Source organism: Callithrix jacchus, chromosome 1, assembly GCF_049354715.1.
Source record: "Callithrix jacchus isolate 240 chromosome 1, calJac240_pri, whole genome shotgun sequence".
In the NCBI taxonomy this organism is placed as follows: domain Eukaryota; kingdom Metazoa; phylum Chordata; class Mammalia; order Primates; family Cebidae; genus Callithrix; species Callithrix jacchus.
Window position 1 is genome coordinate 161,334,409 of NC_133502.1, and position 72,089 is coordinate 161,406,497.

The 72,089-nt window shown below is 43.0% G+C and overlaps 2 protein-coding genes across 5 annotated transcripts; both read right to left on the reverse strand.

Annotated features, from left to right (window-relative positions):
* Nucleotides 1-5,347: 5,347 nt before the first annotated feature.
* Nucleotides 5,348-29,841, reverse strand: ZFP37 (ZFP37 zinc finger protein). 4 transcript variants are annotated; one of them, XM_035254853.3, is made up of 5 exons: nt 29,677-29,841; nt 28,450-28,530; nt 13,539-13,665; nt 13,107-13,241; nt 5,348-7,921 (listed from the first exon to the last, which is right to left on the reverse strand). In XM_035254853.3, the coding sequence occupies exons 1-5, from the start codon at nt 29,806-29,808 to the stop codon at nt 6,378-6,380; spliced, it is 2,019 nt and encodes a 672-aa protein (XP_035110744.1). In that variant the 5' UTR covers nt 29,809-29,841; the 3' UTR covers nt 5,348-6,377. The 4 variants fall into 4 exon arrangements, with proteins under 4 accessions (XP_035110744.1, XP_035110750.1, XP_078230659.1 ...); XM_035254859.3 differs by lacking the exon at nt 28,450-28,530; XM_078374533.1 differs by lacking the exons at nt 28,450-28,530; nt 29,677-29,841 and adding an exon at nt 18,900-19,007.
* Nucleotides 29,842-42,440: 12,599 nt separating this feature from the next.
* Nucleotides 42,441-44,738, reverse strand: LOC118151908 (uncharacterized). The gene is made up of 3 exons (XM_035292324.3): nt 44,569-44,738; nt 43,915-44,115; nt 42,441-43,553 (listed from the first exon to the last, which is right to left on the reverse strand). The coding sequence occupies exons 1-3, from the start codon at nt 44,669-44,671 to the stop codon at nt 43,132-43,134; spliced, it is 726 nt and encodes a 241-aa protein (XP_035148215.2). The 5' UTR covers nt 44,672-44,738; the 3' UTR covers nt 42,441-43,131.
* Between the last annotated feature and the right edge of the window lie 27,351 nt (nt 44,739-72,089).

A 72,089-nucleotide genomic window follows, 5' to 3' on the forward strand; every position in this document is an offset into this window, starting at 1 on the left:
TTATTTTGTTTTCTATCCCAGGTTCACACTCATATTTTTAAAGAGCAAAACAATTTTAAAATCACTGTTGTCACTTTTCCCTCCTCTTTTTACTACAACATTTTCTCCCTCAAGTCCATTTGCCCTCGTTGTTTCATTCACATTGGGATACCAGGCTTGAATGAAAATTTATCCCTACAACAGGTCATTTCTTTGTAAGTTGTATTCCAAAATATAACAATACAAAGATTCACAAGAATATCTCACTGAATTCCATTTTAGAAGTCCAGCAAGATGATGACCAGCTTGAAAAAAACCCTAATAATTGTGTTTGAGTTCCCTGGAGGCAAGTGTTGAGATGGAGTTTGTCTTACTACTTTTTGTGTTGCTGTTAAAGAATGTCTGAGGCTAGGTATATAGAAAGAAAAGAACTTCATATAAAGAGAAGTTTATCTAGCTCATGGTTTTGTGAGTCCTATTCTTTCATTTCAACTACACTTAGGTAAGCCATTCTGTTATTGTCCCAAAGGGCACTAAGGTTCTGACCATTTCTTCTCAGTCATTTTCCCCTCACTTGTTTGGGTAATTTCTACTGATCTGTTTCAAGAGAAGTGGCTCCCCTGTCATTTGTATTCTGCAGGCAAAGTTATTTGGTGAACTTTTAATTTCAGACGTGGATTTGCAGTTCTAGAATTTTCATTTGTATTTCTTTGTAGTTTCTATTTGTTTTGCGGAGCTTTGAAAAAAACTATATTATTTGTGAGAATATTTTCTTTTTAATTCATTAAGCATAGTTAAAATATCTACCTTAATATTCTCATATGTTCATTCCATCACCTAAGTTGATTGCCTATTTTCTTGAAATGGGGGTTCACATGTTCTTAATTCTTTGAATGTCAGGTAATTTTTAAAAAATGTATTCTACATAACATGAATGGTTAAGATGTGGAGATTTTGGACTCTGTTATGCTCCTCTGCAGAGTGCTAATGTTTTTGTTTTATTAAATAATGAACTTAATTGAACTCAAACTTCGAATGCTATCTCTGGGCCAGCGGCACAAATGAAAACTCAATTCTTTTGTCCTTGGTGTAAACTATGCATGCATAGTTCAGGTGTTATACAGAGACTTGGGTAGTTTATGCACAGAATTTGGGTTGTCCACTCTTTTGAGTTCCTCTTTTCTGAGACCTTTCCTCAATTTCCAGTGACTGTGGTTGCCCTGAACTATGGTTTTTCATGTCAAAAATATTTTTCTATCAAATTATCTCCCTTTGTTATACTAAATTCAGCCTATCTTCAGGCAAACAGCCATAAAAAATGTGATCTAACTCTTTGCCATTTCTTTTCTTTCTTCCAAGATTCAACTCTTTCACATAATAGGCCTGCTTTTGTTCATTCTTCTGTACCACTGGATCATTGTGTGTGTGTGTGTGTGTGTGTTGTCCAGAGTTTATAATTATCTGTGGGAGGGCCAGGCCCAGTAGGAATCCACTTGGCCATATCAGAAATGTTATTATTTTTTTAAAAATTGATTCATGAAAACATATAAATCATTTAGAAAAACATAAAACTTACTCTTAAACCCACTATCCAGGAAGAACCACTGTCCACATAATGATAATATGCATTGTGCAATATATGTATTTGTGTATATATACAATATCTATATTTAAATTAACATCCTAATGTGCCTATAGTTTTGTAAGCTGTTTTTTATTCAGTAATTATTTTAGATGCTACAGGTTGGTTTATACAACATTCATTTTTCTTTTTTTGAGACAGAGTCTCACTCTGTCACCCAGGCTGGAGTACAGTGGCACTATCTCAGCTTACTGCAACCTCTGCCTCTCAGGTTCAAGTAATTATCTTGCCTCAGCATCCTGAGTAGCTGGGACTATAGGTGCACGCCACCACATCTGGCTAATTTTGTGTGTGTGTATATATATATATATATATATATATATATATATATATATATATATATTTATTTATATTTGGTCAAGACAGGGTTTCACTGTGTTGCCTAGGCTGGTCGTTAACTCCCAAGCTCAGGCAATCTGCCCACCTCAGCCTCCCAAAGTGCTGGGATTATAGGTGTGAGCTAGCACACCCTTGTCTCTTTCCTTCCTCTACTATAAAGGTTAACAATTTAAAGATTTGGCCAGGTATGGTGACTCACATCTTTAATCACAGCACTTTGGGAGGCCAAGGTGGGCAGATCACTTGAGCCCAGGAGTCTGAGACCAGCCTGGGTAAATGCCAAAACCCTGTCTCTTCAAAAAAATAAAATAAAATTAGCTTGGTGGTATGCACCTGTAGTCCCAGATACTTGAAGGGTAAGGTGGGAGGATCGCTTCAGCCTGGGAGGTGGAGATTGCAGTGAGCCAAGATTGAATCCCACCACTGCATACTCCTTTCTGGGTGACAAAGACCTTGTAAAAAAAAAAAAAAAAAGAAAGAAAAAGGAAAAAGGAAAAAGAAAGAAAGGTGGGGGAGAGGGAGGGAGGGAGAGAGAGAGAGAGACAGAGAGAGAGAGAGACAGAGAGAGAAAGATTCAATTTCCTCAAGCCTCTTTTGAAACTAAATGTGGTCATTTCTGGTCAAAAGATGTGAGCACATTCTGCTAGAAGGGGGACTTTGTAGAAAACTGTAATTTTCTTCAATATTAGATTACTCACTTGATACATAGAGATGCATCAGTCAAACACATTCCTGAGAGTAAAAGTAATAATATAGAATCATCTGTATCTTCTTAAATATAGTTTGAAATTTGTAGTGTTTAATGTCATATTACTCAATTTTTGAAGGTATCATAATTTATGTAATCAATTAACTAGCAATGTAGATCTAATTTCTCTCTGTTCTGCAATAAATATTATAGTGGACCCTGAGTGTGTAACATAGAATAGATTCCTTGATGGACTGCCAAGCATCATAAGACTTTGATGTATACTGTCAGATTTACATTTAGTTGGTTGTACAAACTTATATGCCTACCAAAAGCAGTGTATGATACATTGTTTTCTACTCTCACAAACATAATTATTTTTTAAAATCTTGATTTAAGAAAAATGTTTCCACTTTTCTCCTCTTCTTTATGTCAGGGGAGTTTAGCATCTTTCTTTTCCCACAACCTTATATTCTAAAAGATATGTCTGGAATGCTCTTCCATCATATATATATATACATATATATGTTGCTCTCTTACCCTCTCTGGGTCTTTGCTTTTGTCACCATCTAAGTAAGCTTACTGCCTGCTTCCCATCACCATGTTTAAAATTGTTTTCCCCAAGACTTCCATCCCCTACCTTGGTTTGCTTTTTTTACCATCCAATGATCTGTTTAATTTATATTTCAGTTATTTGTTTATTACCTATGCCCTCCTCTAGAATTAAGGTCTATGAGAAGAAGGTTTTGTTTTGTAGACTGCTGTTATCTCAGGCACTTAGATGATCATATTACTTGAATAAATAAATGTTTCCAAAACTGTTAATAATTTACTCTTATACCCCGTCATTTTCTTATAGAGGATCTCAAAAACAGTTTAAAAGTAATTTTTAAAATTTACTTACACAATGATTTAGATCAGTGGTTCTCAAAGGGTGGTCCCCAGACCAGTAGCACAGGCATCCTCTAGAAACATTAAAATGCTTATCCTCAAGGCCCACCCACAGGGTTTCTGATCCCATACTTCTGTGATGAGGCCCAAGAATTTGCATTCCTAAAGTCTGTATTTTAATAAATCATTCAGGAAATTTCTATGCACACTAAAGTTTATGTATCATTGATTCAGACTTATCTGTGTGTCTATTTTCTTATACTACTTACCTCCAATTATATTTAGGCATCCTTTCCTCATTCATCAATGCTAACTTTTAATTCATTTTATTACTGCACAAAGTGGCTTTCAGCATTCATTTATACCATTCAGGCAGACCTACATTCCCCACTCCCTCAGGTGTGACAATATAATGGGTTCCCCAAGTAATGTGGAAATTGAACATAGCCATAACCTTAAACTGTTTCATCCTTCTAAAAAGTGCAGGCTTTGTACAGCTCTAGACAGTGACGACTCATTCTGTGCATAGGGCTAGATTTACTTGTTAAGAAATTACTGATAGAAAAGGCTTTAATATTGCATTGTCTTCCCATGAGATAAATAAGTTTCTTGGAAATGAGGGGGTATATTCATTTGTGGAGCTTTCAACCCATGCATGTGTATGCATGTGTGCACATGCACTCACACGAATACATATTCCATTCTCAACATATTCTATTAATACATCATAATTCTCTCAAATGAGGTCAGGAAGGAACTTAAATAATAAATATTTGCCAAGATGGCATTTAAGCACATATTTGTTTAGGGCCAATTATTATGCTAAACTACTGTCTAGGTGAAATATTTACTCAACAGAATTGAAATAACTAGACAAGTCCTGATTACTGCTCATATGTTAGTTCTGAGGAATAAATGATATAATGTAGTGATTGTGCTGTAAAGATAACATGCCACATTACAATATTTTACATTAATTATGTAAATGAGTATTGTATTAGAATAATGGTACAATGTTTTTGAAAAAACATTTCTGTACTTATGTCTCTGCTTTTAGTGTAACGACTTAAAATTTAAAATAGTTCAGTAGTTTTGTGGGTGAGGGGGTTCGTATGTAGGGTTTTTTTATATTTCTTTTCTTTGAGACAGTCTCACTCTGTCACCTAGGCTGGAGTGCACTGCAACCTCCATCTCCTGGGTTCAAGTGATTCTCATGCCTCAGCCTCCTGAGTAGCTGGGATTACAGATGTGCACCAGAATGCCCAGCTAATTTTTTTGTATTTTTAGTAGGGACTGGGTTTCACTGTGTTAGCTGGTCTGGCCTCAAGTGATCCACCCACCTTGGCCTCCCAAAGTGCTGGGATTACAGGCATGAGCCACCATGCCCAGCCAAAACTATTTTTAATCTAGGCTCAAGAGTAAAAAAAAAATCCAGGAGTGCAATGGCAAATAGGTCTCTTATGACAGTCCAAGTTGATGCATATTACCTTCTGGAATGCATGCTGCATGATAATTCTGAGATCAACTCTGGGTTCACTCAGAAAGAATACAGTGATCCATTAAATAATACCCAATATTAAGTGAGAACAGGGAGGGGTGACATTTGTTACATTTGAATTCCCTAACTGAGGTGTTTGTGTGTTAGTGCTTTGAATACGAGATGAAACAGGGGTGATTATTCAGAAAATTACTTTCATTCACCTGCAATCACAGTTTATCATCAGTCTGAAAAAATGGCAAATGGAGAAACATAGTGCTGTTATAATTCATTATGTTAATGAAAGAACTGGTGTTTGATAGAAAAAGTCTTTATGAATTCAACATCAAGTTTAATACTACATAATTTAGATTCATCATCATTCATGAATAAGCATACAAAGATTTTAACTTTGTTTAACATTGTGGAGGGGCTGAGTGACAACTTTAAATAATGTTGATTTATGCATATTAAAATATTTTAATTATAAAAATAATATGTGTGCATGATTTGAAAAATTCAAACATACAAGGAAGTTTTTGCTCCTATCCCAGACCCCAATCCTATACTCCTGTGCCCAATGGCAACCACCATGATGTTTATTCTATAGTTTTTCAAAGTCTATTCACATACAAATACATGTATATATGCATACAAAGATACATATACATACAGAAATAAGAGACAGAGGTTAAGCAAACATACCCTTTTGTACACAAATGGGAACATACTATATACATGGTTCAGCAACCTGCTTTTTCACACTTCACAATATATCTTGAATATCACTCCCAACCAGCACATTTGTATCCTCAGTTGCTTTATTTTCTCTCATTTTCCTGTTAACATATTTTACATAAATAACAACTCTTTTAGAAGATTTCTGCTGATGCAGAAGCCAACACAGACATTAAGAAAGAGCTGGGTAAAAATGCCAAAGAGGCTTATACAAATGGCCACATTCATTTACATAAGGCAATAAACAGATATGCAAATTCAACTCTAGTATATGGTGCTTAAGTACAAAAGAACACAGGAATTGTCAGCATATATAACTTGTTCCTCCTTTGCTTTGAATATTCAAATTATTCACAATTTTTAAAGCTTTCAATTTCTATCTGAACATGTAGATCATTTATAATAATTGAGTATTGTTAAAACAATACTTTTTATAAAAGGTTTTGTATCAAGTTTAAACCCTTGTTTCCACCCAGATTCTCTATGAAGATCTATTTTCACATTTTGTCATGTATAACAAGGTGTGACATTTTGCTAAAGGCTTTCTAACACTCTTTAAATTCAGGATATTTCCAAGGTTCAACAAAACCTTCAATTTAGTTAACAAATTTCCCACATTATCTTCATTCATGGGATTTCTTTTCTGAATGAGTTTTCAGATGTTTGGTTAGGGATGCATTTTGTTTGAAAGCTTTCCCACATTCATTACATTCATAGGGTTTCTCTCCAGTGTGGGATCGCTGATGTATAACAAGTTGTGACTTTGCACTGAAGGCTTTTTCACATTCATTACATTCATAAGGTTTCTCCCCAGTATGAGTTCTCTGATGTACAATAAGGTGAGACTTTTGGCAAAAGGTTTTCCCACATTCATTACACTCATAGGGCTTCTCTCCAGTATGAACTCTCTGATGTTGAGTAAGGCCTTCAATTTGTTTAAATGCTTTCCCACATTGATTACATTCAAAGGGACTTTCGCCTGTATGAGTTCTCATATGGTAAGTAAGAGATGAGCTATGTCCAAAGGCTTTTCCACATTCATTACATTTATAAGGTTTCTCCTTAGTATGTGTTCTTTGATGTATAATGAGGTGTGACTTCTTGCTGAAAGCTTTCCCACATTCATTACATTCAAACGGCTTCTCACCTGTATGAATTCTCATGTGTTTAGTAAGGGATGAGCTATACTTAAAGGCTTTTCCACATTCATTGCATTCGTAAGGTATTTCACCTGTATGTGTTCTCACATGTTCGGTAAGAGATGAGTTATACCTAAAGGACTTCCCACATTCCTTACATTCATATGGCTTCTCACCTGTGTGAGATCTCACATGTTGAATAAGGTTTGAGCTGTGTCGGAAGGTTTTCCCACATTCAGCACATTCATAAGGCTTTTCTCCAGTATGAATTCTTAGGTGGTCAGTGAGTGCATGTTTATGACCATGGGCTTTGCCACACTGAATACATTCATATGGTTTTTCTCCAGTGTGAGTTCTCTGATGTACAACAAGGTGTGACTTTTGGCTAAAGGCTATCCCACATTCATTACATTCATATGGTTTCTCCCCAGTATGAATTCTCTGATGGTCAATGAGTCCTTGTTTATGGCTAAGAACCTTACCACACTGATTACATTCATAGGGTTTCACACAGGCTTGAGGTTTTTCATGCTTAGTAGATGAGCTAAGGCTGGATGATTTCTCATGTTGTTCTCCAGTTTGAATTTTATCCTGTTTAGTATGGGATGAGCTATGACAGCATAATTTCTCATGTTTTTTGTCAGTTTTGTTACACTTACCAGATGAGCTATGGTTGGATAATTTCTCATGTTTCTTTCCAGTTTGCTTTTTGCCTTTCCCTGTATCAGGTAAGCTATGGTTGAATGACTTCTTGTGTTCTTTAGCTGCATCAGATTTCCTTTTTACACAGTTTCTTGAGTTATCAGGTAAATCTAAATTCTTTTTCAAATTTTTTCCATGTGACTCAAATTTAAGAAGCCTTTTCTTTGAAGGAACATGTTTTGTATGAAAATTATTTCTTTTCCCCAGTGAACCACAGTCACTGACATTCTTCTTAGCCTGAGTTTTCTTCTTGACCACAACTTCCCTGAGGAATTTGATTTGAGATTTCTGGCTATTTTCAAGCTGGTCATCATCTTGCTGGACTTCTAAAATGGAATTCAATGAGATATTCTTGTGAATCTTTGTACTCTTATATTTTGGAATAAAACTTATAAAGAAATGACCTGTTGCAGGGTTAAATTTTCATTCAAGCCTGGTATCCCAATGTGAATGAAACAACGAGGGCGAATGAACTTAAGGGAGAAAATGTTGTAGTAAAAAGATGGGGGAAAAGTGACAATAGTAATTTTAAAATGGTTCTGCTGTTTAAAAATATGAGTGTGAACCTGGGATAGAAGATGAAATAAACACAAGGAGAAGTGAACAGGGAATAGATGGAGTTAAAACAGCTAATGATTGCAGCGGACACTTTTTGAGGTTTCTCATCAGTCCAAGCTGCCCAGTTCTGATAACTCTCAAGCTGGCCATAGTATATTGCTCCTGCAGCCTATGCTATATTACCCCAATTCTCCATGGGCTCAGTTGGAGACAAATCTGTCTCAAACCAAGATGTCCAACAAGATTCTTTCTTCTAATAAATTTGACTTCAGTTAGTCTCTACTTTATTAAATTTAGAAATTATATAAAGCAGGTACTAGTAAAGCCATATTGTCTCTATGTAAACAGAAAGCTCATCAGGTCAAAGAATGAAACATCCACACACAGAGAAGCAGAGACATAAGAACTGTGTCTTGAAGAGGTCATTTGCAAAATTTCAATTCTCAATGGCTTCTAGTTCCTTCCTAGTTCCTAGTTCTAGTCCCTGGTGAAGACTGGCTGAACTATCTTGCCCTTAGCTTATAAGAGATATACTGATGTCCTTATCACATATCCCTGTATTTACTTAAGCTGTCCAAAGTACACTTTTGTTATTATATCCAAAATAGCCAGAAAAGAAAAATAAAGTGAGTCCACCAAGAAGTACTAAAGAGCCAACAGGTGGCTGAGAGAATAAATAGGAAAGGTTATCCCCTTTCTACTATTCATGTTGAATTCTTCTTGTAGTGCTTTAGATCTTTTCCTGCTGACATCATATCTTTTCCACTGCTACCACTGAAATAATCCCCCAAAATTATATTCTTGTACTTTTTAGCCAGAATTTGAATTATGTACAGCCAAGCACAGTGGCTCATGCCTGTAATCTGAGCACTTTGGGAGGCTGAGGTGGGTGGATCATGAGGTCAGGAATTCGAGACCAGGCCAACAGAGTGAAACCCAATCTCTACTAAAAATACAAAAATTAGCCAGGCATGGTGGCACATGCCTGTAGTCCCAGCTACTTGGGAGGCTAAGGCAGAAGAATCACTTGAACCTGGGAGGTGGAGGTTGCAGTGAGCCAAGATCATGCCACTGCACTCCAGCTTGGGTGACAGTGTGAGACTTAGTCTAAAAAAAAAAAAATCTCTGTAGTTTCTCTAAATTACCTGATGCTTTCATCAAATGATACAATTCATAGTAATTAGCAAACAAACTTTACTCAGTCTGACTTATAGTGTACATCCAAGCTTGTTTTGTTTTCCAATAGTTTGCTATGGAATATATATTTGTTCCTTTCAGGTCTAAAGTTTATTCCCAGCTCTAAGTGGTTGCTCACATTCTTTCTGCCATACATTATACACTTACACATTTTGAGATATCTTCTTAATCCCTGCTTCCCTCCTCTGAGACCATTACCTGCACTAAAAGCTTTGGGCCACTATGTTTGTACTACATAATCCAATTCTAGCTAAAAATGATTGATTAGACAGTGGTAAACACTAGGTAGTGCAATAATATTCTTCTGCCTAAGAACCTGAAATTGAAATTTACAGACTTCTGTTAGCTAGCTATGGCTACTACATTTATAAAAACCTATAATCTTAAGAGCCGGGGCCACCATCTAGGTATGTCCTTTTTCAGCTACATGCTATATGCAAGAAAAAGCTTCAGATTGAGAATTAAACAGTCATAGAAGCAAATACAAAAATCCCCATGACTTCAAAAAGAAAGAGTCAGAAAGTAAACAGCCACCTTGATGGTAAAGGAACATTACATTAAGAAAGTGAAAACTGGACTCAAAGCAAAAAGAGTGATAATATCTGAATGGAGAGACAGGAAATATTATTACTTTTTTTTTTTTTTTTTTTTTTGAGACGGAGTTTCGCTCTTGTTACCCAGGCTGGAGTGCAATGGCGCGATCTCGGCTCACCGCAACGTCCGCCTCCTGGGTTCAGGCAATTCTCCTGCCTCAGCCTCCTGAGTACCTGGGATTACAGGCACGCACCACCATGCCCAGCTAATTTTTTGTACTTTTAATAGAGACGGGGTTTCCATGTTGACTAGGATGGTCTCGCTCTCTTGACCTCGTGATCCACCCACCTTGGCCTCCCAAAGTGCTGGGATTACAGGCTTGAGCCACCGTGCCCAGCCAATGTTATTACTTTTATAAAGGACATTAAAGATATTAATTCCCATGGAGCAGAAGATCAGAAAGTGTGTGTGTGTGTGTGTGTATATATCAGGTACTTTAGAGAAGTGCAGTTGCTGGCTGCTTTTTCATGTAGGAAATTTTAAGTGATGCATAGAGTATAACAAACTTTTAGGTACTATGACAAGGCTGTGTCTTTCAGTGACCAAGGATGATGGACAAGATGGATGAAAATTTCCTTCTGGAAAGAAAGGAACCAAAATGGAAACCTTTCCCCTTGACATGTAATATTATAAGAACCTTTACAATTATGAATAGGGCTGGCCCCAACTGATGTCTGCCAGCAGAAAAAGACATGAGGTATTACAGGAAAATATCACCATGAAGGAAAGGAGGAGAATTTGAACAAGTAAATTGGTATAGTAATATGGTAATACCAGAGAACAGTTGGGTCTGGAAGAGCAACTGACTAAGGCTCTTGAATTTGAGACAGTAGCTAAAACATAAATTCTAAGCTAAAACATTCTAAAAAATTCTGTAACTTCAGAAACAAATATGGAGCTCACTTGGCCCAGCAAATTATTAGAGAGAACAGAACAGCCCTTATTTGAAGAGCCTCCTAAGTAGTACATAAGAACCTGAACCAACAAGAGAGTCATTGTAGCAATGACAAGGATGTATTAAATGACTCAGGATTGTTTTTTAGCTGTAATTCAAAGAGTCAACAAGAAAAGTAAGGATAGCCAAAACTGGAGCCATTAATGAATGAATCAGAAACTCCATTGAGTCTCTTCATTTGTCATTTCAAAGAATGGTTCCTCTGGTCTCAGGGAATTCATACAGTCTTGGACAATTCAGGGTCAAAAGAAACTTAAAAGACATAGGAGATATTGTTATTAATAATTTGGGGACTATAGTAACATAAATAATAACTGAATATTTTAATGTTTGTTGGTAATATCTAAGATCAATTAAAGCTGGGAATGGTGGCTTATACCTGTAATCCCAAGACTGGGAAGCTAAAGAGGGAGAACTGCTTGAGACCAGGAGTTCAAGACCAGCCTGGGCAACATAGCAAGACCCTGTCTTTATGAAAAAAAGAAAAAGAATTAGGAAAAACTAGATTTAGCAAATTTACCTAAGAATTGGAAAATTTTAAGTATGAGATAATATGAACCTGATTTGTGCGATGACATTGAAAATTGAGAAAAAAAGCCAGAAACTGAAGATAAGGTAGTAACTCTGGGAGACAGTCCTATAATCAGAGTACACCCTGATAAAAACAGGGAGGATGAAAACACCTCTAATTTAGAAAGAAAGACAAAGCTTCCAATTTCTGACATCTAAGAAGAAGCTGTTGTATAAGTAGGTCAAATATGAGTGTAAGACAAAGGAATTGGAGATGTCCATTTGGAAGTCACCAGTGTAGAATAAATAGCTTTTATTTCCACAATGAATAATCAATCACTTTGAAGGAAATATAATTTTAAAAAGAACAGATGGTCGAAGACAAAACTTTAGGGACACCTCAGCAAAATGAGAAGGAAAAGAAGCTAGTGAGCAAATGATAAAGATGCACTGAGAGGACAAGATCTGATTCAAGTTGTACAATTCAAACTGGGTGAGGGAGAACTTCAAGCTAATCAAAACTATTAAAGTATGCACTGAAAAGTAAGCAGTGGTGACTTTAAAGTCAGAAATTTAGGCAGAGGCATGAATTCTGTGGAATTTGACTGCAGGGGTTAAGGAGAAAATGGAAATGATGATATAGATCATGGGTCTAGAGAATTTCATAGTGAAAGGAGGGAAACAGAAAGTAACTCAGGGCAGGAGCATCATGCCAGGAGAACTGAAAAGACAGCAGATCTAAGAATGTCCGAATACATAGGAGAAAATTTGATAACCTAGGGTCTTAGAGTATGGGTGGAGAAAAGCTGAGGATATTAGGAAAAGGAAGAATGCTTTTTTTAAAAAAGCACTGATTTATATAAGGTAAGTAGGAGTAGGATCGAGAACAGCTAAGAGGGTCATTGCTCCTTTTGAAGATTCAGCAATTGAGCATAGGAATAAGGATATGTGGCAATATGGAAGGGTCAGTTAGGCATCTCAGGGGCTGGTACCAAGTTTCAGAGCCCTGGTACCTTGACAGATGGTATTATTTTCTGTGGCAAGATTATACCTCCCAGCCCCTCCCAAATGCATAGCCTTTTGAATTACAGCACTCTACCCAGTGGAAGGATTATACATTCCTACCATGTTGAACTCAGGAGTGGTCAGATGTCCTGCTTTGACCAATAAAATGTGAGCTGAAAGGGATATCTACAGTTTCCAAGCAGCTACTTTCACAGTTATGTGGTTCCACTCACCCTTTTTTCCCCTCTGCCATGAGACCAGAATTTGCCAAATGGAGAATGCTCTTTCAGCATAGGTCCCCAAATAAAGATAATATGGACTAGGGCTGCAGCTTAAGCATAAAATAAATTTTTTTTTTATTGTAAGTAACTAAGGTTTCAGGGAGTCCTTCCTTCATGTAGCAACACTTAGTGGAAACTGACTGATACAAGTGGTATAACCAAACTCCCGTAGTTAACACTAGCTCACTATAGCGAACCTCACATAGAATCTCTCATGTGAAAAAGTCCATAAAAGGAAGAGATATTAGAATCTCTAATGTTAGAGAATCTTTGTAGTTTGAATTTTTCTTCCTCCAGGAAATCCTGGTATTTTTCTACTGCTATTCTCAAGTTAGGAAAGAAAGGTCTAGGATCTTTAAGAAGAATTTCAGAATAAATTATTATTTGAAAAATGTCAAAGTTACAACTTACTTCCATTGGTTTCTTTTTTCTTGGATCTTGCTATTTTACTTGGACAACCTTGGCTCAGTCTTTTCCCCTTCCCCAAACATGGTGCTTCTCCTTTTTCCAACTTGGAGATCATGTCGGGTTTGGGAGCTTGACACCCTGCCCATGAGAAATAGTAGAAACTGAGTGTTAGAACAACCAGCCCAGAAATGAAGCCCCAGCGTTTGTACTTCAGGGCCTAAAGAACACATGGCTTCTGGAGTTTCACAATGCAAATGCCGGGTCAACTGAGTAGATCTTCCATTTTGGAGGCAGGGACACATATATCCCGCCTAGTCCCCAAAAGGGAAGAAAAAAACCCTTTGACCTACTAAAACCAAGGCCAAACTTACCAAGGATTCCAGAGAGAAGGTATCACAGTGGACGCTTTTTGAATTACAAAGGAATTGCTCTTACCCATTGAGGCTAGGTTGCTGTAGTTCTCTAGCATCACATCCTTATACAAGTTCCTCTGAGCAGGATCCAGTTGCTCCCATTCCTTCTGGGTAAAGGCCATAGTCACATCTTTGAATGTTACTGATCCCTGTAATAGCATATTCCTGTTTATGCTGATGTTAACCACACTTGGTCAGTGATTTGGACAAGATAACAATTTGTTCTTACCTTGACTACTTGCTCTTGATCATGATATTATAAAGGATACCTATTCTCTACTCAATTTTTCATTTTTTTGAGAAACAAAAGCCATATTAAGAAATGTCCCTACTGAGCTGGGCACAGTGGTTCATGTCTGAAATCCCAGGACTTTGGGAGGCTGAGGCAGGAGGATTGCTAGGGCTCAGGAGTTTGAGACCAGTCTGGGCAACATGCAAAGCTCCATCTCTACAAATAAAATACAAAACTTAGCTGGGCATGGTGGTACATGCCTGTAGTCCCAGCTATTCAGGAGACCGAGGTAGGAGGATTGCCTGAGCCCAGGAGGTCAAGGCTGCAGGGAGCTGAGTTCACACCACTGCACTCTAGCCTAGCTGAGAGAGTGAGACCCTATCTCAACAAACAGAAATGTCCCTATTGTGAATTTCTTTATTCAGGAGGATAGAATCACATGAATATCAGAGAAAGAGACAAATAACCAAGGAAAGAAAGAGAGAGAGAGAGAAAGAAAGAAAGAAAAGAGGAACAGAATCAATCTTTATCTTTTCTTCTACAACAGGGGCCCCTGAAAGTGTATGGAGCAGTACTTATAGTATGAGTTCTGAAGCAGAAGAATTGAGACCCTTGATTTTTATAACCAGTCAAAAATAAAAATCATTTATGGGCCAGGCACAGTGGCTCATGCCTGTAACCCCAGCAATTTGGGAGGCCAAGCCAGGTAGATCAAGTGAAGTCAGGTGTTCAAGACCAGCCTGCCCAACATGGTCTCTACTAAAAATACAAAAATAAGCCGGGTATGGTGGCAGGCACCTGTAATTCCAGCTACTCAGGAGGCAGAGGCAGGAGAATTGCTTAAACCCCGGAGGCGGGGGTTGCAACAAGCTGAGATCAAGCCATTGCTCTCCAGCCTGGGCAACAGAGACTCTGTCTCAAAAAAAAGAAAAAAAAAAGTCATTCATTTATGTTTGGCATCAAAAGTAAGACATTTTAGGCATGTAAGAATGCAGAAAGTATACTACAATGTTCTTTAGAAATATAGGAGAAAGTTGGGGAGAAACAGAAAAGGGGGAAGAGGAAGAAAAAGAGGAAATGAAGAAGAAAAAGACAATGAATCATTTTTCAAAAGAAGAAAAACTGTATCAGAATAAAGATTTGAAAATTGGGAAAGACTTAATATACAAGAGACAGCTATGAATAATACAACCAGTAAAATGTCTAGTTAAATCTAAGTAACTTGATAATGTGCTTGTGCAACTGTTATTAAAGTGTCCTTAAAATCAAGAGGTATGTTATAAGAAAAATAAGCAGAACCCTACCTAGGAGGGTGGGAGTAGGGAATCAATTAAAGTACGTTGAAGTCCTCTTCTTAGGCAGGTGAAAGGAGGCTGGCACAGCTATCGGAGAATTTTAATACTAAGAAATATACATTCAAACATGTTTGTCAAACATTTAAAGATAATCCCTTACCCTCACAACTAACCTTTTTGTTTTCCTTTTTTTTTTTTTTCTGAGATAGGGTCTTGCCTGTTGCCCAGGCTGAAGTGCAATAGTGCAATCATAGCTCACTGCCACCTTGAATTCCTGGGCTTATTCAATCCTCCCACCTCAGCCTCCCAAGTGGCTGGGACTACAGGCATGCACCACCCATGCCTGACTGATTTTTAAATTTTTTGTAGAAACAGGTTCTCACTATGTTGCCCAGGCTGGGCTCAAACTCCTGGACTCAAGCAGTCCTCCCACCTCAGTCTCCCAAAGTGCTGAGATTACAGATGTCAGCCACTATGCCTGGCCAGACCACCAATAAATTGCTTCTAGAAGTCATCAATTTAACCCCACAGAACTCCAGTCACTGACTACCAATAATCTCCCATCATTGATTGTCACTGGCCTTCCAATCACTGAGCTGATACAGCTTTCCCTAATTACTGGGCTTACAGTTCCAAAATGACTGGGTAAAGCAAACCTCCCAATCACTAGCAGCAGCAGATCTCCCCAATCACTTGCTCCCACAGATACTCCAATCGCATATTCCCACAGGTTCCTCAACCAATGAAACCCAGAGGACACATGGTAACCTACCTCCCCTTACCCTAAATCCCTCATCCTATCAATCCCCAATCACTGACACCAACAGAATTCTCAAGCAGTGGCCTTTAAAGAAACTCTTATTACTGCCAGAAAATTCCACTCCTCCCTCAAACTCTTCAGCCATTCCTTTCATTTGCATGCTGTACCTGAAATCTACCTGTGTCCTGAGGATCCTGCTTCCTTACAGGAGTTTCAGAGGAGTGGAGGCTGTCTTTCCTGCACCCCTTCTCCCCACCATGCACCTAGGGTCTAAAGATGAGGTAAATGATGACTTTCAACCATTTATCATTCTTCATTCAAAATTCACAGCTTATTTATAGTATCACCAGATTTTCATCCACTAACCTCCTGGGTCCAGTGATTTGCTAGGAGGATTCCTATGACTCAGTATATAATTGTACTCATAACTATTATTTATTGTAGCAAAAGTATACAAAGCAAAGTCAGTTAATCAACATGGGATGAAGTCCAGAGGACATCAGGCACCAGCATCCATGAGTCCTCTCCCAGTGAAGTCACATAGAACATGCTTAACTCCTCTGGAAGTGAGTTATAATAACATATATGACATGTTGTCTAGTAGGGAAGCTCATTAGAGACCAGTACTACCCAAGGGTTTCACTGGGGGCTGGTCATGTAGACACTCTCTACCTGCATGTACAAAAATTCCAGACTCCAAGAAGAAAGCAGGTGTTCAGCATAAACCACATTGTTTATTTTCTTTAAGCACTGGGAACTACTCTTAACCAGTTCTGGGAATGGTGGTCTCCTTCCCAAAATCTAATTTCCCACATGCCAGCAAAAAGCAAACCTTGCAAGCAGGACTGTCTAAGGATAGCAGTTTTTGACCTCTATGTTAACTCTGTTTTGCAGTCATCCCACCCCATTCACTGAAAACTTTAGCACCAGCTAAATTCCTTCCATCATTCTGCACTATCTCTGTATCAATGTGGAAGAGCCATTCAACACCCTTGCCTCTCTCTTTCATGAGGCCAACAGTCTTTTCTTTCACTCAAATTTGGTCACCTATTCATCACTCATCTGCACTTACACCTTGCCATCACTATACCACCTCCAAAAATCTCTAAAACTTTCCACTCTCTGTCACTTTCTCTAGTACTTTCACTCCAATAATTCTCCAAACTCATTGAGCCCTCTGAACCTAACCACTTTTCACCATCTTCCACCTTTACCTAGCCTTTCTTTCTTGTTTAGATTCCTTGTTCTAGCACTATACACATTCAATTGAAAACTATAAAGCTTTAACTTCCTTGCTCCTCTTCTCCTCCACTGTACTCATCTATCAAAGCCTCAACCTTGGTTAACCCAGCTCTTCTTAATATCTGCCTGCAACCTTGCAACTGAACATTGCAAGAGAAAAATCAAACTTTGCTGAGTGGACTGACTTCAATTTATAACACATATGCCAAATGGGCATCTAATACTGTCAGCAGTCCTACTACCTAACCCTAGAAAATATACCTTACACCTTTTCCTAGATGATTATTTTAAACTTTCTCCTTTTTAACTCTGAAATCTCCAACATCTACTCCTTTCCCACTCTCAGCTGATGAATTTGCCTTATGCATTCAAGAGAAAATAAATGCAAATGGACAAGAATTACCTTGCCTTGTTACCACCAATTCCACCAACCTGTTTCCAAATTCATATATAGTATACCTTCTCTTCTGTTAAAATGGAAAGTCTTTCTTCCTTCTCTCAACTACGGCCAGTTTCTCCATTTATACTCTCAATCCCATCCCCAATTGCCTTCCCAAAGACTTCACTCCTGCAAGTACCTCTTTCTCTTTCGTTACTTCTTTTTCTCCCTTTTACCTGGATAATTCCCACTGACACACAGAGTTGCCTTAATATCATTCATCTGAAGAACACCTTCTCTTGATTTCATATCCTATACAATGTCTATTTCTCTTCTTCCTTTACCAGCAAAACTCCTCGTCTGTTGCCCATACTTGCTGTTTCTACTTCATTACCTCATATTCTTTCAACTCAGTCTAATAGGACATTATCCCCTTAACTCCACTAAAGGAGCTCTAATCAATCAAAATAACCATGGAGCTACATATTGACAAAGTCAAATGATCTCTAGTCATGCTTTGGGACTCACAAGAGTATATGACAATTGATTACTCCTATTGTCTTGAAAGGCTTTCTTCTCTATGCTACTTTGACACCCACTTGCACAGTTTTCCTCTTACTTCAATGGGCACCCCTCATTCTCCTTGTTATTTTTGTCCTCTATTAGACTTTTAAATGCCAGAGTGACCCAGGCCTCTGTCCCTGGCCCTCCTCTCTTCCCTGTCTGTCTCTCTTCCAAGGTGACCCCAGCCAATCTTAAGGCTTTAAATACCATCTTTGTTGTGATACATTTCAAATATGGTTCCCTAACTCACACCTTTCCTAAGTCCCAGATTCATATATATAATAGCTACCCAATATCTCTAGGTAGATGTGTAATGAGCATTTTGACACAGCCAAAATAGAGCCACTGACATCCACCCCAGATCCCATTTCCATCCACCAAATCTGTTCTTTTCTACCATAACCCTTTCCATTCAGAAAATGGAACCATCATCCATCCACTTCCTCAGGCTAAAAGTCTAGATTTAAATCTCAATTCTTCTCTTCCCTTATACTCCGTGTCAATATAATAGTTAAGTCCTAGTGACTTGTCTCCAGATGTATTCTGAATTTGATTTCAGTTTACTGCTTTAACTCTATTCTAAATCACCATAATCTTTTGTCTTTGACTATTGTAAAAAGTTGCTAAGTGACCTCCCTGTATCTACTTACTCTTGTCCCTCTGCAGTCCATGAGGTAGCCATGGGGATCTTTTCAAGGTATCAATCAGATCAGATCAATCCCCTGCTTAAACTCAGTGGCTTCTCACTGTATCTAGAATAAAATCCAAATCCTTACACTAGCCAGTAAAATCCTATATTATCTGATACCTTCCTACCACTAGGACTTCACATCTTTCTGTTTTCCCTCTGACTGTGCTCCAACAGCACTAATATTCCTTCTCTTTTTTAAGCACACCAAGTTCACTCCTACCTCAGGTCCTTTGCAGTTGATCTTTTTTCTTCCTAGAACACTCTTTCTTCAGATCTCTGCATGGCCGCCTCCTTGTGATGACTGATGCCTCAACCCAACTGTCATTTCCTAAGGAAAGCTTTCCATGACTAACCTGGCTAAAGTCATGCACTCCCTACCCTCAACCACTCTTTGCCACATCATCCTCTTTTACTTCCTTCATAGCACTTATTAGTGTCTGGAATGATTTTATTTATTTATGTGTTGTTGTATCTTTCATATTTCTAGAATGTGAAGTCACTAAGGGAGAAATTCTGGCTCAGTTTCCTGGTGTCTCTCCAGCATTTAAAACATTCCCTGGTTCTGAGGACAAAGCAGGGACTGTAAAACAGCAACAACAAACAAACAAAACCAAAAACACTCTGTGGCATAAAACTGATGCTCATCTTACAGTCTGTCTGTTCCTATAAGTTTCAATCACTGACACTCAAATGCTCCCCAATTATGGAACTCTACAAGTTCCCAACTATCACTATCCACAGAACAATCATTAACCTCCACAGACCTCCAATCACTGACCACTAAGAAATGCTCAATCGGATTGCTGGCAAGATGGCTGAATAGGAACAGCTCTGGTACACAGCTCCCAGAGAGATTGACACAGAAGGTGGGTGATTTCCGCATTTCCAACTGAGGTACCTGGTTCATTGCACTGGGACAGATTAGTCAGTGGGTACAGCCCGAGGAGAATGAAAGGAAGCAGGGTGGGGTGTTGCCACATATGGGAAGTGCAAGAGACCATGGAACTCCCTCTCCTAGCCAAGGGAAGCCATTAGGGACTGTCCTTTGCACTCTGGCCCAGATACTACACTTTTTCCATTGTCTTCACAACCCACAGGCCAGGATATTTATTCCAGTGCCTGCAACACCAGGGTCGTGGGTTTCCAGCACAAAACTGGGCAGCCATTTAGGAAGACACTGAGCTAGCCACAGCAGTTTTTTTCTTTCATACCCCAGTGGTGCCTGGAATACCAGTGAGATAGAACCTTTCAGTCCCCTAGAACAGGGCTGAAGCCAGGGAGCCAAGTGATCTGGCTTGGTGGGTCCCAGTCCCACGAACACCAGCAAGCTAAGGTTCACTGGCTTGAAATCCTGGCAGCCAGCACACCAGTCTGAGCTCTACCTGGGAGTGGTTGAGCTTGGTGGGGGGAAGGGCATCTGCCATTGCTGAGGCTCCAGTAGGCGGTTTTAACATCACAGTGTAAACAAAGTCGCTGGAAAGTTCAAACGGGGGGTGGGGCATTGGGGAGGGTAGCCCATGACAGTTCAGCAAGACCTCTGCAGGCTGGCTGTGACTCCCTCCTCGTTGGGCAGGGCATCTCTGAAAGAGGACAGTAACCTGCCAGGGACTTAGAAATAAAGCCCCCACCTTCATGGGACAGAGCACCTGGGAAAAGGGGCAGTTGTGGGTACTGCTTCAGCAGACTTAAATGTGTCTTCCTGGCAGCTCTGAAGAGAGTGGTGTCTCCCAGCACAGCATCTGTGCTATGATAAAGGACAGACTATCTCCTCAAGTGGTTCCCTCACCTCCATGTAGCCTGACTGGGAGATACCTCCCAGTAGGGGCCAACAGACGCCTCATATAGAAGACATCTGGCTGGCATCTGGTGGGTATCCTTCTGGGACAAAGCTACCAGAGAATCTTTGCTGTTCTGCAGTCCCTGCTGGTGATTCCCAGGCAAGCAGGGTCTGGAGTGGACCTCCAGCAAACTCCAGCAGACTTATAGCAGATGGGCCTGTTAGAAGGAAAACTAACAAACAGAAATAAAGGGTTTCAACATCAGCAGAAAGGATGTCCACTCAGAGACCCCAACCAAAGGTCACCGATTTCAAAGACCAAAGGTAGATAAATCCATAAAGATGGGAAGAAACCAAGGCAAAAAGGCTGAAAATTCCAAAAACCAGAACGCCTCTTCTCCTCCAAGGGATCACAACTCCTCACCAGCAAGGGAACAAAACTGGACAGAGAATGAGTTCAACAATTGACAGAAGTAGGCTTCAGAAGGTGAATAATAACAAATTTCTCCAAGCTAAAGGAGGATGTTCTAACCCAATGCAAGAAAGCTAAGAACCTTGAAAAAAAGGTTAGATGAAATGCTAACTAGAATAACCAGTTTAGAGAAGAACATAAACGACCTGATGTAGCTGAAAAACACAGCATGAGAACTTCATGAAGCATACACAAGTTTCAATAACTGAATTGATCAAGTGGAAGAAAGGATATCAGAGACTGAAGATCAACTCAATGAAACAAAGCAAGAAGACAAGATGAGAGAAAAAGCATGAAAATAAATGAACAAAGCCTCCAAGAAATATGGGATTACATGAAAAGACCAAATCTACGTTTGATTGGTGTACCTGAAAGTGACAGGGACAATGAAACCAAGTTGAAAAACACTCTTCAGGATGTTATCCAGGAGAACTTCCCCAACCTAGCAAGACAGGCCAACATTCAAATTCAAGAAATACAGAGAAAACCACGAAGATACTCCTCAAGAAGAGCAACCTCAAGACACATAATTATCAGTTTCAGCAGGGTTGAAATGAAGAAAAAAAAAAAAAACCACTAAGAGTAGCCAGAGAGAAAGGTCAGGTTACCCACAGAGGGAAGCCCATGGGACTCAAAGCAGATCTCTTGGCAGAAATCCTACAAGCCAGAAGAGAGTGGGGGCCAATTTTCCTTCTTTCTTTCTTCCTTCCTTCCTTCCTTCCTTCCTTCCTTCCTTCCTTCCTTCCTTTCTTTCTTTCTTTCTTCCTTTCTTTCTTTCTTTTTTTTGAGACAGACTCTTGCTCTGTCACCATGCGCCAGGCTGGGGTAGAGTGGCGTGATCTCGGCTCAATGCAACCTCTGCCTCCTGAGTTCAAGCAATTCTCCTGCCTCAGCCTCCCGAGTAGCTGGGACTACAGGCATGTACCACCATGGGGGGCCAATTTTCAACATTCTTAAAGAAAAAAGTTTTCAACCCAGAATTTCATATCCAGCCAAACTAAGCTTCATAAGTGAAGAAGTAAAATCCTTTACAGACAAGCAACTGCTGAGGGATTTTTGTCACCAACAGACCTGCCTTACAAGAGCTCCTGAAGGAAGCACTAAACATGGAAAGGAACAACTGGTACCAGCCACTGCAAAAACAAACTAAATTGATGAGACCATCAACACTATGAAGAAACTGCATCAATTAATGGGCAAAACAACTAGCATCATAATGGCAGGATCAAATTCACACATAACAATATTAACCTTAAATGTAAATGGGGGCTAAATGCTCCAATTAAAAGACATAGACTGGCAAAATGGATAAAGACTCAAGACCCATCAGTGTGCTGTACTCAGGAGACCCATCTCATGTGCAAAGATACACATATGCTCAAAATAAAGGCATGGAAGAATATTTACCAAGCAAAAAAAAAGCAGGCGTTACAATCCTAGTCTTTGATAAAACAAACTTTAAACCAAGAAGGATCAAGAGAGACAAAGAAGGGTATTGCATAATGGTAAAGAGATCAATGCAACAAGAAGAGCTAACGATCCTAAATATATATGCACCCAATACAGGGGCACCCTGATACATAAAGCAAGTTCTTAGAGACCTATAAAGAGACTTAGATGTCCACACAATAATAGTGGGAGACTTTAACACCTCATTGTCAATTTTAGAGAGATTAATGAGACAGAAAATTAACAAGGATATCCAGGATTCGAACTCAGATCTGGACCAAGCGGACCTAATAGACATCTACAGAACTTTCCACCCCAAATCAACAGAATATACATTTTCTCAGCACCACATTGCACTTATTCTAAAATTGACTGCATAATTGGAAGTAAAACACTCCTCAGCAAATGCAAAAGAATGGAAATCATGACAAATAGTCAATTAAATTAGAACTCAGGATTAAGAAACTCGCTCCAAACCACACAATTACATGGAAACTGAAACCTGCTCCTGAATGACCACTAGATAAATAATGAGGAGATCGATCCAAGATGGCCGACCACTAACAGCTCAGGATTGTAGCTCCCAGTGAATGCCCAGAGAACGAGACGACGCCACACTTTTAGACAAATTTTCGTCACTCACCGATCAGGCGATTCCCAGTGGAAGAGCCCCACGGGTCGCCAGCGTGACTCTTGTGGCCGCCGCAGCGGTTTTGCCGGCTTCTCGGTGCAGCAGCTCTTCATGCAGAGCCAACGGGACTGCTTCCCCTACTGACCGGAGTTTGGAGCTCCGGGAAGTCAGAGCCGCTTGTTGCAGACTCAAGAGGGAAGCCAGACCAGAGATTCCCGGGCAGAAGAGCACCATCAGTCTTACCGCTGCTATTTAGGCTGCCACAGTGGGTTGCTCGGATCCCAACACTGGGAATCAATAAGTCGGACGTCGACTCAGAAAACTAATTAGAAAGGCGGTTCATCTACAATGAAGGGAAAAAAACAGCCTAAGAAGGCCGAGTATACTCAAAATCAGAACCCATCAGCAACAGAACAAGCCCTGATGGAAAAGGACTCATCAGCAACCGAACAAGCCCTGATGGAAAAGGACTCATCAGTAACGGAACAAGCCCTGATGGAAAAGGACTGTGTTCCATTATCTGAAGTAGGCTTTAAAAGGTGGATGATAAGAAACTTCTGGGAGTTAAAGGAACTCGTTCTAACCCAATGTAAAGAAACTAAGAACTTGGAAAAAAGGTTCGATGAAATGTTGAAAAGAATAGACAATATAGAGAGGAATACAAATGAACTTATGGAGTTGAAAAATACAACACGAGAACTTAGTGAAATATGTACAAGCTTAAACAGCCGAATGGATCAAGCAGAAGAAAGGGTATCAGAGGTCGAAGATCAACTTAATGAAACAAAACGACAAGACAAGAATAGAGAAAAAAGGATAAAAAGGAATGAGCAAAGTCTCCAAGCAATATGGGACTATGTGAAAAGACCTAATATACGCTTGACTGGTGTACCTGAATGTGACGGAGAGAATGAATTCAAGCTGGAAAATACTCTCCAGGACATTATCCAGGAAAATTTTCCTAATTTAGCAAAGCAGGACACTATTCAACCCCAGGCAATACAGAGAACACCACAAAGATATTCCTCAAGAAGACCAACCCCAAGGCACATAATCGTTAGATTCACCAAGATCGAAACGAAGGAGAAAATATTAAGGGCAGCCAGAGAGAAAGACCAAGTTACCCATAAAGGTAAGCCTATTAGGCTTACAGCAGATCTCTCAACGGAAACCCTACAAGCTAGAAGAGAGTGGGGGCCAATATTCAATATACTTAATCAACAGAATTTTCAGCCCAGAATTTCATATCCTGCCAATTTAAGCTTTACATTTGAAGGAAAAATAAAATTTTTTAGGAACAAGCAAGTACTCAGAGATTTTATTACCACCAGGCCTGCTTTACAAGAACTTCTAAAAGAAGCACTATACACAGAAAGAAACAACCAGTATGACCCTTTCTAAAAATACACCAAAAAGTAAAGAGCATTAACATAAAGAAGAATTTTTATGAACAAAAGGACAAAATAGCCAGTTAATATCAAACGGCAGCAACCCTAAATTTAAATCGACCAAATCTCCCAATCAAAAGATACAGACAAAATCTAACGGTATATCCAAAGATATACATAGACTCAAAATAAAGGGTTGGAAAAAAAAAAACGTACCAACCAAATGGAGAGCAAAAATAAATAAATAAAAAGCAGGAGTTGCAATTTTCACATTTGACAAAATAGATTTCAAAGCTACAAGGATACAAGGGTAAAAGGATTAATGTAATAATAAGAGATCTTAACACCCAGATACATAAGACCCATAATGAGATTTAGATTCAACGAGACAGAAAATTGATAACGATATCCGGGACTGGAACTAAGATCCAGAACAAATAAACTCAATAGAGCTCTCCATTTTAAACACACAAAATATACATTATCCACAAAATCTAACGATATATCTAAAGATATACAAAGACTCAAAACAAGGGGATGGAAAAAAACTCACCAACCAAATGGAGAGCAAAAATAAATAAAAAGCAGGAGTTGCAATTCTCACACTTAATAAAATAGATTTCAAAGCTACAAGGATGCAAGGGTAAAAGGATTAATGCAACAATAAGAGATCTTAACACCCAGATACATAAGGCACATAATGAGATTTAGATTCAACGAGACAACAAATTGATAACGATATCCAGGACTTGAACTCAGACCCAGAACAAATAAACACAATAGAGTTCTCCATTTTAAACACATAAAATATGCATTAACCACTTTAAACACTCAAAATATTGATCGGCCATTATTGAAACCCATTTTAGGAATGAAGTAATATTCCTTTTTCCCTCTTTTTCTTTTTTTCCCCTTCTTCTTCTTCAAAAAAAAATAATAATAATAATGAAATGAAGACAGAAATCAAGATGTTCTTTGAAAAATGGAATGAAGACACAACATACCAGAATCTCTAGGACACATTTTAAGCAGCACGTAGAGGGAAATTTATAGCACTAATAAATTTATAGCACTAAATCTCCACAAGAGAAAGAAGGAAAGATCTAAAATCAACAACCTAATGTCACAATTAAAAGAACTGGAGGAGTAAGAACAAACAAACTCAAAAGCTAGCAGAAGACAAGAAATGAAGATGAGAGCAGAACTAAAGGAGATAAAGACGCGAAATCTTTCAAAAAAATCAATGGATCCAGGAGTCGGTTTTCTGAAAAGACCAACAAAATAGACCACTAGCCAGACTAATCAAGAAAAAAAAGAATCAAATAGATGCAACTAAAAAACGATAAGGGGGGTATCACCACCAATCCCACAGAAATACAAACTACCATCAGAGAATACTATAAACACCTCTAGGCAAATAAACCAGAAAATCTAGAAGACATGGATAAATTCCTGGACACTTAGACCCTCCCAAGACTAAACCAGGAAGAAGTCGAATCCCTGAATAGACCAATAACAAGGTCTGAAATTGAGGCAGTAATTAATAGTCTACCAACCAAAAAACTCCAGGACCAGATGGGTTCACAGCCAAACTCTACCAGAGGTACAAAGAGGAGGTGGTACCATTCCTTCTGAAACTATTCAAAACAATAGAGAAAGAGGGAATCCTCCCTAACTCATTTTATGAGGCCAACATCATCCTAATACCAAATCTAGCAGAGGTACAACTAAAAAAGAAAATGTAAGGCCAATATCCCTGATGAACATCAATGCAAAAATCCTCAATAAAATACTGACAAACCAAATCCAACAGCACATCAAAAAGCTTATCCATCACAATCAAGTCGGCTTCATCCCTGGGATACAAGACTGTTCAACATATGAAAATTGATAAACATTACCCATTACATAAACAGAACCAAAGATAAAAACCACATGATTATCTCAATAGAGGCAGAGAAGGCCTTTGACAAAATTCAACAGCCCTTTATGCTAAAAATTCTCAATAGGTATTGATGGAACATATCTCAAAATAGTAAGAGCTATTTATGACAAACCCACAGCCAATATCATACCAAATGGGCAAAACTAGAAGCATTCCTTTTGAAAACCGGCAAAAGACAAGGATGTCCTCTCTCACTACTCCTATTCAGCACAGTATCTGAAGGTACTGGCCAGGGCAATTAGGCAAGGAAAATAAATAAAGGGTATTCAATTAGGAAAAGAGAAAGTCAAATTGTCTCCTATTTGCAAATGACATGATTTTATATTTAGAAGCCCCCACTGTCTCAGCCCAAAGTCTCCTTAAGCTGATAAGCAACTTCATTAAAGTCTCAGGATAAAAAATCAGTGTGCAAAAATCATAACAGATAAACAGCCAAATCATGAGTGAACGCCCATTCATAATTGATACAAAGAGAATAAAATACCTAGAAATACGACTAACAAGTGATGTGAAGGACATCTTCAAGGAGAACTACAAACCACTGCTCAAGGAAATAAGAGAGGACACAAACAAATGGGAAAACATTCCATGCTCATGGTTAGGAAGAATCAGTATCATGAAAATGGTCATACTGCCCAAAGCAATTTATAGATTCAATGCTATACCCATCAAGCTACCATTGACTTTTTTCACAAAATTGGAAAAAAAAAAAACACCTTAAATTTCATATGGAACCAAAAAAGAGCCTGCACAGCCAAGACAATCCTAAGAAGAAAAAAAAAAAGATGGAGGCATCAGGCTACCTGTCTTCAAACTATACTACAAGGCTACAGTAATCAAAACAGCATGGTACTGGTACAAAAACAGAGATGTAGACCAATGGAACAGAACAGAGCCCTCAGAAATAGCACCACACATCTACAACCATCTGGTCTTCAACAAACCTGACAAAAACAAGTAATGGGGAAAGGATTCCCTATTTAATAAATGGTGTTGGGAAAACTGGCTAGCCATATGCAGAAAGTTAAAACTGGATCCCTTCCTTACACCTTATACAAAAATTAACTCCAGATGGGTTAAAGATTTAAACATAAAACCTAACACCATAAAACCCTAGAAGAAAACCTAGGCAATACCATTCAGGACATAGGCATAGGCAAGGACTTCATGACTAAAACACCAAAAGCAATGGCAACAAAAGCCAAAATAGACAAATGGAATCTAATTAAACTAAAGAGCTTCTGCACAGCAAAAGAAACTATCATTAGAGTTAACAGGTAACCTACAGAATGGGAGATAATTTTTACAATCTACCCATCTGACAAAGGGTAATATCCAGAATCTACAAAGAACTTAAATAAATTTACAAGAACAAAACAAACTCATCAAAAAGTTGGCAAAGGATATGAAAAGACACTTCACAAAAGGAGACTTTTATGCAGCCAACAAACATATGAAAAACAGCTCATCATCACTGGTCATTAGAGAAATGCAAATCAAAACCACAATGACATACCATCTCACACCAGTTAGAAGGGCAATCATTAAAAAATCAGGAGACAACAGATGCTGGAGAGGATGTGGAGAAATAGGAACACTTTTCCCTGTTGGTGTGAATGTAAATTAGTTTAAGCATTGTGGAAGATAGTGTGGCAATTCCTCAAGGATCTATAAGTAGAAATACCATTTGACCCAGTAGACCCAGTAATTCCATTACTGGGTATATACCCAAAGGATTATAAATTATTCTGCTATAAAGACACATGCACATATATGTTTATTTTGGCACTGTTCACAATAGCAAAGACATGGAACCAACCCAAATGAGCATTAATGATAGACTGGATAAAGAAAATGCAGCACATATATACCATGTAATACTATGCAGCCATTAAAAAAAGCATGAGTTGGGCCGGGCACGGTGGCTCAAGCCTGTAATCCCAGCACTTTGGAAGGCCGAGGCGGGTGGATCATGAGGTTAAGAGATCGAGACCATCCTGGTCAACATGGTGAAACCCTGTCTCTACTACAAATACAAAAAATTAGCTGGGCACGGTGGTGCGTGCCTGTAATCCAAGCTACTCAGGAGGCTGAGGCAGGAGAATTACCTGAACCCAGAAGGCGGAGGTTGCGGTGAGCTGAGATCGCGCCATTGCACTCCAACCTGGGTAACAAGAGCGAAACTCCGTCTCAAAAAAAAAAAAGAAAAAAAGCATGAGTTAATGTCCTTTGCAGGGACATGGATGAAGCTGGAAGCCATCATTCTCAGCAAACTAACACAAGAACAGAAAACCAAACACGGCATGTTCTCACTCATAAGTGAGAGTTTAACAATGAGAACACATGGACACAGGGAGGAGAACATCACAAACCCCCGTTGAGGGGTGGGGGGTTAGGGGAGGGATAGCATTAGGAGAAATACCTAATGTAGATGACAGGGTGATGGATGCAGCAAACCACCATGGCATGTGTCTAACTATGTAACAAACCTGCATGCTCTGCACATACAGAACTTAGAGTATAAGGAAAAAGAACCCTCAATCATTAAACCCAGCAATCCCCTCAAACTCCTGAACCCCTTAGGTTTCTAGTCACAGAATTATAGAGGATCTTCAATCATTGCTTCTGACTAATCACCTTATTACTCAAAGCACAGTTATTACTGCTAGAGACCACCTAATCACTGACTTGCATACATCCCCAATTACCTTTCCTCCCCAGATGACATACAAATCATCTACCATCCCCAGAGACACATCAACATTCACTTCCAAAACTCCAACAGTCATATTCCCCCCTTCACTGATCCCGATTCCTCCATTATCCACTGACTCTCAAAGATACTGCTAATCAAACTCCTACAAACATCACTGTCACTGACTCCCAAGCCCCAGTCTCTGATGTTCCCAGATGCTCCCAATCACTGAATTTCTCAAATCCCAGCGCTGACCCTCTTTGATAATCCCAATCACTACAGTCACCCATAATCGCTGGCTCCCACAGACATCCCAAACCGCCAACCCCCACGGTCCTTTCCTATCTCTGACACACCACAAAACCCCCATTTCTGATCCCCTTCCAAACCCTGAATTTCAGTGACTGCCACAGATGCCTCCTCATCGTCGTCTCTGCAGATCCCTCGAAACACCGATATCCTAAACCAAATCACTAACCCCACAGGTAACTCAGAAACCGACCTCCCAAGAGACCCTCTAACATCGATTCCAGCAATTCCCAAATCACCTGTCGTCACAGTCTACCATAAACCTCCAGTAACTGCCCCGCAATTAGACCATCTTGACTGCCAAACCGCCCTCCCTCATCACAGCCCTCACCGCGGCGCTGGCCTCGGGCTTGGACACAGCCATCTCTAGTGGTCGCCTGGTCTCTTTGGTCGTTCCCGCACTTCTCCTACGGTCCACAGTCTGTGGCTTTGTCAGAATCTGGTCGCCGCTGGAGACCGACATGGCCGCTACCGGGAGCGCAGCCTCAGCGGGTCCGGAATCTGCGATGGCGGCACCCTTCTTAATAGCCTAGGGGCGCGTCCATCTTCGCAAAGTCCCAGCCGTACAGCGGAAGTGCGGGGGCTTCTGGGACAACCGGATCAAGAGGCCGATACGCATGCGGACGCAAGAGAGGGCGTTACTTGGTGGGTCCAGGAGTGATGCTATCAGAGCGAGCCCGAACACTTCCGTTATGCACTGCGGTGGGAAGCTGGTCCTGACAACCCCTTGCTGGCGTCCGAAGGTCCCTTCGCCGCTGGAAGATTGTTTACAGAATTTGGAATTGCTTCTCCGAATACATGTCAGTGCAGCCAGCGGCTAGAAGTCCGGGAATCACAATGCTTAGTGTGGACTTCAGAAGGCTGGTACGCGAGAAATTGGAGGTAGAACGGAGAAAAGCCTGATCGAGCAGATAACATTGTTCTATAGGAAGAAGACGTTAATCTTTGAGATATACGGTAAATCTTTTCCTATATAGTATAAGAACAATGAGGAAAAAAATGAAACAGCAAGTTAAGAGAACACACCACTCCTCCTTGAGAGCCGGCGTTTGGTGGAGATATTTCAGCAGAATAATCAAAGCATTTGGAGCAGAAATAATTTCACAAAGCGCTATTTCACGCATCAATTGCATTCATGGAATCTGAGCAGGTTAGGTGCTGTGCTATGCAAGGTACTGGCAAAAGAGTGGAGAGAGGTAGGGATGATGTAAGTCCAGAGTCCAAAGGCCAGAAAACCAGGGGGCTCCCATGTTAAAGGGCAGAAGATGAATGTCCCCGCTCAAGAAAAAGGAGAAGGTGGGAGGGAAGTGGGGATGGTTAACGGGTCCTTTGATAGCACTACAGATGAATACAGTCAATAATAATTAAGTTGTACATTTTAAAATAACTAAAAGTGGCCGGGCATGGTGGCTCACGCCTGTAATCCCAGCTCTTTGGGAGGCCTTGGCGGGCAGATCACCAGGTCAAGGGATCAAGACCATCCTGGCCAACATGGTGAAATCCTGTCTCTACTAAAAATACAAATATTAGCTGGGTGTAGTGGTGCGCACCTGTAGTCCCAGCTACTCCAGAGGCTGAGGCAGGAGAATCGCTTGAACCCGGGAGGTGGAGGTTGCAGTGAGCCAAGATGGCGACACTGCACTCCAGCCTGGCAACAGAGTGAGACTCCATTTCAGGAACAAACAAAATATAGGGCTGGGCACGGTGGCTCACGCCTATAATCCAAGTGCTTTGGAGACAAACAAAATATAATTGGATTGTATCACACACAAAAAATGTTTGAGGGATGGATACATTTTGCATGCCTGTATCAAACTATTTCATGTACCCCATAAATATATGCACCTACTATGTACCCACAAAAGTAAACATTAAAAAAAAAGAAGAATTCATCTTTCCTCTGCCTTTTTGTCCTATTAGGCCCCCAGTGGATTAAATGATGGCTACCCATATGGGGTAGGTTGCTTCTTTACTCAATTCAAATACTAATCTTTTCCCAGAAACACACTAACCCATAAATAATGTTTTAGCAGTTTTCTTGGCATCCTTTAGCTCAGTCAAGTTGACACATAAAGTTAACCATCACACCAGCCATGCCATACACAGACTTCCAGTTTACAGAAACGGTGAGATAATAGGTTTGTGATGCTTTAACCCACTAAAGCTGGTGATAATTTGTTATCTAGCAATAGTAAACTAAGGACTCAGTGAAGATTGAAAAATAATTGATGGGTTGAATAATAAACACAGGGCAGTGTTTATTAGGTGAACCTTAGGACACAGCCTCCTGCCCTGTGTTTCTGACAGAGGATTCTTTGAGCCTCACCTTTCCAGGTGTGGGCAATTGCTTTGCTTCCTCCTCAGATATGGTCCTGACTTTGATTTTTCCTGATAATACAGTCCTAATCAGGTTCAAAATTTAAAAAAAAAAAAAACAAAAACACCTCTCTGTTCCTTACTTCCTCGAAGATCAGAGAAGCAGGACATTTTCTCCAGGATTTTCTTAACACAAGTATTTCTCACACATCCCAACAAATTCCAACATATTCAGAAAGAAAATACTGTTCTAAATCTTAAGTTTTCCAAGCTACATTGATTCTAGTAATTGACCAGTCATCTGCAGACAGGCTTTGGAGTGGTTAGGGCATCAAGAGAGAAGGTATCAAAAAAAAAAAAAAAAAAAGGACCGAGTGGAAACCTTAGGAGAGGTAGAGTAAGGATATTTCTGCCCTGAATAGGAGGAAGAGAAGCAAGGAAGAAGGAAGTAGAAAAAGGAGGCTGGTGAGAACAGAACATGGGATAATGATCAGAAACTTTTCAATTTACCAGCTGTTCTATCACTTCATAAGGCAGCCAGTTGCCTAGTTCAGAATAAATAGGAAAACAGAAACTTTTGTATTTTAATCTATCTTGTTTAAAAAAAAAAAAAAAACCATACAGGCCCACACCTGTAATCCCAGCACTTTGGGAGGCCGAAGCAGGAGAATGGCTTGTATCCAGGAGGCAGAGGTTGCAGTGAGCTGACATCATACCACTGCACTCCAGCCTGGGTGACAGAGCAAGACTCCTTCTAAAAAAATAAATAAATAAAAAATAAAACTGTACTGATCAGTGTGTGTTTTATATATTTATTAAACATATGTAAGTTTTATTCTTTTAAGACATTTTCAAGTTAATATAAAGAAATTACGTTTAATAAAGAATATTAAGCCCCCTGGAAAATTGTCTCCGCTTTTAATAAACTCTATTATCTTGCCTGGAGTCAGCTGACTATGACATATAGAATTCTAGGAGTCTGAGTTTCCAACTTCGTCCTCCAAATTATCCTGTTTTTTGGCTCCTGACTATGGGAAACTTTTTACAGTAATCTCTAGGAAGTGTCCCACAAACTGATTTTGTGTAAGGTTCCACCAGAAAAGGGGAGAGGGCTGTGTGATTCCATATATTAGTGCTTTCTCATTTATTCGTTCATTCAGTAACTCACTACACAATCAGTATCTATTAAACATCTACTATGTGTCAGGAACTATATTAGACATCATGGATACAATAATGAGCAAAGAACTAAAACATGATCCCTTACATGGAGGTTAAGATCAGGGGAGAATACAGGCATTATTCAAATGAACACAAGGTTAATAGAAATTTATTATTATAAGAAGTGCTTTGAAGAAAAGATACATAGTGCTATGATAGCTTGCAATATAATTGAAGAAACTTGGAACATTTACTAAAGAAAGACATTTCAATTAACATCTGAAACATGAATGAAAGAAAGCTAAGCATTTCAGAGAGAAGGAACTGCAAAGGCTAGTGCCACCTTCCAGCCTTAATACCCACCCCACCTCCAAATAATCTAGAACCTTACCTAGTCTCCTTTCAGAGCTCACCCAGGTCTTGACCAATCCATTCTTTCTCCATCCTTAATTGGGTTCTCACTATTCTCCACATTTTCAAAGGACAGCTTTCCCTTGAATAAAATGCCTTCATTTTCCTTGTGTAAAGGACCTTGTCTCTGAGGTCTCTGAGTTCACGTGGCCAGTGCACCTTCCAATTTACCCATGACTATAACCCTACTAATAAAAGATAGTAATGAAGCAAACTGAAAAGGAGTGTTATACAACACAAGAAGGACATGTTCCGAGTAGGCACAAATTGAGAAAATGAGATATAAAGCTCAATGTAACCATCAAAAAAAAATTCCTTTAAAGAAGAAGCATGTGGTCAATACTTTGTTAGAGAAGTGTAATAATTGCTAAGTAACATGATACAAATTCCTATGTCTTAATTGGTGTGCCGGATACATAGCTGTATACATTAGTCCATTCTCATACTGCTATAAGGACATACCTGAGACTGTGTAATTTATAAAGGAAAGCGGTTTAATTGACTCACAGTTTCACAAGGCTGAGGAGGCCTCAGGAAACTTACAATCATGGTAGAAATGGAAGCAAACACATCCGTCTTCACAGGGGCAGGAGAGGAAAGAATGAGAGTCAAACAAAAGGGGAAGCCCCTTATGAAACCATCAAATCTCCTGAGAACTTACTATCACCAGAATAGCATGGAAGAACCTCCCCCACCACATGATTCCATTACATCCCACCAGGTCCTACCCCATGATTCAATTACATCCCAATGGTGTCCCTCCCATCACAAGTAGAGATTATGCAAACTACAATTCAAGATCAGATTTGGGTAGAGACTCTGCCAAACTAAATCAGTGTGTATACATTTGTAAATATTAGTATTGATGCATGAAATACTGTCATTAAAAGTATGCATATTTATAACTTAACTTTAAAAATACCAAGGGCATTACACATTGGTGAATTAAACTTGTACTAACAAAGGAAAACTATTTTAGATAACAGTGTTGAAACAATGCAAAAGAACCAGTAAAAACGGGATAAATTAAAATTTAAAAATAGATAAAGTTACACAAATTTAAACCCTTGAAAACCTCTTGATTCATATAAAGAAATCTACTGGCCTATGCATAAGGAAGCACATGATTTTAATTTAAACAAGGAAAATAGTATTTCCCAAAATGATGATCTGCTCTCCTCAACAAATTTAGTCCTGACTGAAAAAAGTTTTAAGATACTCAAATGCAGGTAAAATGTAAAAAACTGAAACATTAAAAAAAGGAAATTTGAACATATATTAGTATACATTGACATATGTATATGTAAAAATTAATATATATTACTTCTATATTTACCTATTTTATTCCATTGTGAGAACATGGTTTGTCAAATGAAACCCTAATTCTTCCACAGTTAAAAAAACAAAATCAATTGAGGTCCTAGAACATGTAATATTTTCTACACTACCTCGCAAAAAAAAACAAAACGTCCTTACAATGACTATATACATATATTACATTCAGGAGACACTAAACAATTCTCATGACTGAGAAAATACTCGGAACAGAAACAACACAATACTGATCCATTGAAGCAACATGTAGATTTCTACTCAATGGGCAGAACTCCATGTCAAATAGAGTTAGAATTCTCTCTAAATGGAGAGAATCCTCTCTCTGGACAGAATAAGCCAAGGTAAAGGCAGGAAGCTCCAGACCCTCACCACACCCCCTCTCAAAAGCCTCCCTGCCTTACTGGTCTCCATCATCCCCTGCTTTCCACAGGAAGTTCTGTCTTCTCCTTTCTCTTCAAAGGAAAGATTTCCATCAAGGACAAACATCTCTGTTCCCTGCGGAGAGGCTCTACCCTTGGGCAACATGAAGAGCACAAAAAGAATAATGAACTACGGAGCAGAGCCCTTCGGTTCCTAAAAGGAGCCAGACACTCTGCTGGGTTTTCCCAAGAGTGCTTGCTCTGGCCACACCCACAGCCGCAGGCTCCCTGAATTAGGTTAGAAGCCTTAAAGAGATTAAGCTTTCTCCCTGAGTCCCTGCCACTCTTTTTCCAGCAACCAAAGAGCAATTTTGCAGAGTGGCAGAACAGAGACAAAATTAGTTCTGGGCTTCCCGGTAATTTCAAAGGAAGTGATTTACTTCATTGCCCATTTAGAAGTCCCCTCTACCTCTGCATTTCACATGTTCTCCACTTCCTGGTGTGGTGTGTGTGTGTGTGTGTGTGTGTGTGTGTGTGTGCATGCTATGCTGAGAGTCGGGCAAATTTTGAATGAAGGGAGACCGAAACCTGGAGGTTCTCTTTTTTCCTGCAGTCTGTGGAGTAAAACCTTATTTCTGCCACAGAGTCAGGAATGCATCTATGGATGTTAGGAAAGGATGGACGGGATGCAGTTTCGTTCCTACTTAGGTCTCTATCCAGGAACAGACAGCAGAGAGCAGTGGGCCAGAGGGCTGCATTTTGTCGATGACCATCCAGGTTTGGGTGTGCTCCTTCTAGCTTGCACGATCTGATTTTCTCCTTCATTTTCTGTACTGGATCATTTTTTGTAAAACACACTGGGATCAGGAACATCCCACACGGCTGCCTATTAGGTCATGTGTGTATTTCCACAGCCTTCTGCCTTGCTCAGTGAGCATGTGGATCCAGGAAGGGGCACAACTCTAAGCAGGACCCAGTGGGGTGTGGGGAGGAGAAACTCTGTAAGAGAAGAAAGAGCGAGTCAGACTGTCCAGAGGCCCAGGTTGTCCCCGGTCAGCCTTAGAAACAGCGTGCATGAAGACCTTGCCCAGAAAGGAAGCAGCTGAAAGGAAATGAAATGTCCACAGGGACGGTGCTGTGGGATCTGCTCACGCCCTGGAGGCTTTCATGGACATCTCAGGCTCCTTTTGCCTTGGAACCGGTGCAGAGGGGACTGAAGCCTTGAGGACAAGGCTGCGTGGCCAGCTGGGTGTGGGAGGTGCCAACAAGGTAAGAGATGGCAAAGCAGTGGTCAATATAGATATGGAGGTTGCTGAGGAAAACACAACTGGAACTGGGATCCAGCCCTCCCACCTCTGGGCGTATCACCTAAGGACTCAAAATTGGGATGTGGAGCAGATATGTGCCCTGATATGTTGGTTGTAGGCACGCTGCCTGTAACCAAGATGTGCAATCACAAGGATTGACTGAACACTTGGATATGTTGCTCTAAGTTCCCATCAGCAGATGAATCGAGAAGGACAAAGGAATATGGTTGGCCAAAGAAAGACATAAAGAAAAGGAGACCCTGTTATCTAAGACGTCATAGATGGACCCAAAGGTCATGCAGGCAAATGAAATCAGTCAGGCCCATCCGACCCTTATTGCCTGATCTCCTTCAGATGTGGGATGGAAAGGTGAGGATCATGAAAGTGGAGGATAGAAAGGTGGTTGGCTGGGCCTGGGGCAGGGGCAGGGGCAGGGGCAGGGGCGGGGGCAGGGGAACAGTATGGGTCAAAGGGCACGAAGTTTCAGAGAGACAGGTGGAGCACTTCCTGGATATCTGTGCCAGGGCAACGTGAGTGTGGTTTATCAGAATGTAATGTACTCTTGAATATACCCATGGGAGTAGACCTTAAAATTCTCCCAACAGGGACAGGGAAAAGGTGTGCGGTAAGAAGAGAAGTGTGTAAATTCAGTTGATTCTAGTGAATTCTGCAATGAAGATGTCACACACAGTATTTATGTATCATATTTATTGTCCTTTATACTTGAAGCCATTGGCAGGGGAAGGAAATATTAAATCAGGAAACAAAACTTCAAAGAAAGACCACTTCTATGAACGTCTAACGTCCATAGGACCACTCTCCGGTTGACAAGGATTGACCGAACACCTGGATATGTCGCTCTCCATCTGACACTTGCTTCAAATGGCCCTCCGCTATTCCAGGCACATGGGTCTCTCCCCTAACTCTCCTGCGCTCCTGAGCCCTTGCTGCCTATCACCCACCAGTGCCAGTGCTTTGTAAACAGAGCTCAGGTGGATTTTCTTTGTCCCATCTGTTTTCCCAAGTAAGAAACCACCTTCCTAAGACACTCAGTAGGACATTCCCCTTCCACCTTCTTCTCTAAAGTTGCCTAGGTGCTCATCACTGGCAGGGAGAGAGGCTCTCAGGTTTCAGTTCTAATTCATGGGATGCTGGCACGCGCGCGTGCGCGCGCACACACACACACACACACACACACACACATTAAACTCAAAGAGGTAGCCACATGTGTCGTCAAACACTTGCAAACTGTTTTCCAAAAAGCGGATGCAGTTCATCCATGCCAAAGCCTAGGTTACAAACACGGAGAGATTCCAGACGCGCTCACAAAACCCTCTCAGAAATATTTTCCTGACCCTGGTGGTAGAGGTTTTTTTTTTTTTTTTTTTTTTTTGAGACGGAGTTTCCCTCTTATTACCCAGGCTGGAGTGCAATGGCGCGATCTCGGCTCACCGCAACCTCCGCCTCCTGGGTAAGCAATTCTCCTACCTCAGCCTCCCAAGTAGCTGGGACTACAGGCGGCGCCACCATGCCCAGCTAAGTTTTTTATTTTTAGTAGAGACGGGGTTTCACCGTGTTGACCAGAATGGTCTCGAGCTCTTGACCTAGTGATCCACCCGCCTCGGCCTCCCAAAGTGCTGGGATTATAGGCGTGAGCCACCGCGCCCAGCCTGAAATATTAAGGGTATTTCTTGGGACACACAAAGAATCTGACGGACCAGGAATCCAAGAACAGGGCATTTCATTTTCCACTGCAAATGACCTAGGGCGTGGTACCTCCCCAAGACCCCACTCCCACTTCCCCGAATAGACGGAGCTCAATCTCTATCCGGGTGTATTTCGGGGTGGGGTGCTCAACGCTTTTTGCTGAAAGGCCAATCACAGGTAAAACCCCAAAGCCCACATCTCTTCCTTTCGAAGAAAACGCGCAAACATTTAATGGGAGAGAGGTCGGTCCCAAGTCGTCAAAGTCCCAGATCTTCTGAGCCCCCAGAAGGAAAAACCATGACTTCCTTTAGATGCCTGGAACAACAGGTAGGCTTCCGGAGCCAGGCTGCCATCTATCAGTCTGAGGGGGCGGGAGGAAGGCTGTCTGGAGCCGAACCGGAGCTGCGCCCTGCTTCTTTCTGCTCTGCTGCTGCGGGGAGCTCCTGGCGTCCCAGCGCCGGAGGCCGCCGTCCAGCAGGGCGCCATGAGGTTGCAGTGCAGAGTCGGGCTCGTCTCTGGGGCCAAGGGTCCGAACTTTCCCAAGGCAAGGGTGCTGGAAACTGTGAGGGCGCACCTAAGGCCACCCGGGAGCAGGCGCAAAGTGCGGCGGACCGGCAGGCCAGGGCCCCGAAGCCAGCAGGCGTCGAGCGTGGCCAGCGCCCAGTGCAGTGCGGCCCCGGCGTGCGCCAGCTGCCAGGTGAGCCATGCGCGCTGCGAGGCGCTGGGCTGCGTGGCGCAGGCGGGCCCCGGCAGGAAGGCCCCCCCCCGGGGCCCGAAGCTCGCCCAGTGCCACCTCCAGCCCGCCCAGGTGGTTGAGGACTCGCGACAGCAGGCGCGGAATGGAGACACAGGCTTCTGGGGAGAGGCGCCGTCGGCGCTTTGCGGGGGTGGGTCGCTCCTCCCAGAAGTCCACCTGGCGTTCCAGGCCGCTGGTCCTCCCTAGGGATCTAGGCAGGGTGTTGTGGCTCCTCCAGGCGCTTCGGACTGGGAACAGAACCCGAGTGGGAGAGAGAGCAGGAGGTGTCAGAGGGACTGTGTGCAGCGGTAGGGGACCCATTTACAACATCCCACAGCCCCCCCCTCCCCTCCGCCCTCCGTCCTCGAACCCCCCGCAGCTCTCCTCCAAGAAACATACTCTTGGTCCCTCCCTGCATCCTGGAGACCCCTGTGCCCTGCCGGGGTGCCTTCCTCTCTGCCCTTTCCAATGTGAAGCACAGGGGCCACTGAGGGCCTTGGTTCCTGGCGCACTGGGGGCTTCCTCAGCCCCCTCACCCAATCCCCGCTCCCTTTCCCAGGGCCCTGTGCCCTCCTCCCCACCCCGCCAAACTTCCAGCCCGGAAAACTGCCTTCTCTGAGGTCGTGGGGACCTCCTGCTCTGCTGGACTCATACGACTTGTCGTGGCGTCTCTCTCCTGCTGGGGCTGGTCGTGGCTTGACCTTCCGCCCTCGGTTTCCGATGTCTCTGCGGAGACTGCCAGGGGAGCCATCTGGGCTTCTCCACCGTTTGTGCCTGGACACAGATGCCTCCCGGCTGTGCCCACTGGAAGCTGTGGGTGAAGAGGAGGTCATAGTGAGTGTCCCATGACCCGTGCATAGACGGCTGCAGGAGGGCTGCAAAGGCCAAGCTCCCAGAGTGCCTTCACAACAGGAATGACTCTGCTCCCAGGTGCCCCCATCTTTCTCCAGCTGCCCAAGACCTCCAGGCCCCATTCCCAGGGTCCCATCCTGTCTCCTGACTCTGGCTGTTCCCCAGCTGCCTGGCACCCTCCAGCAAACCCTCCTCCGCGGGCGCACCTAGAGTATGTCTCAGCTGGCGGAGCTACCCAGCATCAGGAATCTGGCTTTCCCCTTAGGATTTCCCCACCACCTGCCAGATCAGGGTCCATGGTGAGGGCGGGGGGGCGGGTCGGGGAGAGAGTTGGGGCCGCTACCTTTGTCACTCCAGCTCTAACTCTCCTGCTTCCCTGCCCCCTGCAAGCCCCTCCCCACAACAATCTTCACAGACATGACACTGGACCCTCACCTCGTTTTCTCTCATAGTCCTTATGGCTCTTAGGGGTCTTCATCTTCCCCTGCTTTCCACAGGGAGGTCTGTCTTCTCCCTTCTCTTCAAAGGACAGATTTTTCATCCAGAAAACCCCTCTGTGTTCCCTGCAGGAAGGCTCTACCCTGTGTCAGCATGAACAGCGCCAAAGGGGAAATGAAGGAGCAGGCAGGTGGAGCCAGTGGGTTTTTATAGAGAGCCAGGACTCCCTGCTGGGTTTTCCCAGGAGTGTTTGCTGCGGCCACGCCCACAGTGGCAGGCTCCGTGGATTAGGTTAGGCGGGTTAAAGGGATTAAGCTTTCTCCCGGGGTTCCTACCACTCTTTCTCTAGCAACTGATGAGCAACTTTGCACAGTGGCAGAACAGCAAGAAAATTAGTTCTGTGATTCCCGGTAATTTCAAATAAAGTGCCATACTTCGTTGCCCATTTCAAAGTCCCCTCTACCTCTACGTTTTACAATTTCTTCAATTCCTGGTGTGGGCATGTGTGTGTGTGTGCATGCACACTATGCGGAGAGTTGGGAAAATTTCGAGTGAAGGGAGACCGAAACCTGGAGGTTCTCTTGCTCCTGCAGTCTGGGGAAGAAACCCTCATTTCTGTCACGGAAGCAGGAATGTATCTGTGGATGTTGGGAAGGGATGGACAGGGTGTGGGGTCATCCCTACTTAGCTCTCTATCCAGAAACAGGCAAGAGAGAGCAGTGGGCCAGAAGGCCACATTTTGCCCACACCATTTAGGTTTGAATGTGTTCCTCCTAGCCTTCAGGTTCTGATGTTCCCCTTTCTTGTCTGTTTTGGGATCAGGAACATCCCACCGGGCACCGATGGGGTGTATTTCTACAGCCTTCTGCCTCGCTCCATGAGCACGTGAATCCATGAAGGGACACAACTCTTGCCAGGACCCAGTGGGAGTTGAGGAGGAGAAACATGGTAAGAGAAGAAAGGGAGAGTCAGATGTTCAAGGCCCAGGCTATCCCTGGCAAGCCTTAGAAACAGCGTGCAGGGAGACCTCCCCCAGAAAGGAAGCAGTGAAAGGAAATAGAATGTCCACAGGACCGGTGCTGTAGGATCTACTCGCGCCTTGAAAGCTTTCATGGACATCTCAGACTCTTTTCACCTTGGAACAGGTGCAGAGGGACTGTCGCCTGAGGACAAGGCTGCTTGGCCAGCTGGGTGTGGGAGGTGCCAACAAGGTAAGTGTTGGCCAAGCGGTGTTGGTCAAGACTGATAAGGAGGTTGCTGAGGAAATCACAACTGGAACTGGGATCCAGCACCTCCGGCATATCACCTAAGGACTCAAAATTGGGATGTGGAGCAGATATGTGCCCTGATATGTTGGTTGTGGGTACGCTGCCTGTAACCAAGATGTGCAATCCACCTAAGTTCCCATTAGCAGATGAATCAAGAAGGACAAAGGAATATGGTTGGCCAAAGAAAGACATAAAGGAAAGGAGACCCCGTCATCCAAGATGTCATGGATAGACCCAAAGGTTGTGCAGGCAAATGAAATCAGCCAGGCCCATCTGACCCGTACTGCAATATCTCTTTTGGATGTGGGATGGAAAATGGTGAGGATCATGAAAGTAGCGGTTAGAAAGGTGGTTGGCTGGGCCTGGGTCAGGGGCAGGGGCAGGGGCAGGGAAACGACACCGATGGGAAGATGTGGGTCAGAGGGCACAAAGTTTCAGAGAGACAGGTGGAGAGCTTCCTGGATATCCATGGAGGGGCAACGTGAGTACGGTGGATCAGAACGTAACATATTCTTGAATATACCCAACGGAGTAGGCCAAATTCCACCAACTGGGACAGGGGAAAGGTGTGTGGTGAGAAGTGTGTGAATTCGGTTGATTCTAGTGAATTCTGTAATGAAGACGTCACATACAGTAAATATGTATATTTATTTATTGTCATTCATACTTGAAGCCACCCATGGGGGAAGGAAATATTAAATCATGAAACAAAACTTCAAAGAGAAACCACTTCTATAAAAATCTAACATCCCTAGGACCTCTCTTTGGTTCACAAGGACTGACCAAACACCTGGACATCTCCCTCTCCATCTGGGGCTTGCTCCAAATGGCCCCCCACTATTCCAGGGGCATGGGCATCTCCCCTAACTCTCCCTGCTCTCCTGAATCCATGCTGCCTATCACCCATCAATATCCATGCTTTGTACAGAGCTCAGTTGGATTTTCTTTGTCCCATCTATTTTCCCAAGAAAGAAGCCACCATTCCAAGACACCAAGTGGGACATTCCCCTTCCAACTTCTTCTCCAGAGTGGCCGAGGTGCTCATCACTGGCTAAGGAGAGAGGCTCCCAGGTTTCAGTTAGAATGCACGGGACGCTGGCTTCCACAAAAAAAACAAAAAAAAAAAAAAACAACTGACCTCAAAGAGGTAGCCACATGGGTCATCAAACACTTGTAAGCTGTTTTCCAAAAAGTGGAGGAAAGCCTAGGGTACAAATACGGAATGGTGTAGAGATTCCAGAGGCTCACAGAACCCTGTCAGGAATATTTTCCTGACCCTGGTGGCAGAGGTTTGAAATGTTAAGGGCAAGGTACCTCACCAAGACACCAGCTCCACTCCCGAGAACCGACCTGGCTCACTCTGTAGCAGGGTGTCTAGAGTTGGGTTTTCCCAAAAGTGTTTGCCGCGGCCACGCCCACAGTGACAGGCTCCCTGGATTAGGTTAGGCCTGTTGGGGCAGGGTTCACAAAGCTCTGGGCTGGAAGAAGGCCAATCACAGGTCAAACACCAAAGCTCACACCTGTTCCTTTCAAAGAAAACGCGGAAATATTCAATCGCAGACAGGTCAGTCCCAAGTAGTCAAAGTCCCAGATCTTCTGAGCCCCCAGAAGGAAAAACCATGACTTCCTTTGGATGCCTGGAACAACAGGTAGGCTTCCGGAGCCAGGCTGCCATCTATCTGTCTGAGGGGGCGGGAGGAAGGCTGTCTGGAGCCGAACCGGAGCTGCGCCCTGCTTCTTTCTGCTCTGCTGCTGCGGGGAGCTCCTGGAGTCCCAGCGCCGGAGGCCGCAGTCCAGCAGGGCGCCATGAGGTTGCAGTGCAGAGTCGGGCTCGTCTCTGGGGCCAAGGGTCCGAACTTTCCCAAGGCAAGGGTGCTGGAAACTGTGAGGGCGCACCTAAGGCCACCCGGGAGCAGGCGCAAAGTGCGGCGGACCGGCCGGCCAGGGCCCCGAAGCCAGCAGGCTGTCGAGCGTGGCCAGCGCCCAGTGCAGTGCGGCCCCGGCGTGCGCCAGCTGCCAGGTGAGCCATGCGCGCTGCGAGGCGCTGGGCTGCGTGGCGCAGGCGGGCCCCGGCAGGAAGGCGCCCCCCGGGGCCTGAAGCTCGCCCAGGGCCACCTCCAGCCCGCCCAGGTGGTTGAGGACTCGCGACAGCAGGCGCGGAACGGAGACACAGGCTTCTGGGGAGAGGCGCCGTCGGCGCTTTGCGGGGGTGGGTCGCTCCTCCCAGAAGTCCACCTGGCGTTCCAGGCTGCTGGTCCTCCCTGGGGATCTAGGCCGGTGCTGTGGCTCCTCCAGGCGCTTCGGACTGGGAACAGAACCTGAGCGGGAGAGAGAGCGGGAGGCGTTAGAGGGACTGTGTGCAGTGGTAGGGGACCGATTTCCAACGTCCCACAGCCCCTCTTGACCCCGCCTCACCCGCCTCCCCCGCCCTCCATCCTCCACCTCTCCGCAGCTCGCCTCCACGCCCCATACTCTTGGCCTGGGGACTCCTGTGCCCCGTCCGGGGTGCCTTCCTCTCCTTCCTTTCTAACTTCAAGTGCCTCTCACCCGGGGCCACCGGGGGCCTTGGCTCCTGGCACACTGGGGGCTTCCTCAGCCCCTTCGCCCATTCCCAGCTCCCCTTCCCAGGGCCCTGCGCCCTCCTCCCCACCCCGCCAAACTTCCAGCCCGGAAAACTGCCTTCTCTGAGGTCGTGGGGACGTCCTGCTCTGCTGGACTCATACGACTTGTCGTGGCGTCTCTCTCCTGCTGGGGCTGGTCGTGGCTTGACCTTCCGCCCTCGGTTTCCGGTGTCTCTGCGGAGACTGCCAGGGGAGCCATCTGGGCTTCTCCACCGTTTGTGCCTGGACACAGATGCCTCCCGGCTGTGCCCACTGGAAGCTGTGGGTGAAGATGAGGTCACAGTGAGTGTCCCATGACCCGTGCTTAGACAGCTGTGGAAGGGCTGCAAAGGCCAAGCTCCCAGAGTGACTTCAAGTCAGGAATGGCTCTGCTTCCAGGTGCCCCCATCTTTCTCCAGCTGCCCAAGACCTTCAGGCCCCACTCGCCGGGTCCCATCCTATCTCCTGACTCTGGCTGTTCCCCAGCTGCTTGGCACCCTCAAGCAAGCCCTCCACCGTGGGCGCATCCAGAGGATGGCTGAGCTGGCGGAGCCACCCAGCACCAGGAATCTGGCTTTCCCCTTAGGATTTCCCCACCACCTGCCAGATCAGGGCCCATGGAGGGGAGCGGGGGCCGCTGCCTTTGTCACCCAGCTCTAAGTCTCCTGCTTCCCTGCCCCGCTGTGAGCCCCTCCCCACACCAATCCGCAGAGAGAAGACACTGGACCCTCACCTCGTTTTCTTTGAGAGCCCTTCAGGCTCTCGCGGGTCTCCATCTTCCCCTGCTTTTCACAGGGAGGTCTGTCTTCTTTCTCTTCAAAGAACGAGTTTTCCATCCAGGAAGCACCTCTGAGTTCCTCGCAGAGAGGCTGTGCTCTGTGGCAGCCTGTGCAGGGCAAATTGGGAAATGAACGGGTGGGTGGAGCCAGTGGGTTTTTATAGAGAGCCAGGACTCCCTGCTGGGTTTTCCCAGGAGTGTTGGCTGCAGCCACGCCCACAGTGGCTGACTACCTTGATTAGGTTAGGCGGGTGGATGAGATTCTGCTTTCTCCCTGAGTCACTGACAGTCGTTCTCCAGCAACCGATTAGCAGTTTTGCAGAGTGGCAGAAGAGAGACAAAACTAGTTCTGGGCTTCAAGGTAATTTCAAAGCAAGAGCTGTACTTTATTTCCCGTTTGCATTGCCTCTCTGTTTTTGCGTTTCATGATTTCTCCACTTCCCGGTGTGAGTCTGTGTGTTTGAGTGTGCATGTGTTTTTGTTTGTGAGTGTGTGCTAGTGTTTTCTTGCACACTGTGTGGAGAGCTAGCCAGATTTTGAATGATGGGTGATTGAATTCTAGAGATTCTTTTGCTCCTGCCATCTGTGGAGCAAGGATTCATTTCTATCATGGCTACCTGAATGCATTGATGGACGTTAGGAAAGGACAGGGTTTGGTTTTGTTTCTACTTAGCTTTCTTTTTTATTTATTTATTTTTTTTTTGAGACGGAGTTTCGCTCTTGTTACCCAGGCTGGAGTGCAATGGCGCGATCTCGGCTCACCGCAACCTCCGCCTCCTGGGTTCAGGCAATTCTCCTGCCTCAGCCTCCTGAGTAGCTGGGATTACAGGCACGCGCCACCATGCCCAGCTAATTTTTTGTATTTTTAGTAGAGACGGGGTTTCACCATGTTGATCAGAATGGTCTGGATCTCTTGACCTCGTGATCCACCCGCCTCGGCCTCCCAAAGTGCTGGGATTACAGGCGTGAGCCACCGCGCCCGGCCTCTACTTAGCTTTCTATCCAGAAATAGGCAGCAGAGAGCAGTGGGCATGAGGGCCACATTTTGCCCACATCATCCTGGTTTGAGTTTGTTCCTGCTAGCCTCCCCGACCTGATTTTCTTCTTCCTTTTCTGCACCAGACCAGTATTACACAGGGCTCAGGAACATCCCACTGGGGTGTCGATGGAATCGTGTGTGTATCTCCACAGCCTTCAATGAGCCCGTGTGTCAAAGAAGGGGCTGAAGTCTAGGCAGGAATGGGGGGGAAACTTGCAGAGATTAGAAAGGCAGCATCAGTCCGGGCATGGTGGCTCAGTCCTGTAATCCCAGTACTCTGGAAGGCCGAGGCGGGTGGATCACGAGATCAGGAGATCGAAACCATCCTGGATAACATGGTGAAACCCAATGTCTACTGAAAATAATAAAAACATTAGCTGGGCTTGGTGGCAGGCACCTGTAATACCAGCTACTCTGGAGGCTGAGGCAGGAGAATCGCTTGAACCCGGAAGGGGAGGTTGCAGTGAGGTGAGATCGTGCCACTGCACTCCTGCCTGGGTGACAGAGTGAGACTCCCGTCTCAAAATAAATAAATAAATATAGAATCAGAGGTGTGAGGCCCAGGCTGTCCTTGGAAAGCCCCAGAAAAGTTGTATACGATGAGCTCAGAAAGGAAGAAGCTAAAAAGAAATTTTAATGTCTGTAGGTCCAGTGCCATCGAATTCACTTATGGTTTTAAAGCTTTTATAAACACCTCAGGCTCCCCCAACACTGGAGTCAGCATGGATTGTAGGGTGGCCTGAGTACAGGGTTTTTTGGCCAGCTTGTTTTCTGAGATGCCCAGAAGATACTTCTACAGTAAAAAGACATATATATAATATATATATTATATATATACACATAGCGCGCGCACGCAGACACACACACACACACACCCAGTCTTTTTACTGTAATGAACCTGGGGAAAATATTAAATTAGAAAAAAAAAGATGAGAATGAAAGAAAGAAACACACTAAAAGAAAACGTAACGTTAATAGGGCTGGTCTGCAGTTCATGTGTACTGATTTACCACCTGGATATTTTGATCTATATCTGAGGTTCCCTTCAGCTTGCTCTTCAATATTGTAGATGCATTGGTTGCTCTGCTGACTCCAAGCTGTCTACCTAAGTGTCACCCATCAGCTTCAGCTGCTTTGTGCAGAGCTCACATGGTATCTGTCACATCTCTCTTCATAAGAAAGAAGCAACTATTCCAAGACACGCAATAGGACATTCTCCTTCTAACTTTTTCCCCAAAGTTTACCAAGTGCTCATCACTGGCTAGGGAGACAACCTCCAACTTTAGGTTAGAGTGAATGAGATTCTGTTGTAAAATCTTTATATACTTCAAGGAATTCTGTATTTTGAGGGGAATAGGCTGCAAACTTGATTACTACCAATATGTGTAGTCATCCCTTTTGCAAGTTGAAATTAATGATTTTTGAAATAATTGATTCTTCTCCATTAACAATATTCACTTTGCTTCATCAGTGTGAGATTTCTTTTCAGACTAATAATAAATTTAAGCAGCTTGGATGCCTAAGTGGTATTTAGGAATTGATTTAGGAGAGCCTGCTCAAAGCAGAAAGACTAGGTATTTTATACCCTTGAAGGTTTTGGTCAAGAGTTCAGGAGTCAGGCCAGGTGTGGTAGCTCATGCCTGTAATCTCAACACTTAGGAGGCCAAGGTGGGTGGATCGCTTGAGGTGAGGAGTTTGAGACCAGCTTGGGCAACATGTGAAACCCTGTTTCTACAAAAAAATGTGAAAAAGAAAGAAAGAAAAGAATTATCTGGGTGTGGTTGCAGATGCCTGTAGTCCCAGCTACTGTGGGAGCTGAGGCAGGAGGATTGCTTGAGCCTGGGAGGTGGAGGTTGTAGTGAGGCACTGCACTTTAGCCTGGGCAAGAGCAAGGCCCTGTCTCAAAAAAAAAAAAGTGGTGTATATACCCCATGGAGAACCATTAAGCCTTTAAAAACACAACAGGAAATTCTGTCATTTGCAGCAACGTGGATGAACCTAAAAGATTTAAGTAACATAAGCCAGGCACAGAGATAAATATATGACTTCACTTACATGTAGAAGCCACAAAGCTGAACTCATAGAAGTAGAAAGTAGAAAGGCAGATACTAAAAGCTGGTGGGTGGTGGTTGCATGGAGAAAGGGGAGATGTTGGTCAGTGGGTACAAAGTTGCAGTTAGGAGGCATAAGTTCTGGTGTTCTTTTGTACAGCCAGGTAACTGCAGTTTGTAATAATGTATTCTATCTTTCAAACTAGCTAAAAGATGGGATTTTTAAAGCTGGGAATGGTGGCTCCTGCCTATAATCCCAGCTACTTGAGAAGCTGAGGCAAGAGACTGCTTGAGGCCAGGGATTTGATATCCTATCTCTTAAGAAAAGGAGGGAGGGGCTGGGCGCAGTGTCTCATACCTGTAATCCCAGCACTTTGGGAGGCCAAGCTGGGCAGATCACAAGGTCAGGAGTTTGAGACCAGTCTGGCCAATATGGTGAAATGCTGCCTCTACTAAAAATACAAAAAAAAAAAAAAAAAAAAAATTAGCGGGATGCGGTGGCAGGTGCCTGTAGTTCCAGCTACTCAGGAGGCTGAGGCAGGAGAATGACTTGAACCTGGGAGGTGGAGGTTGCAGTGAGCAGAGATCATGCCACTGCACTCTAGCCTGGATGACAGAGTGAGACTCCATCTGAAGAAAAAAAAAAAGTGGGGAGGATTTTAAATGTTCTCACCACAAAGAAATGATAAATATTTAAAGTGATAGATATTCTAATTACTCTGATTTGATTATTCCACAATGTATACACACATCAAAATATCACTTTGTGCCTCATAAATACATATAATTCTTATTTGTCAATTAAAATAAAACAAATAGTACATGAAATAACTTTAAATACATATTACCAAGTGAAAAAGAAGCCAACCTGAAATGGCTGCATACTATACGGCACTCTGGAGAAGACGGAACTATGGAGACAGTAAAGGATCAGTGGTTTTGGTCATGCATGGTGACTCACACTTGTAATCCCACCACTTGGAGAGACTGGGTTGGGAGGATTGTTTGAGGCCAGGAGTTCAATATTGGTTTAGCCAGCATAGTGAGACTCCCATCTCTACAAAAAAAGATTTTTAAAATTAGCAGACATGGTGGTGTGCACCTGTGGTCCTAGCTACTTGGAAGGCTGAGGTGGGAAGATCACTTGATCCCAGGAGTTTGAGGCTACAGTGAGCTATTTTTATGCCACTGTACTCAAGCCAGGGCAACAGAGTGAGACCCTGTCTCTAACAAAACAACCAAAATGATCAGTGGTTGGCATGGGTTAAGGAGAGGAAGTGATGAATAGGCAGAGCACACAGCAATTTTAGGGCAGCGAACCTATTCTGTATGATATTATAATGGTGGATACACATGATTTTATATTTGTCGGAACCCACGAAATTTACAACACAAAGCATCAACCCTGATGTAAACTATGGACTCTAGGTGATAATGATGTGTCAATTCAGATTCCCTGACTGCTACAAATGTACCTGGTGAGGAATGTTGACAGTACAAGGGCTATGTGGTGAGGGGAGGGGAGTATATTGGAATTCTCTGTGCTTTCTGCTCAGTTTTTCTGTATGCCTAAAACTGCTTTATAAAATAAAGTGGTTTTTGTTTTGTTTTTTGTTTTTTTGAGATGGAGTCTCACTCTGTCACCAGGCTGGAGTGCAGTGACAAGAGCTTGGCTCACTACAACCTCTGCTTCCTGGGGGCAAGTGATTCTACTGCCTCAGCCTCCCGAGTAGCTGGGATTACAGGTGTGTGCCACCACACCCAGCTATTTTTTGTATTTAAGTAGAGACAAGATTTCCCCATGTTGGCCAGGATGGTCTCCATCTCCTGACCTCATGGTCCACCCACCTTTGCCTCCCAAAGTGCTGGGATTACAGGCATAAGCCACCACACCTGGTCAAAACAAAGTATTTTTTGAGTGAATATCCTAGGAACAAGACCTATATCAATTAAATTAACGTGATACATTTCATTAATAATGAATGTCTGCCGCTTGATTAACATGAGAATGAGAAATGGGTCCCAAACTCTCATGTTTTTGTCTCTCAGCAGCAACTCAGTGACAAGAAGACATTAGAGTTAGAGCTTGGAAAGGTCAGGTTTTGCTATTCAACTCAAGACTTAATTTTTCCTTTCCATGAAATCTCAGGTCCACAGTGGCTGAGGGTCTGAATTCCTAGACTCGGTGCTCAGAGAACAGAGCCCTTCAAGGAGAGGCTCAAAGAAAGGAAGTCAGAACCTGGAATACTTGTCCTAATCTTTGTTCTGCTTCTTTATGTGAATTCAACAATGATGGTGCAGGGCGATTGGTCTTCACTACTAGATGATGTTGTGAGATGTAATAAAGGAAGCACTGGGGCTGGGATCGGTGGCTCATGCCTATAATCCCAGTGCTTTGGGAGGCCAAGGTGGGTGGATCACGAGTTCAGGAGTTTGAGACCAGCCTGGCCAACATGGTGAAACCCTGTCTCTACTAAAAATACAAAAAATTAGCCGGGCATAGTGGTAGGCACCTATAATCCCAGCTACTCAGGAGGCTGAGGCAGGAGAATTGCTTGAACCCAGGAAATGGAGGTTGCAGTGAGCTGAGACTGCATCACAGCACTCTAGCCTGGGCAACAGAGCAAGACTCTTGTCTCAAAAAAAAAAAAAAAAAAAGCATTGGTTGTTTGGCAGGCACAAATTTTGAGGTCCTGACTTTAGTCAAGTTTCACCTTTTCTTGATATTCCTGTGATGGAAAGATTCCCTATTTCCTGAAGAAGGAAAGGGCTGAAATCTGCATCCTGTAGCCTTCAAGTAGATTATGAGAATCTGCATGATCTCAATAGTAGGCAGGTCACAGATAGCTCAGAAAACCAAAGAATGTGGTATGGTTTCATGAGGAGCAATTTGGGGCAATCCACTTCCACCTTACTCTGAGCAGCCTGTATCTCTGGGCAGGCCCTGGTAGCCTGGACCAAGGATCCAAGGGACATTAGGCCATCCCCATCCCTCCTCAGGCTCTGTTTATAAAGTTTGTTTCCTCAAGTCAACCAGAAGGTTCTCTTTCATCCCTTCCTCCAAGCAACATTTTTCTCAAAAAATATTTTCACTCCAATAGAGAAAACGTGTTGCTGCTCATATTACAGTTCCTCTGAAGAGTTTCCTCTGTTTCTCATTAACAGTGGTAGTCATTCTTACCATACATAGCTGTTTCTCCTTGAAGGAAAGTGGTTTCTTCTGTCTTCACCATGTTTGGGGGAGGTTAGGAGTATCTTAAGACTGGGATTAGAGAAAAGAAGTCAAGTCCAGCTCTTACTGATGACTTGACTTCTTGGGTTAGGGAGAGGTTTTGACAGTGGCATCGCATACCTCCCTCTCTCCTAGGTTCTATCATTTGTTCAATGAATACCTCCTTTCTAATAAACCCAAAAACCCAACTGGACAAATGTTTAGAGGCTTAAATGATGAGAAAAAGTCTATTAAAGAACAAACTTCACAATCTAGACTTATGCTCTCTGCTCCTTCATCGTACTGAACCGTATGCAGACATATAGTGTAAGTTGTGGGGTTGCATAGGCACCACAGGGCCACAAGTGTCCCACTCAGCCCTCAGGCAGAGTAAGGAATAAGAAACTTCACACATCGCACCATGCAAATGGAGTTTGGGAGGATGAAGACTCTGAGCTCAGGGGATAAGGAACAATCCTCATGATCCTAAATACATTGGTGAAGAAGAGCTTCCTCTTTCCCCGAAGATCCCATCCCTTTCCTGATGGAGGCTGGGGAGATGCTTCCCAATTCTTAACTTAGCCTTAATGAAAATATGCAGTTGATTACCAACTCCCCTTGCCTCTCCCTTTATGACAGATTCTGGAGTATCAGGGAATTAGAAATATTGGCTCTACTTACGGATTAGCAAGTGAGCAGAGGAAGAGGTCAGATGAAGAGGAAGGGTAAGGTCTTAGCAAAGCTGAGAGGGAAAGAACTTATTATTATTGGGCTTGGGGAAGACAGAACCCATCCACTCCCCCCAGAAAGTGTCCATGTATCTCCAAGTACACTTAACTCATTCTCCAGCCACTGGAAGCTAGCTGGATTCCCACCCAGGGACATACAAATCAGTCTGTGGCTGGGCCACCTTGCCCAATCATTCATCCACCACAAAACAGTTAAACTCTGAAAGTATTCAAGAATAAGATTATTTTCCAGAAAATAGTGTTTTTTGAAAGCTAGAAAAAGTAGCCACTGTCCAGTGGCCACAGAGATGGGTGAGCTTCAAGGGGACAAGTTTTGGGGGTTACTGCTGAGGTGGGTCATCAGTGGAGGTAGCAAGGCCAAACCAGTTATGTGCTCCTTAAGGATCTTCTGTGTGTTTGGAATTCATCCATCTTAAGACAAACTTGGAACTCATCATCTTGGAAAAGGGAAGCCCCTCCCTATAGGGACTCAACATGGCACCTGACTTGATGAGAAAAGGCAAGGAAATCGCATAATCTTCAATGATGAGATGGTTCATAGGGCAGCTACACAGCGTCTGCAAGCAAATCTGAAGATATTGGGGTTTGAATGTCTAGGAAGGAAAAAACCAGAGAGGAGGAGAAAGAGTGACCCAGCTCATGGAAAATATGGGAATATTTTCATAGTCACTAATTGTGGCATTCTCTCTCCTGCCAAATACACCCACAAAACCACACACATACATAAACTCACACACTAAAAAGGACTCTGTAGAACACAATGGTGCCATCTTGGCCAAAGGGTGTGTGATATTTTTGCCTTCCTTCCAGCCATACTTTATTATGAATGTGCAGAATATTGTCCATGATGTCAATAATCGGTCCGAGAGGGTTTAGGTGTTCCCTATCATCTCCATGTCCTTGATATAATCCCCTCCATGGATTCTTAGAGGCCATGCATTTTATATATGTTGCTCACTGCTATCTAGTGAGCATCTAGTATCACCAGCATCTAGTGCTTAGCATTTATGTGATGCTCAAGAACCACTTAGGGGACCAAATGATCAATGGGAGGTGTATCTGCGGATAGGGCTTGCCCATGTCTTGGAGCCATCCTAAAAGAGTAGGGAAGGAGGCCTGATAGGCATCCCACTCAAACTGTCTAGTGGCGGTCACTAAAGGCTTCACCTCTGGAACCTAAGCTCTACCTTCATGGCTTCCAAAAGTCAAGAATTGGAGATGTAATCTCACAAATTAAGTCCTGCAGGACACTTCTGGGTTACTAGAGCTTCTTTCAGCCCTTTCTGATGGATCCCCCACCTCCACCTCAGTGGGCAGTGATTGGCCTTGTGAGTCTTTGGGGGGCTGCTGTGCTCACAAGTGGGCTTGGGCCCTCAGAACCTCATGCATGCTATTAGAATGTACTCAGAAAGGTGTTGACTTGAGCTGGACCAACACCAGAGAAGTTATACCTTCTCTGGTGTAACTCCTCTGTGGAGATGAAAATAGTAATAATAAGTATAGTAATACTATTAATTACTGTATGAATTTTCCATGGCTACTGCAATATCACCACAAACTCTGTTCTTAAAAGAACACCCATTTATTTTCTCACAATTTTGTAGGTGGGTGCAGAAGTCTGGATGGAATCTACTGGGCTCTCTGCACATGATCTCCAAGGTTGAAATCGAGGCTGCAGCTGTTGGGCTCCTGTCTGGAGATTCTGGGGGAAAATCGACTTTGAAGTTCATTCAGGATGTTGTGAAAAAGCAAATTCCTCGCACCTACAAGTCTGAGGCAGCCTTTCCTTTGCTGTCAGCTGGGAGCTGCCACCTGCTCCTCTGGGCCTCCTGTATTCTCTCTAACATGGCTGTCTTCATCTTCAAAGCAGCAATAACTCGTGGAGTCTCAAACTTGGACTCTTTCTCTGCCAGCCAGAGCAAGCTTTCTATTTTTAAGGGCTCATGTGATTAGATTAGGTCCACTGAGATGATCATTTTCTGTCAACTGATTAGTAACCTTAATTAAGTCTGCAAAATCCCTTTTGCTGCAAAACATAATATAGTCCAGGAAGTAACAATAGGGGCAGAAAGATATAATGGGGACCAAATTCAGCTTGCTATCACTTGAGTCCATTGAGGCCACTCCATGTACTGGCCTCAAAGCCTTCAGCTTGAGCCTGGAATTTTATGTTATAAAATAAAACATTATTCAACGAGGCAACAAATTGATAACGATATTCAGGACTTGAACTCAGAGCCAGAACAAATAAACACAATAGAAGTCTCCATTTTAAACACATAAAATATGCATTAACCACTTTAAACACTCAAAATATTGATCGGCCATTATTGAAACCCATTTTAGGAATGAAGTAATATTCCTTTTTCCCTCTTTTTCTTTTTTCCCCTTCTTTTTCTCTTTTTCCCTCAAAAAAAAAAAAAAAACTATTATATATGTACACCGGTACCTTTTGGTCTCCAAAATATAAATTCAAAGAAATACGATCTGCAAAATAAACACATAAAAACAAATTTAAATCTATCTGACTACTGAACATAATTTATGTTCCTTTGCTGCTAAGGTCATCATTAATTCTAGGTTTCAGTTAATATATGCATGCAGACATACATACATTTCCATTGATGAGGCAACTTTTAAAATGTATGAGTAGTTGGAATTTATGAAAACCATTCTGGGGCCAGGCGCGGTGGCTCATGCCTGTAATCCCAGCACTTTGGGAGGCCTAGGCAGGTGGACCACGAGGTCAAGATATCGAGACCATCCTGGTCAACATGGTGAAACCCTGTCTCTACTAAAAATACAAAAAATTAGCTGGGCATAGTGGCACATGCCTGTAATCCCAGCTACTCAGGAGGCTGAGGCAGGAGAATTGCCTGAACCCAGGAGGCGGAGGTTGTGGTGAGCTGAGATTGCGCCATTAAACTCCAGCCTCGGTAAACAAGAGCAAAACTCCGTCTCAAAAAAAAAAAAGAAAAAAAAGAAAGAGAAAAAAAACATTTTGCCATTTTTTCATGAGAACCTAGTTCTTTTTCTATTGCTCATCAAGAAAAATATTCACCCTTTATAATGCTCATTCAGTAGGCAATAAAAATTGCTGTGTGTTTTCTATTCGTCCCTTTCTGAGTGGGGGTCTTTATCATCATTACCCTGTCTCCACAGCATACACAGAGCCACATCCAGCCACTATGGGGAAGAGGACACATGACCCCACATTCCAGAACATTGATATGGATGCATCACTAGATAATACTTTGGCTGGCTCCTCACATCTTCTTCTTTGGAGATACAGCGAATGTGATCTATGTGAGGGGGAAAGAGAAATATGAATTTTGGTGACTTAAAGGCCACTCTGTAGCAGAGCCTATGCTACATGTACCCCAAGCCCAATTCATTTTCCCCTTGGACACTACAAAATTCTGCATCCCTTTCAGTTAGTTGGGGCCCCATGAGTGAGTCTGCATCAATACGACGTGAAGAAAAGTATGGATGCCATGCTTGTATTTGGCTATATATATTTTCTGTGCGCAATCCTCCCTTCTCTCTTCTCCATCTGTAGCAACACTGGAGACTACATGTCAAAGAAAATGGCATCATTGAACATAATAGTCTAGCACCCACCAGATTGACATACAGATCCCATTCTATCTCACTCATAGCCCATAATAGGAACTAGGAATTATCTGTTGTATCCTAGGCAATGCTGTGAAAACTGTAAGCAAGATCCCATTCCTGGATACATCTGGGACTCCATTGCTCCTCTCCAAGGTTTGACCAGAGAGAATGGTAGTAACTATACGTCTATCACATACATTTCCTCTTCTACTTTTTTTCTGCTACTGAGACCCCAAGAACTAGAATGGCTTTTAACCCATTTTCTGAATGATAAGAACTGCCACTATTGATATTCTTGCTTCTATGTGTGCAGCGGGGTGGGGAAAAGTCAATAGAACAATGAAAAAAATAAGATTTCAAAGCACAGAAAACACATCAGGTTAAATTTCAATTTTTTCAGCCCAGTGAGAACATATATATAGTGATTAATGGTGAATCAATGAGTCTCTTATAAATGCCAAAGTATAAGATTTTATTCACAGGATTATAGGAATTCACTGATAGAAATAATATTACTTGTACTTTTAGACTAAATGTATATTTGGCTTTATTTTTGGCCCACACTGCCTGAAGAATTAAGTACAACATTAATATCAGTTTCCTTAAGAAGGGTCTGTAGAAATTGGATCGATGATGACAAAGAATACATGTAGTATCTCCCTTTAAACATCTCTCTTTCCCCAAAGTTCTAGGACAGAGGAAAAATAGCTTCTGCTCTCTTGATTCTTTTTTTTTTTTTGAGACAGAGTTTCGCTCTTGCTACCCAGGCTGGAGTGCAATGGTGTGATCTCGGCTCACCGCAACCTCCGCCTCCTGGGTTCAGGCAATTCTCCTGCCTCGGCCTCCTGAGTAGCTGGGATTACAGGCACGCACCAGGATACCCAGCTAAATTTTTGCATTTTTAGTAGAGACGGGGTTTCACCATGTTGACCAAGATGGTCTCGATTTCTTGACCTAGTGATCCACCCGCCTCGGCCTCACTCTCTCAATTCTTATTACTCATGTAAGAATGTAAGAGACGTTGAGTCCTAGAACAATGCCTGGAAAATAAGATCATGGAAAGGACAATGGCCAACTGAGAGTAAATTAAACACAGAGGGGACAGGACAGGCGTTGGAAGCACACCATTCCATCCAATCACTGCCTCAAAGCCCGGTACAGAAAGCAGGTCTGTAGTCTCCATCAAATGTTGCGGGTTTTTTGTTGTTTTTTGTTTTGTTTTGTTTTTTTCATGGAGCATACAAAGCTTGAACATCTAACTACCATTTGACTCGTAATAACATAGTGAAACCCCGTCTCTGCTAAAAATACAGAAATTAACTGGGTGTGGTAATGGGTGCTGGTAATCCCAGCTACTTGGGAGGCTGAGGCAGGAGAATTGCTTGAACCTGGGAGGCAGAGGCTACAGTGAGACAAGATTGCACCACTGCGCTCCAGCCTGAGCAACAGAGAGAGACTCCATCTCAAAAACCAAACAAACAAAAAAGAACCACACACACCATAAAATTTGCTATATTTTTTTTCTTTTTTGAGATGGAGTCTCGCTTTGTCACCAGGCTGGAGTGCAGTGGCGCCATTTCGGCTCACTGCAATCTCTGCCTCCCGGGTTCAAGCGATTCTCCTGCCTCAGCCTCCCAAGTACCTGGGACTACAGGCACATGCCACCACTTCCAGCTAATTTTTTTGTATTTTTAGTAGAGACAGGTTTCACTGTGTTAGCGAGGAGAGTGTTGATCTCCTAACCTCATGAATCACCCTCCTCGGCCTCCCAAAGTGCAGGGATTACAGGTATGAGCCACCATGCCTGGCCAAATTTGCTGTCTTAACCATTTTTAAGTGTGCAGTTCAGTAATGTTAATTACATTCGTTAATTATATGTTGTGTAACCCATATCCAAGATGCTTTTCATCTTGTAAACCTGAAACTCTATACACATTAAACAGCTCCCTAGTCCCTTCTCCCCTGCCCCCTGATGACCACCATTCTACTTTCTATCTCTATGATTTTGATGTCTCTCAATACTCCTTAAGGGGAATCACATAGTATTTGTCCTTCTGTGACTGACTTATTTCATTCAACATAATGTCCTTAAAGTTCATCCATACTGTGGTGTGTATCAGAATTTTCTTCCTTTGTAAGGCTGAATAACCTTTCATTGTAAGTATGCATCATATTTTGTTTATACATTCACCCATAGATGGACATTTGGGTTGCTTTCACCTTTTGGCTATTGTAAATAATGCTGCAGTGAACAAGGATCTATAAACACAATGTTTTAAACAGTGAGTGCTTATCCAGAAGCTTGGCCCCGTACTTCTTTTCAGTCTCACGAAAAGAGGATAGGAATGGACCCCCTCTCTCTGTCCCTGTGTAGGCGCCTTGCTGCATCCAGAGTTCTAAACGTATCCCCCAAAATCTCTACCTGATCCAGACTGTATGCCATTTCCTAATCTTAGGGAAAGATTTGGCAAAGCAGGTTTCAGCTTGTGTATGGTAAATTTCCTCTACAGCAGGTTTTCCTCTTCTTGGAGAAATAAATGGATTTTCATCCCTAAAACAGGTCTAACAGGGGCATCTTGTTGATATCCACTTGTTGATCTACTATGTATATTTTGGCTCTGGATGTATCATAAATCAAACGATCATTTGGTGCTGGAGGAAGGACCCAACTGGAAAAACATTCTTACTTATACTTGGAGTAGGATAAAGTATTCATTTGACCAAATGAAATGGCTGACATTTGACCATTTTTAACCTGAAAAGAAAAAAAAATGGCAAGTTAATACATAGTTCAGCCTATAGCTGAGGCCACTGTAGGTAGACTTCCCACCCCCTGTGGCTGAGTCTGAAGAGGAAGAATGCCTAGAAAACGCAAACCACCTGGCTCTGACACATTGCCCTGGGGGAGATAGGTAGGGAAAAGCTGGTTCTGCTCTGATAACAAAAGGTGTTTTTCTGCTGTTCCCAGGGGAGGGGTCAGGGAGGCACTTGAATGAATCTTAGCTACAGTCTGAGGCTGGTGGTTAGTATTATGGGCACCCACCAGGACAATACCTTTGAGACAGCCCTATCCCTTCTGTTCTCTCTGGATGGGGAGGATGGGACTCCAGTAGCTAATCAGTGGCCCGGGAGGAACTCATTTGTACCATGTCTGTTTTGAGCAACCTCCATTCCAAGAGGCAACATTCCCGGATCTCAACTCTGCCCATCCTGGAATAGCCACCAATTAGGGATTGGTGTAGAAGGCCTGGATAATTAGTGCCATTTCTATCTTTTTCCTTTTGGTTGAGACTCCCCATATATAAGCTCTTCTTATTTATGCAATTGGTATTAGGGAATACTAATTTACCCAAACAAAGATGTGTAAATTTGGCAGTCAGTTGTTGACACATAGATGTCACACTACTACCACGGTGACTCAGAAGCAAATCTGAAGAAGAGGATGATAAACAGTAGCTACTTCGTTCACTCAACAAACACCTTGCACTGTTTGGTGTCCACGTTTTGCAGGACAGAGAACCAACCACCTGGAAGTTGACAGGTCAGGGAGGCTTTTTGGGGTTCAGGCATCTCTCCCAAACATGCCTAAATGGCCACTTTAGAGATATCATAAGTGATTGTTGAAGAGGGGTCAGCAAAGCATTATGGGTGAAGAGTCACCTGTGTATGTATGCAGTTATGAATGTGTGCGCAGAGTGTGTGTGCAGATGTTACAGTATATGAGAATGAGTGTGCGTGTGACTGCATGGGAATGTGTGTATGTGTGTGTGGTGGATTTATGATTCCAGGCCTGGGAGTCGGAGTGAGTGCTAACCCTCAGTTTATATGAGGAGATGTATCAGCTGAGAATATGGGTAAGTGCTGAAATGATGTGTGAATGAACCTGAGGGTCTGAGAGTGTGGCACTTCAAATAAAGAAGAAAAGGCCAGGTGTGGTGGTTCACATCTGTCATCCCAGCACTTTGGGAGTCCGAGACAGGAGAATTGCTTGAGCCCAGGAGTTCAAGACCCGCCTGGACAACATGGTGATGAAGAGGGAGACCCAGGCATCTCAGACCAACTTCCCCTTTTTCCCTAAGACTGTAAACTTCCTCATTTCATTCCTGAGACTGTAAACCGAAACCCTTTTCATATGTAATTCCTGAGACTGTAAACCAAGACCCTTTTCATATGTAATTCCTGAGACTGTAAACCAAGACCCTTTTCATATTTAATTCCTGAGACTGTTTTCATATGTTAAGCTACCTCGAAAGGATAAGCCTATATAAAGAAGGAACCTTGCTTTGTTAGAGGAGCTTGGCTGTTAGGCAACTATGCCACTCTGCTCCCAGCCAAATAAACTCCTTCCTCTTGTATTCGGTGTCCAAGAGATCCGTTTCCCACGGCTGCTCCTGCTACAGTGAGACCTCATCTCTACAAAAAAAAAAAAGAAAGAAAAAATAACAGGATGGGAAGGAGAAATGGGTGGATGCTCACGGCTGGCCATGAGAAAGCCCCTAAGAGGTGAATTTGGGGTGTGAAAGCTACATATCCAGGCAATCCACATCCCTAGTCCCATATTTGGCAAACTCCAGGACTAGTGTTGCTTGCAGCCAGAGCCTAGATGTGTCTGCTTAGATCTGGAGCCAGTCTGTCTGGGTCCCTATTCTCATATCAGCTCTTGAATAGTCGGTTCCCATTGCTACATGCCTGGAGTCACTTCCTTTATAGGTTCTCTCTATCTGTAAGGCCCCTGCCTATTTTGCAGAGGGGAAGGTAGGGCTGTCAGCTTCCAGAAAGCAGACTAGAGTTGCTTCTGTATAAATAGACTGAGCACAAGGACCATGTAAAGAGGTCACCTAACCTGTCTCTCCAGTAACTGACAGATAGCTGTTTCCAGAGAGTGAAAAACAGAGCTCTAGAGAATTCAAAAGAGCCTTTTCCTTCAAAGGGATAAACTGTAGCAGATGTCTCCCTGGGCTGAGACTCAGGAAGCCTGACTCCAGACTGTGCTGAAGACGGGAAAGTCATTTTTCACCTCTGGGGGACCTCTGAAGGAATAAACATAACCTATAGCATAGAATGGCTAAATCTCGTTTGTCCAAGTTATTAGAACATGTTATTGTAGTGGGCTGTCAACTTGTCTGTCTCTGCTACCAGAATATGGAGTTTTCTTCTGAATTTCCAGGGCCTGCTTGAGTTTTCTATGTATATTAGGGACAACAATAACAGTAATTGTTATCTAACAGTTATTGCGCAATTGCTGTGTATCTAATTCTATGCTACCTACTTCGTGTGCATTATTTTTTGTAATCAGCATGATAACCAATGACATAGGTGCCATCATGATCCCTGTCTTGTTAGAGAGGCCAAGTAGTTTGCTGTAGGGTACACAGCTGGTGAAGGGCAGAACCCAAGTACTCTGATTCTGGAGGCTCTTTTTCAGGGATGAGCAAAATGACGTTTCTTAGGAGGCATATCAAGGTTCTCAAAAGAGGATGAAATGTTGTGGTGTTCCCTGCATTTGCCTGTCCCCCAACCCCCTGTCTGTAAATCCCATTTCAAGGCTCAGTTTCCCTCACTCTCAGTAGGACACTGTCCCATCTTGTGGATAATTTTTATGAACATCTTTATGGTGCTTTTTCCTCATTCTTACCTGAGTGATTCTGACTTTCTATATGTCTTTATGGGCTATTCCAGGATGGGCATGGTGGCTCACACCTGTAATCCCTGTGCTTTGGCAGGCCAAGGTGGAAGAATCACTTGAGGCCAGAGTTCAAGACCAGCCTGGGCAACAGAGACACTCCCATCTCTACAGAAAACTAAAATATTAGCTGGGCATGGTGGTACATGGCTGTAGCCCTCGCTATTCAGGAGGCTGAGGTGGGAGGATCGCTTGATCCCAGGAGACAAAGGTTGCAGCAAGCAATGATTATATCACTGCAATGAAGCCTACATGACAGAGAAAGGCCCAGCCACTAATATTAAAAAAAGGAAAAAGAAAAAACATGCTAGGTTGACTAAAGCCAAGGATCATTTCTGAAAGTCTTTCTCAAAGTGACCACATTATATATACATAATGTTTGTTAGAGATAAATATTATGGGTTGTTCTGCATAGGGTTCCATAGGTTAGTGATACATACTAGTTAGATATATATGTCTATAAAATGAAAGCATATATTCACAGAATCACTTGTACATAAGAGTTTATTGTGGCTGGAAACAACCCAAATATACACTGACAGGAAAACTATATCCACACAGTGGAACCCTACTCAGCAATAAAAAAGACCAAACCTCATAGCTCAGTCTAATTTCAGAGACATTGAGTACATGCTGTATGATTCTATCTGGATGACCTTCCAGAACAGACAAAACTCAACTGTCTTGTCTTGAATAAAGTTGTTCAACCATGTTTGCATCTCAGTTTCCAGCTTGGAAAATGGAGACGTAAACTAAATATATGAGTTTATTTATACGTAATTATATGATGCCTTATATATTATAAAGTATAATGTACTTATACAGTATTTACAACACTGTAAAACATCTTATATATTATAAAATTGAGCTGTAAACTAAATATATATATATATTTATATATATCTAACATATATATCACTAACCTATGGAACTATATGCAGAACAAAGTGTGTGAGTGAATAGTTATAAAGAAAACACATTTTCCTAAAGTAACTCTTGCTCTTTTCTCAATTTGGACTTTTTCAAACGAGGTATAATTTAATGAGATATAATTAATTTACTAAACAAGTTATAACATACACTTTGGTGAGCATTGACAAATGTATACATCTATAAAACTATCACCTCAAAAAGATGCAAACTTTTCCATCACCTTAGAAAATTTCCTTGTGTCTCTGTCTAGTCAATACTTCCCATCACCCCTCCTGCCCTCTATAACCATTGTTCTGATTTTTATCACAACAGTTTTGTTTTGTCTGTTCTGAAAGCTCATCTAGATAGAATCATACAGTATGTGCTCATTTGTGTTTGGCTCCTTTTGGTAAACTCAGTGTCTCTGAGATTAGACTGAGCTATGAGATTCAGTCTTTTTTATTGCTGAATAGGGTTCCACTGTGTGGATATATTTCTCCTGTCAATGTATATTTGAGTTGTTTCCAACAACAATAAACTCCCATGTACAAGTGATTCTGTGGACATATGCTTTCATTTTTATTCAGTAAATACCTAGGAGTGGAATTGCTGTTTTGGACTATTTTCTCTGAAACCCAGAAGTTATTTGCAATGCTTAGAAATACTGCTTTATTAAAAAACATGATTACTCAAAATGGCAAGTCATCACCATAAGGCCTGGAGATTTCCTGGAGCACAAATGCTTATGATCCTTTAATTATATTGAACGGCTCCATCCCAGCACATGAGGCAGTATATTCAGGGCTCTGTTGTAGTTTCACGATAGCTCAGAGTAGGCACAGAAAAATAGAGAACAAAAAATGTGACCTTTACACAGAACTGTTTGAAGCTTCTCAGGGTATTTATGGTTTGAGTCAAGCAATGGAAGATACTAAAATCAGTTGGTCAATATAGTCCTTTGGAGAGAAGACTTGGACAGAACTAAATAAGGAATCAAAGACAATCGTTTGGGTCTTGGCTAAGCTGTGTCCTAGCTGTATGACCTTATAATAAAGTTGTTCAACTGTCTCTGAATCTCAGTTTCTAGCTTGTAAAATGGAGATGGAAATCTTGTGAGATGACAACAGATATTCTCTTTTTCCTGCACAGGGATTCTGTGGGGATGAGTAAGATAAAATCTGCCTAAATCTCACCCGGGATAAACTGTAAAGTGCCGTACAAAGTGAGATAACATCATGTGAAGAGAGGCAGGAACTCATACAGAGCTTGTTTTGTGCTCTGATGACTGGCGCTGATTGTCACAAAACTCAGTTGCCCTTGTTTCAGGGACTTTGATCAAGGTCAGACATAGTGACAATAAGTCTTTGTGAGCTGCCAGCTGGGCCCAGATGTCCCTCTCCATTGCAGTCATCTCTGCAGTGGGGGACTGTTGGGCTCTGGATTCTTCTACATCTGTAGGAGAATCTTTCCCAATAGCACAGCTACCTTCCCACCTTCCAAACAATAGACCCTCAACTCTTGCCTCATTCATCTTTATTTACCCAACCCATTCTCAGTCCCCACTGCAGGTGACAAAAAGTTGAGAATTTTATGAAAAGTGTGTTTGGGGTAGTTCTAGTCAAAGATGGATAAATCTTAAGTGGATATAGAAGATAGTTCAGGTGGCATCATACAACGTCTGTTACTGATTGAGAGTTTACCTCTAAGTACTCAGGGCTCGCAATTACCCTATGAGTTGGGCTCTATGACTATCCTCAGCTTATGGATGATAAAATGGAAGCAGTTTTATGGGAAGAACTTGGGACTAGCCATCTTAGAACTACTGTCACTACCCTGGCCTCAGTTTTCCTATCATTAAAATGACAGTGGGGATTATCTTCTTTCAATCTCTGACATCTTTTCTAGCACCGGTATCCTGTGAGTCCATGTCTGACTTCGGGTGAGTCATACAGCCTCTCTGAAACTCTTTCCTCATCTGCAAAATGGGAGAACCATCACCACCTGGCTGCTCTGTCCTAAAGTGCCATTGTGGCAGTGCTCGGTGAGGAGGGAATTGTGCTGAGATGCTAAGTGTATCTGTTTTCTCTCCAAGGGACCTGAGCCCATAAAAAATGAAGGGTACCTGTGATAAGCAGAAATCAGGCACTCCCTTAGAAGTTTCCCCCTTCGCTTGGTCAGGAGTGAAGAAATAACAGAGATTATGAAACATTTTCATATGAGAAAGCCTTGGGGATCATCATGTTCAATACTTTCCATTTGATAGTAGAGAAAACTGATGCCAGATGCCAGAAAAGACAGTGGCTTCCCTTGGCCAGTGTAATCAAGGATCGTAATCCTGGCTTCTGAGATGCTTCAGAGTTCAAACATTCCTTTTCTGGATTTGTACAACCTGGATTCATAGACTTCTGGGTGTAAAACAGCCACCAAAGTTACATACAAAACTTTATGTACATCAAGGGTCATTTCCCTCTCGAGAGGATCCACTTAGAGGGCAAAGGAGGAGCTGGAGTTACAACCCTGGCTCATTGACTTCAGGTATTTCTCCTTCTTCCTCCCTCCTCCTCCTCCCCCTCCTCGTCCTCCTTCTCCTCCTCCTCCTCCTCCTTATTCTTCCTCTTTCAGACAGTCTCCCTCTGTCACTCAGGCTGGAGTACGACAGTATGATCATACCTCAGTATAACTTCAAACTCCTGGGCTCAAGCAATCTTCCTACCTTGGCCTGCCAAAGTGCTGCTATTACAGGTGTGGGCTATTATGTCCAGCTGAAGCTTCTTACCCTCCAGACACTGACTCAGTGTGAGATCTAAATCTCCAACTAAATCACCATAGTGGACAATACCTTGACTCCAAACTCTTGGAAGGCTGACGGGGGTCATTTTCCATTCCTGCCCCTGTTAGGGATAGTACAGAACATCTGTTATGCTCTGTGAGACAAAGCACAGTGTGAGCTCCAGATCGGCCCTGTTGCCCTTCTCTGAGTTTCTTGGATTTGTGGGAGCCTTTATTCAAACTTGGATCTCTCCTAGGAGGCAGCCTATTTCCTTGAGTGTGATGTTCCAGGCATGGCTCTGCAGATGAGCCCAGGGCAGTGGTACAGCAGAAGGAGGGAGGAGCGCTGGCCTGGGATGAAGGGCCTGCCAAGGACCCAGCAGCACTGGTAGCAGAGCAGAGCTGGAGACCAGCCCTGATTCATCACCAAAAAACCTCCACCTGCCTCTGACTGCTTCACCATCGTACCTATTCCCATACCAGTGCCATGAATTGAGGGCGGCTGAGAGTGTCTGAGGAGCACGTAGGGTGATGGAAGAGCTATTCAAAGGCACACTTTTACTTGGACTGTCAACTTTGGAGGGTCTGAACTGAACATTCCATGGAGATGATCCAGAAGCTGAGAGACAGGGCAGGCCGGGCACTGTCTAGACTGGCTTGCCCAGTGTAATCAAGGATCATAATCCTGGCTTCTGAGATGCTTCAGAGTTCAAACACTCCTTTTCTGGATTTGTACAACCCGGATTCATAGACTTCCCGGTGTAAACAGCCACAGGAGTTATATGCAAAACTTTACATGCAGGGGGATTTATCTCTCCAGAGGATCCATAGTTTTAATCAGATTCTCAAAAAAGAAAATGGCAATAATCTCTGCATTAAAGGTCTCTGAGCAAAGGAGAGAAATGATCTCAGAGGGTTGTAGAAAGGTCAGCTTGACAATTCCTCAAAGAAGAATGACGTTCTACCAGTTTCCTTTTTCTTCTTAGAAAAATGGGCTTTGTGAAAGGCAGCATGTAAATATTTAAATGTCAACAGCTGTTTAGTGAAAAACCATGCTTATTTAAAAAACAGGGTCTCGCATGTTGCCTAGCTTGGTCTCGAACTCCTGGGCTCAAACAATCCCCCTGCCTCAGTCTTCTGAATAGCTGGGATTACAACACGCATTACTGTGCCCAGTTTAGGCATCTACTTTTCAACTGCATTGTCTCACTGACTTTCCCAAAAATGATAGTCCAGAGAGGCTAAATGGCTTTTCTAGGTTGCACAATTTCTAATGACCAATTTCCTGATCTCCTGATACAGTTAACAATCTTTTAACTCCAATTCTGGGACCTGAGCTCATCCTCCTGCCCTGGGTTGCAGCTGGCCCTCCTTGTCCTGATTGGGAAGCTTAAGCAACTCTTCTCTCACATAACAGATGCCCAAGGAGGGACTGACCTCGGGCAGGGTTTGCTACTGAGGTGTCTGGAACACTCCTGAGTTAAAAGAGACACTCAGCCCGAGTGCCCAGTGTGGCAGTGGCAGTTTTTCATTAATATTAAGCAGTTATCTCCCACGCACATGGAGAGGGGCTGCATGTGGCCCTGATACAGAGATGTCCTCATATGCATGCTCTGGATGGGCACCTGGAAAGGGAGAGGTGAGAAGGGCCACAGAGCCTGTGTCCTGTGTCTGTCTCAGTTCACACAGCTACTGGTGCCACCTGGAAACAGAACAAGTTTCCTGGCTCCCAGACCACAGAGTTTCCCTTCCCACCAACCTACCCTTCTGGAGTGTCTTCCCAAAGCTACTTGAGTAAGCCCAACAGTTGGAAGAATGGCCCTTGATCTCAACTTTCATGTCACCTCTCTACTTTCCATGTAATTTGAGGAATGTGTGAGTAAACTCTGAGGTGCGAGAATATCCCCAATGGAGAAAAAAAGACAAAATAAGATCATGATTTTAGCTGAACCCACTTAGTTTTATGAGTAAAAGTGTCCTTAATTTCTAAAACAGTATTCCAGAGCAGATGAGATATATTCACATCCTTTAAAAATATCCATGGAGCATACGTACATGCCAAGCACAGTACGAAGTGATTGGAATTCAGTGGTGAATGAGGCATTTACAGTCCCTGTCTTTGTGGGTTCACAGCCTTGAGAAGAAAGCCCAGAGGAGAAACGGCTGGTCCAAGGTCACAAGGTTGCTGGTAAAGATGGGCATCTTCCAAAGGTGGGTCATCCCTGTTTTGGTTCCTCTGGCCAGGCGGAGGCAGATGGAGCCCAAAAACTCCAGATTGTCTCTATTATGTATTTGCAAGGCCAGAGAACACAATTCCCATCATGGTTGGAAGCTGAAACCAGGTTTGGCTAGGAAGGGCATTTCCTCCCTCAGGCACTGGGCTGGGTGCTGGAGTTGGGTCGGGAACATGAACGACCTACCTGGTTCCCATGAGAATGATTGTGTCCCTATCTGGGTGCTTTATCCTGGCAAAGGAATGAAGCTCCAAGCCCTGGCATGTTTCAGCAGCTCATGGGGAAGTCACCTGGCCTTGCTGGCTGGCAAGCCTTCTCTGTCCCTTCCCAGTTGCCAGGCCATTCCCTGACTCACGCACCAGCTAAAGGACTGTATAGTGAGCAACCGCACCTGCACTGTCACTCTGAGGCCCAAATATGTGCAACTTCTGTGCCTGTACTCTGTCACCACTTCATTAAAATGATGTTTTAAATTTCTGTATTCTCTACACTATGAGACCCCAGCAGTGACTAAGTGTTACTTGCTTCAATCAGAGGAAGGATGTGTGTACTCATCAAACCCCAAATACAGGGGCGTGAATGCCCAAAGCTGAGGAGCCATTTCTGGTCAACAGTACACTGAGTATTAAATGTTTGGTACTATACCAGATGGTGCAGATGCAAAGAGAGACAGATCTTGTTTCTCATACATGTGAGAGGCAGGTATTCCCATGACTACATTACAATGCAACAAGATAAAAACAGTGCATTGGGAATGTAGCGACACATTTCAACTTGGGAGAAGAGGAGGTGGACACAAGGGAAGGCTTCCTGAATGCAACAGTGTCGCTGGAGCCAGGCCCCAAACATTGAGCAGACATTCCAGGAAGGAAAACTTCTAGATCTAAGGCATAGAGGTCTTACAAAAGGGAAAGACCACTGCTGTAGCCTGTAACACTCTGGCGCAACCTAGGGGCCTGGTAACTGTGTATGCCAAGGGCCCTGCCTAGACTGCTGGGCACTGATGCTGCTGGTCCCTCGGTTAATAGAGGCAGTGATGGCCTCCACCCCAGGCAGCCATCTCCTTCTCCACATCAATCAGGGAACAACTCTCTTGAGGATATTTCAGCGATCATCCAACCGACAGCCAGTTGCTCATGACCAAAGATATGAACAGGGTCCCCTCACACACCAATGGGTTTGCTTTGAGGAGCACATTATCCCTTGGATTATTGTTAATCCAAAAATTACCAAAATGTTCTCCATATAACATTCAGTATGTAACACTGTAGATATGGATATATGTGCATACTTTTGTCTACATGTTCATATACACACATGCAGTTATTACACAGATGCATTTGTGTTCATAAAGGCATCTTAATGTATATGTAAACAGGCAAATGCAATTGACCATGTGCACACATGCCCACACCTGCAGTGTTTGCAATACGCAGTATTGGTCCACTATCATATATTCATGCGACCAACCTCTTGTACCCGGGGTGGGGACGGCTGCTGTCATTTGGTCTTGCTCTGTGCCACAGGTCCACTCATGTTTCTGCTCTCTTTTATATTTGTTCTCCTTCCCACCTCTCATCTCATTGCCTTTGTTTCAGTCACTGCTTACAACCGACTGTTTTGGAATTCTCTTTTGAAGTTCCTTTGAAAATGCTGTAGGGTCAAGTGAGACTTCAGGGAGCAGAGGAATACTTCATAGATTCACTCCTTCAGTTGTACCTTTTCCTGTGTGGTGCTGGTGGTGGTGGTGGTGACAGCTACTTCTCCATCCCTGATCTATAGGAAGGATAAAGATGTCGTTTCCTCAGACTCAAGGGAGATGCAATGAAAGCCATGAAAAGATGGTTTTAAAAGAGGTTCCTGAGATGTGTGCTTTCTCGCTGGCACAAATAGGTTGGCATGTCCTTGCCAAGTTACTTGGAACCAGCATGGTAGGGGTCTCTGTATTGAAAGTGCATCACCAACTTGAAACTGCCATTTCTGGAAGCACCTCTTTCTGACTCTCCTTATAAAAGAGCCTCTTGTGAGGGGACAATGAGGAAGATCCACACGGGCTGCTTCAGACAGGGATCTTCCCATGGAAAGTTACACCAGGAGCTTCTCAGCTTCTTCTCCTGAAGGCCAGGCCCACAATCCAGAATGGCTTCTGTCCTTCTAGAACCTGTGTGCCTCCCTGGCCCCCATGAACTCTAAAGCTGGTATTTAAGATATTTAAGAGGAAGACATAATACAAAGGATTATTCCTAATTCTGAAAACTAACTCTTTAAATCCAGTGACTTTATCCTGAAATCAGGATATCCAGTTTAGTGGCTAGAGTGTGTGTGTGTATGTGTGTGTGTGTGTGTGTTGGAAGGGGTAATCTAGTATGTCTTTACTTTAAAATGTTAGTTAGGTTCCCATGAATTTAATAGATGTAAAGATGAACTTCAAGTATACTTTTTATAATGGAATAATTTGATTGAGCTGAAGAACCACATTCATTTCTACAATTTCATGGTGCCAGATTGTGAGTTTGTTCAGAGACAGAAGAACATTTAAGTGCATTTGCTTCCTCACGATCCCAATGCCACTAAGTTGGTCCTTTTAGAATATTAGGAAAAGTGGCATATTTTATTTTATATTTATTTAACTGCTGGTGAAGAAATAGATCTTCTTCTCACCACTTGAAGATCTACAACCTGTGTTTTGTCTAACATGCATATTTGTATAAATTTGTTGTATATTTGAGTAGTAACCTTTTATCATATCAGCTCTTACAACTTTTACCATTCTGTTCCCTTCTTTTTTAATGTCCTATACATTCCAATACATTTTATATTCATAGTCTCACAGAATGTTAGTTGCTAGGAGTATACTACTCTCCAAGTATTTATGGATGGAAGACATGTTGAGTTAGAACAGACGGGGGCTTTGAGGTCATCTAGTTCAGGAGCCTAAACATTCACACATAGAAAATAAGGCTTAAAATGGTTCAGTGACTTATTCAAGGTCCTGGTTGCTAAATCCAGATTATTAATCCAGACCTATGTCCAGCAAAGTTCTAATCACCACACCAACTGCCTTAGCTCCTTTGGAGGGTTTCTGTCTTGGTACCACTGATGTATTGGGTTAAATTGGTCAGATAATTCTTTGTCTGGGGAATTCTTTGACAGGGGAACGGTCCTGTGTATTGTAGAATGTTTAGCAGCATCCCTGGCCTCTGTATTCTGGGAGCCACTAGCAAATACCCCCTACCTCTGAGTTGTGAAAACTAAAAATATCTTCAGACATTGCCAAGTGTTCTCTGGGGGGCGGGGGGGGGGGGTGGAATTGGCCCTGGTTGGGGTTGAGAACCACTTCTCTAGCAAGAGCTAAGTATTTCCTATGCATTTGTGGGAGTGATGTGCTTCCATGGCGGAAGTTTAGAATGCAAGCCTGGCACTCCTATCAGGCAGCTGGAGAACATGGATTAATCCACCAAGTTACTGCTGGATGGAGGCAACAGTTCAGACCCCTGCCAAATGACATGGCAGAGAGCCAAGCAGGCTTTGCAAAGATAACAAGAGTTAAGCCTTGGTGAGATCAGAACCAAGGACAGCTCCAAAGACGCTGGCCTTTCAGACACTTTGAACTAGAGTTCTTTTAAGCACAGGTAGTGTGGATTTGAATATCTTTTCCCCTACTCACCTGCCCCACCAGGAATTGTCTGCTCTTTAATGTTTCCATGTGGAGATCCCCGTCTGAGGCAGCCAGTATGAATCTTCCTCATTTGCCCCTTACAAGAGGCTTTTTTTTTTTTTTTGAAACGGAGTCTCTCTGTGTCACACAGACTGGAGTGCAGTGGAGCGATCTTGACTCACTGCAACCTCCGCCTACAAGAGGCTCTTTTTTGAGAACCAGAAAGTGGTTGCTTTCAGAAATAGCAGTTTCATGTTGATGATGCACTTTCAGAGCTAACCAAACAATGTAAGCTTCATCCCTACAGTATGAGATTACGATTATTCTAATGTTACATATCTGGCAGCAGGCTCAAAGGTTCCCCACCTCAGTATTACACAGCTAGAAAATTCTGGGCTTCAAGGTTGGAAAAGAATATGGGCTTCAAAGTCTGCTCTTCCCCCAGTGCCTCTGCTAGGCAAAGTTTAAGCATCATATCCTCTCTATGAAGAACTTCTGGCAATTCCTCATCCCTGATAGAACTGACCACTCTCTCCTCTGTCCCACACCATAAACACACACACTTCACACCACCACAACATCTATAATCCTTTATTACACTTGTTTCTACACCTTCCTCAGCTAAACTGTAGGCCTCCCTAATGTCAGGTCACATGTCCCCAGTTACTAGTGTGGTGTGTGACACACATTAGGGACATAATAAACATTGTGACTAAATAGATTTGGAGGAGTTACTGAATCAATAATACAGATAGGCTTCCATGATCAAATCCTTTATAGGCAGGTCAGCAAGAAGAGTTCTCTCATTCCTGATATTGAACCCTTTTCTTATAGTCTTATAAAAGCACACCAAGGCATGATTTTGTGGAAAACGAAGATTACTGACTCCTAGTGTGATTTTCTGGGTTATTCACACTGCTATCAGATGACAAAATGAAAAAGTGAAAGCTACCAAACAATGTGACAGATTTAGGTTATTGAATTTCCCGTTTTTAAGGTTAGAAAAGAAAATCCTTAAGGAGACAGAAAACAATGTAGGGCAGAATTAGTCCCTGAGTATGTCTTTAAGACAGGAAGGTCAAGCTTTGGAGAGGGTCTGGTTGGTCTTTGGGGTTGGATGCTGCTCGTCAAGGCATGGCAAGCATCAGTGGAAGGAGAACAGGCGCGCTTGGTTTATAGGGCAGCTGATCTCACTTATGTCAGGTCCTTAGCCCCTGTGTAGGGCGGTGCTCAGGTGTGCCACGCACACAAGCCAAGCCTGTCCCAAGGAAGCACCTATTTTTCAGTGACAGAAAGGCAATCTCAGGAGCCCTGTTCACTCTGTAGTCTTGGACAGCCCGTCACCTTTCCTGTCACCCAGGTTGGAATGCAGTGGCTCAATCTTGGCTCACTGCAACCTCTGCCTCCCAGGTGCCAATGATTCTCATGCCTCAGCCTCCCAAGTAGCTGGGACTACAACAGGGAGTACAGGTAGAACAGGAGAGAGCCCAGAAATATTAAGGAGAGATGATGTGTTTTTTCAGCAAATATGAACTAGCACCTATTAATGTCAGGA

Excerpts from the sequence above, each read along its gene's own strand:
- LOC118151908 (XM_035292324.3), bottom strand. The coding sequence starts at position 44,671 with ATGGAAAACTCGTTCTTTGAAGAGAAAGAAGACAGACCTCCCTGTGAA. Across the intron at positions 44,116-44,568 it reads GGGCTCTCAAAGAAAACGAG|CTTCCAGTGGGCACAGCCGG; the intron begins GTGAGGGTCCAG and ends CTTCACCCACAG. Across the intron at positions 43,554-43,914 it reads TCCCCACGACCTCAGAGAAG|GTTCTGTTCCCAGTCCGAAG; the intron begins GCAGTTTTCCGG and ends TCTCCCGCTCAG.
- ZFP37 (XM_035254853.3), bottom strand. The coding sequence starts at position 29,808 with ATGTCGGTCTCCAGCGGCGACCAGATTCTGACAAAGCCACAGACTGTG. Across the intron at positions 28,531-29,676 it reads AGCCCGAGGCCAGCGCCGCG|ACGGAGTTTCGCTCTTGTTA; the intron begins GTGAGGGCTGTG and ends TTTTTTTTTGAG. Across the intron at positions 13,666-28,449 it reads CCTCCGCCTTCTGGGTTCAG|GGATCAGTAACATTCAAAGA; the intron begins GTAATTCTCCTG and ends ATGCTATTACAG.